The sequence below is a fragment of the Hibiscus syriacus genome, unplaced genomic scaffold, assembly GCF_006381635.1.
Source record: "Hibiscus syriacus cultivar Baekdansim isolate YM2019G1 unplaced genomic scaffold, ASM638163v2 tig00110893_pilon, whole genome shotgun sequence".
NCBI lineage: Eukaryota > Viridiplantae > Streptophyta > Magnoliopsida > Malvales > Malvaceae > Hibiscus > Hibiscus syriacus.
This window is the reverse complement of record NW_024062901.1, coordinates 751,476-823,564: the sequence shown is the minus strand read 5'-3', so window position 1 is coordinate 823,564 and position 72,089 is coordinate 751,476. Positions and strand designations below refer to the sequence as shown.

At 34.7% G+C, this 72,089-nt stretch overlaps 1 protein-coding gene and 1 pseudogene across 1 annotated transcript; both read left to right on the top strand.

Moving 5' to 3' along the window:
* The first annotated feature begins 16,852 nt into the window (after positions 1-16,852).
* Positions 16,853-18,373, top strand: LOC120145213 (NADPH:quinone oxidoreductase-like). The gene is made up of 3 exons (XM_039159106.1): positions 16,853-17,090; positions 17,193-17,384; positions 17,938-18,373. The coding sequence occupies exons 1-3, from the start codon at positions 16,994-16,996 to the stop codon at positions 18,240-18,242; spliced, it is 594 nt and encodes a 197-aa protein (XP_039015037.1). The 5' UTR covers positions 16,853-16,993; the 3' UTR covers positions 18,243-18,373.
* Positions 18,374-31,006: 12,633 nt separating this feature from the next.
* On the top strand, positions 31,007-36,627 carry LOC120145568 (annotated as a pseudogene).
* The last annotated feature ends 35,462 nt before the right edge of the window (positions 36,628-72,089 follow it).

The following is a 72,089-nucleotide window of genomic DNA, read 5'->3' as shown; positions in this document are numbered from 1 at the left end:
GATAAGCACACACAATGCTATCATATCGGAAATAACAATATGCACACAAAGTGCATTCAGATAAGAATATATATATACTAGTGTACACTCCGGTACACCACAATATATCAGAACAGATAATCAGACCACCTCATGGCATGTCAATTGTACCTTTGACTCTCCATATAACATACAGTGGACTTTTTAGTTCATTTCGTAATCATTTGATAAAAATCATATCAGAACCAAAATATATTCAATTCACATTCGTAAAATGTGACACGGGCAGTTCATACCCAAAATCAATCCTTAAACTTATTAAAAATATTATGGATATAATTCCATAATAAAAATATAATTCATATCTTTAAAATAAACAAGGTGAGGTTGACTTATCACAAGTCGTCCTCAATCATAATAATTAAATAAATAAACTGCACTCACCTTTGCCTCACTACAGAACTTCTATATAATAATCCTAGTCACGAGTTTTGTTTTTTCCTTTCAAATCGTTCGGATTGCTAGATTTAACGTAGTCTGACAATACCAAATTATAACACAAAAATTGTTCGAACTTCATATTAGTATCGTACCAATATAAACTCATTTTAATATTTGAAAATATATAAAATAAAATCGATAACTAAATCGATATCAACCAAACTCATAACTCCATTATAACTTCAAACTTATCGAAACACTTATTTAATTCCATAAATAATTATTCCCAATATGATTCTTCAACTTTTACCAATTATAAAATCAAACCACATATTTTAAATTCTTTCTAGAATTCAACTCAACTTTTCCTTTAATTCATAATGGTTCTTAACCATTATGTTAATTGTACATTAATTACTAAAATTCCAGCACTTGAATAAAATACCCAAATCAATTCTTCAATATTCAAAACATTATAAATTTCAACCCAAACTTTCCTAAACTTTTGATTTTCAACACTTAACTTTATAAATTTGTAATTCAACCTCAACTCAATATTTAATTCAAAATTCAGCATAATAATAAATTTTCCAACATTCAGTAATTTACTCAAATAATACTTCTTCATTTAAGAACTTGCAAACAAGTCCCCAAAGTTTTGGAACCTTTCGAATTCCACCATCTAACCATTAAAATGAATTCTTTTAGAATTCTTCTCAACATTTCCAATTTAATCAAAATGGTCTCTTTTCATTTAACTTCAATTCCAAGCATCCAAAAATATACTCAACATTTAAACATTACTCTTCATCTTCTAATCCATTTCAACTTAAATTCTAAAATTTCCATATTCAAACAACTTGCACTACCTTTAAAGAATCAATATTCTGTGTTGATATACACACTGGAATTTAATTCCATTTCTTTCATTGAAAACTAGACTCGAATATGAATCTATCCATATAAATAACTCCTTCTAATTCATTTTGTAAAATTTATGGTGAACTTTCAAAGTTGACCAACATAATCTGTTTTGTACAGAATCTGCTGCCCGTTTTTCTGACCTTTCCTCGGTTAAAAATTCATATCTTTTTGTATACACCTTGAAATTGATTCAGGTTTGTTTTAAACAAAACTAGATTGATATAAGAATACAATATATAAAAATAACCTCCAAATTTTTTATAGAATTTCTGGTAAATTTTCAAACTCACTGCCAGATTCAAAAATCTAAACTGTCTTCATTAATTTGCATCCTTAGGTCCTTCATCAATTCTTACAACACTTCTAATATCAAGAATTGATCTTTAATCATAAAAATTACACTTCCCCTTCATCAATATCTTACCAATTTGAGCATGAAACATGAAGATTTTTATGCCAAATGAAAGAGAATTTCATGTAGGTTATTTTTCCTTAATAACCTAACTTAAAATTCTAGTAAAAATGGACCAAAAATCAAAACAAAAATTCTCACCTTTTAAAACTTCAACTTTCTTTCCTGGAGAAGAAGAAGCTGAAAATGCCCCCTTTCTTGATTATTCTCATGAGAATATCTCTTAACACATGTCATTATCTAATATAAATAAATTTTAAATTCATTTAATCTACTTTACCATATTGCCCTTAATAAAAATTAATATTTTCATCCATGCCACTCCATGACATCATCCCTTACCTCATTATATTCATAAAAATATCTTAATTCGGATTTTATACTTTTATCCTTGAAATTTTTGAAAGTTGCAATTTAATCACTTAATTCCAAAATTTTGGCTTAACATGGAAAATCGACCTTAATTCTATTGATCCATGTCAAATTTCACTTTTCTAAAATATAAAAATAATATTTCCAACCTTTATCTAGCATCCATCACAATTTCATGAAATTCTGATTCGATCCGATTATCCGATTTCAATATCGAATTTTACCTCTTTATAGCTTTTAACACAAATCTCGTACCGAAAATCTGATTCTCACTAAAATATTTTTTTAATTCAAACTATTCATTTACAGGCTAAAATATATAACTTTTAAAAATTACAAATTTAGGGTCCTAAACTTTTCAAAGTTTACACTTTAGCCACTAAACTTTCAAAACTTATATTTTAGTCACTGATTAAAATTTGGGGTATTACAATTCCTCCCCCTTAAAGAAAATTCGTACTCGAATTTTCTCTACGTATCTACATACCTGAATTAAATAGATGAGGAAACATTTTCTTCATGTCTTCTTCTCGTTCCCAAGTTGTTTCCTCAACTTCATGGTTCCGCCATAGAACTTTTACCAGTGACATCATCTTATTTCTTATTTCTTTGACTCCATGTGCTAGAATCATTACTGACTCCTCTTCGTATGATAAGTTCGTTGAATCTCAATTTCCCTTTTTTCTAAATCTTAGATTTTTTTTCCAAAGTGACATTTTAAGAAATACTTTATCACCTTCTTGATATGCAATCTCATTTCTCTTTAAACCAGCATAAGATTTCTGTATATATTAGCAACTATCTTGAGATGATCTTGGATTACCTTCACTTTGTCTTTCACCTCCTAAATCACATTTGGATCAATTATATCTCGATCTTTTAGTTCATACCAATTCAGTGGCGTTCGACATTTTCTTCCATACAATGCTTCAAAATGAGCCATTTTAATACTTGATTGATAGTTGTTGTTATAATCAGACTCTGATAAATGCAAATACTTTTCCCATGATCCTTTTGAAATCAATAATACATGCCTTTAGCATGTTTTCAAGTATCTGAATAGTTCGCTCAGATTCACCATCTGTCTGAGGATGATAAGCCGTGCTGAAATTTAGTCTTGTTCTCAATGCTTTATGCAAAGACTTCCAAATACTCGAAGTAAATATCAGGTCTTTATCTGAAACTATCGAAATGGGTACTCCATGAAGTCGTACAATTTCTCTGATATATAATTCAACATATTTGTTCATAGAATAATCTTCTCGAATGAGAATAAGTGTTGTCTTCATTAATCTATCTACGATCATCCAAATCGAATCTTTCTAACTGAGTGTCAGAGGTAAACCTGTCACGAAATCCATGATAACTCGTTCTCATTTTTACTGAGGAATGGAGATAGGTTGTAATAACCCCGAAGACACTTGGTGTTCTACTTTTACTTGTTGATAGGTTAGACATTTAGAAACAAACTCAGTGATAGCTCTTTTCATATCTACCCACCAACATCGACTCTTCAAATCTTGATACATTTTATTCCTCCTAGATACATAGTCAAAAAGACTATAATGAGCTTCAGAAAGAAGATATTTCTTTAGTTCTTCGTCATCTGGTATACAATTCTGATTCCGATAATACAAACATCCATTAGACTTAATTTTAAATCTTTAATTTCTTTTTTTTTCTTGTTTCATTTTATCTAAACACTTTTTATCATTATTTTGTAGATCCTTATTTCGATTCAATAGGGCAGGTCTCACTCTCAATTCTGCAATTACCGCACCATTTTTTTATTGATAGTTATGCATCTAACGCTCTCATAGTAGCAAAGTTTTTTTTCGGCTAAGTGCGTCAGCTACCACATTAGCCTTCCCTGAATGATAATCAATAATCACATCATAATCTTTGAGAAACTCAATCCATCTTCTTTGCCTTAGATTTAATTTTTTATGAGTGAGCAAATATTTTAATCTCTTATGATCTATATAAATATAGCCTCGCTCACCATATAAATAGTGACGAATATCTTCAGAGAAAACACTACAGACGCTAGCTCCAAATCACGTGTCAAAAAAATTCTGTTTTTGTTCCTTTAACTGCCTTGAAGCACAGGCTACCACTTTACCTTCTTGCATTAGAACACATCCTAAACCATTATGGGACGTATCACTGTAGATCACATAATCATTTCCTGACTCTGGCTGCACTAATATTGGGGCCTTTGTCAGAATCTTTTTAAGCATATCAAAGTTTTCTTGATACTTTTCGGTCCAGACAAATGGTACATCCTTTTAGATTAACTTAGTAAGTGGAGATGCAATTATTAAAAAATTCTTCATAAATCTCCAATAATATCCAGCTAACCCCAAGAAACTTTGGACTTCCAAAACATTTTGCAGAGGTTTCCACTCCACTATCGCTTGCACTTTTTTAGGATATATTCTAATTCCTTTTGTTGAAATCACGTGGCTAAAAAAATCAACCTCTGACAATCAAAATTCACATTTTGATAATTTAAATATAACTTTTTATTTCGTAATGTCTGAAGTATGATACAAAGATGTGTGGCGTGCTCTTCCTTAGAGTACACCAAAATATCATCAATGAATACGATAACAATTTGATCCAAATACGACTGAAACACCCGATTCATTAATTCCATAAATGCTACTGGAGCATTGATCAGTCCAAATAGCATCAAAACAAAATTATAATGACCATATCGGGTTCTGAAAGCCGTCTTTGGAAAATCTTCCTATTTTATCTTTAGCTAGTGATACCCTAATTGAAGATTGATCTTAAAAGATACTTAAGCACCCTTAAGCTGATCAAACAGATCATCGATCCTCAGAAGAGGGTATTTATTATTCGTCGTCACTTTATTCAGTTTACGATAATCAATACATAATCTCATTGATCCATCTTTCTTTTTAACAAAAAGTACAGGTACACCCCACGGAGATACACTTGGTCTAATAAAACCTCGATCAAGTAGCTCTTGTATTTACGCCTTTAATTCTCTGAGTTCTATTGGAGCCATCCTGTATGGAGCCATTGAAATAGGTGCAATACCTGGGAAAATATCAATTTTAAACTCCACTTCTCGATCAGGAGGTAATCCAGGTAATTTATCAGGAAATACATCTAGAAATTCTCGAACCGTACGAATATCCTCCAATCGAATTTCAGATGTCCGGGTGTCAATTACATTTTCTAAGAAAGCCGTACAACCTTTTTCCATCATTTTCATTGCTGTCATTGTGGATATCACATTGAGCAGAAATTTCACTTTTTCTCCAATTACTATTATCTTTGCACCCTCTACATCCTTTATAATTAGTTGCTTCATGCAACAATCAATCCCAACCATAATGTCGAGATGACTAATTAATGCTTAATATAATCTCAAACTCGTCAAACTGTAACTCCAAAAGATTCATCGGGAATACAACCCCTTGAATCTTTATCAAACAATTTCTACTAATCCGTGTAACTTTAGCACTATGACCCAATTGATTTATAGATATTATATCACTATTGATGGGTTATAATGGAATATTCTTATTTTTTGCTAATTCCGAGCTAACATAGGAACGCGTAGAACCCAGATCCATCAAAAACAAATATAGGCTCATCATAAAGATAGAAAATACCACTTCCATATTTATTTTGGTACCGATAACCGAAACCTCGACCTCTTTTAGACTAAATTAAGGATGACGCTCCTGACATTTTAGTTGGTCATCTCCGTTCTATAATATAACTCTCATTTTGCGCCATTTTTAAATCTTTTGCTTTATTCACCACTCCCTGAAAAATGGTCAAGTTCGCAGCTAACAGAAGTTCCCAGAGTCTGGACGTAGACCTCGAATAAATTTCTGACATATGTCTCTTTCAGTGGGAACCATCTGTAAGGCATATCGAGCAAGTTTATTAAACTCACATTTATACTCGTATACCGATTTACCACCCTGAATCAAATTAAAGAAATCATGTTTCATCTAGGTAATAAACAACTCACTGATATATTTCTTCTAAAATACTTCTAGGAAAAACCACTAAGTTATCTGATATGGAGGAACACGTGTTGTCACGTTCATCCACCATATATGAACTTGTCCTCGTAACAGTGAAATTATTCCATTCAATCTTTCACCATCAGAACAGTGAAGACTATCCAACATTATTTTTCACATAATTTAACCACATATCTGCCACTAATGGGCCTTAGTTTGCTTCACCTTTAAATTCTGCAGCAACTAAACTTTTTGATTCTTTCGGAATCGATATTCTCATAATTGGAGGAGGAAGTGGAGGCGTAGGAATGAGAGGTGTTGCAACTAGCTGATATCGAGCCATGACAGCCCCTAGAGCTTGTAAAACGTTTTCAAATCTAGAGCCAACACTCCCTAATGTGTTTGTGTTCCCTATTGTTGAGGTACCTACTCTACCTCGTTACTATTCCTTCTTATTCGGTGGATTGTCTTATGCCTTCCGAACCGACATATAAATACAATCACAAATTTACGTTAGTAAGGAGCATCATCATAAATAAAATCATCATACTATACCAGATCAGTAATTTTGACATCCTAGTGGCATGTACATATTTCTGACATAACATAGGCTCGATTTAGGCAGCGAATCGACTAAACCTATAACTCTGATACCGATAAATGTAACACCCTTAACCCGTATATGTCTCGATATACCTGTCAAAGGTATCACATCAACTTAAAAACATTTACTGAACTTAAATTTGCCTAAAATTTTGTTACATTTGAAAACACTCATATTCTAACTTTAAAAATCTATTTTAAAGTATATCTTAATCTATAATATAATTCTTTATCACAGGAAAATAAATTCATTTGTTAATTAGTAATTTTACTAAACCATTTCTTTTCGTAAAATCTTCTAAAAACATAATAACATAATATATTCTTTTCATGCATAAATACTGATAAAACTAATCTAAGTAAAATAAACTAAAATGGTTCTAGTTTACTATTACAAATTATTTAAAATAAATATGATAAATAGAAACTACAGACATAATTATACATACCACTACTAGTCAAAAGAAAATTCAATGATGTCTTACTGATTACTGGTATTATAGATGATTTGCACATGATGCTTGGAAAGCTCCTCATAAATCGTGTGTATCTCAATCAGACACTACACATGAAAATCATCACGTGCTAAGTATAACTTAGTGAGGCAATAATACTAAAGGTGAGAATAAATAAATAAAATATCGATATATATATATATATAATCATTAAAAATAAAGCAGACTAAATTTTCTGAATGTTCAAAACGAATATCTCATGCTGAACTTTATCAGAAACCTGAAAAGAATCATCTGATGATTTTCACAAAATCATAATAAATCAGATCAGACAGAATAATCAGTTCATATTCTTTTGTAATCGGACACTTTTCAGAACAATTTTGTATTTCATTTTTATAGCCCAAAGTATATTTTAAGAGAATATAAGGTATGTGAGTCAGATGAGTGTGCACAATACATATCTCATATCATCAGAGTCGGAACATATAAGCACACACAATGCTATCATATCGGAAATAAAAATATGCACACAAAGTGCATTCAGATAAGAATATATATATACTAGTGTACACTCCGGTACACCACATTATATCAGAATCAGAACAGATAATCACTCCACCTCTTGGCATGCCAATTGTACCTTTGACTCTCCATATAACATACATTGGGCTTTTTAGTTCATTTCGTAATTATTTGATAAAAATCATATCAGAACCAAAATATATTTAATTCACATTCGTAAAATGTGACATGGGCAGTTCATACCCAAAATCAATCATAAAACTTATTAAAAATATTATGGATATGATTCCATAATCAAAACATAATTCATATCTTTGAAATAAACAAGGCGAGGTTGACTTATCGCAAGTCTTCCTCAATCATAATAATTAAATAAATAAACTGCACTCATCTTTGCCTCACTACAGAACTTCTATATAATAATCCTAGTCACGATCTTTGTCATTTCCTTTCGAATCGTTCGGATTGATAGATTTAACGTAGTCTGACAATACCAAATTATAAAACAAAAATTGTTCCAACTACATATTAGTATCGTACCAATATAAACTCATTTTAATATTTGAAAATCTATAAAATAAAATCGATAACTAAATCGATATCAACCAAACTCATAACTCCATTATAACTTCAAACTTATCGAAACACTTATTTAATTCCATAAATAATTATTTCCAATATGATTCTTCAACTTTTACCAATTATAAAATCAAACCACATATTTTAAATTCTTTCTAGAATTCAACTCAACTTTTCCTTTAATTCATAATGGCCCTTCACCATTATGTTAATTGTACATTAATTACTAAAATTCCAGCACTTGAATAAAATACCCAAATCAATTCTTCAATATTCAAACATTATAAATTTCAACCCAAACTTTCCTAAACTTTTTATTTTCAACACTTAACTTTATAAATTTGTAATTCAACCTCAACTCAATATTTAATTCAAAATTAAGCATACTAATAAATTTTCCAACATTCAATAATTTACTCAAATAATACTTCTTCATTTAAGAACTTGCAAACAAGTCTCCAAAGTTTTGGAACCTTTCGAATTCCACCCACCATCTAACCATTAAAATGAATTCTTTTATAATTCTTCTCAACATTTCCAATTTAATCAAAATGGTCTCTTTTCATTTAACTTCAATTCCAAGCATCCAAAAACATACTCAACATTTAAACATTACTCTTCATATTCTAATCCATTTCAACTTAAATTCTAAAATTTACATATTCAAACAACATGCACTACCTTTAAAGAATCAGTATTCTGTGTTGATATACACACTGGAATTTAATTCCGTTTCTTTAATTGAAAACTAAACTTGAATATAAATCTATCCATATAAAGAACTCCTTCTAATTCATTTTTTTACAATTTATGGTGAATTTTCAAAGTTGACCAATATAATCTGTTTTGTGCAGAATCTGCTGCCCGTTTTTCTGACCTTTCCTTGGTTAAAAATTTATATCTTTTTGTATACTCCTTGAAATTGATCCCCGTTTGTTTTAAACAAAACTAGATTGATATAAGAATACAATATATAAAAATCACCTCCAAAAAATTTATAGAATTTCTGGTAAATTTTCAAACTCAATGCCAGATTCAAAAATCTAAAATGTCTTCATTAATTTGCATCCTTATGTCCTTCATCAATTCTTACAACACTTCTAACATCAAGAATTGATCTTTAATCATGAAAATTACACTTCCCCTTCATCAATATCTTACCAATTTGAGCATGAAACATGATGATTTTTATGCCAAATGAAAGAGAATTTCATGTAGGTTATTTCTCCTTAATAACCTAACTTAAAATTATAGTAAAAATGGACCAAAAATCAAAATAAAAATTCTCACCTTTTAAAACTTCAACTTTCGTTCCTGGAGAAGAAGAAGCTGAAAATGTCCCCTTTCTTGATTATTCTCATGATAATATCTCATAACACATGGCATTATCTAATATAAATAAATTTTAAATTCATTTAATCTACTTTACCATATTGCCCTTAATAAAACTTAATAATTTCATCCATGCCACTCCATGACATCATCCCTTACCTCATTATATCCAGAAAAATATCTTAATTCTGATTTTATATTTCTATCCTTGAAATTTTTGAAAGTTGCAATTTAGTCACCTAATTCCAAAATTTTGGCTTAACATGGAAAATCGACCTTAATTCCATTGATCCATGTCAAATTTCACTTTTCTAAAATATAGAAATAATATTTACAACCTTTATCTAGCATCCCTCACAATTTCGTGAAATTCTGATTCGATCCGATTATCCGATTTCAATACCGAACTTTACCTCTTTATAACTTTTAACACAAATATCGTACCGAAAATCTGATTCTCACTAAAATATTTATTTTTAATTAAATCTATTTATTTACAGGCTAAAATATATAACTTTTAAAAATTACAAATTTAGGGTCCTAAACTTTTCAAAGTTTACACTTTAGTCACTAAACTTTCAAAACTTACATTTTAGTCACTGGTCAAAATTTGGGGTATTACATCTTTCTACAGCTGACTATCAAGGTTACACATTTCTAAATTCCCTATACCATTTATGGGTAGTTTAGTGCCATTTCTTAGTTTGCATTAGATATGAAGCATGTGAGCATGTTTATGGTAAATCCTAGTTTATGGTGTTTATAAGCTTGAAAAATGACTTTATGACCCATATTAACTTGCATAAGATTTAAACACTAATTGATGGCCTTAAGAGGGAAAATGGGTAGGATTAGGTTGCATCTTAGTGCCCAAAACAAGACATTTCTGGGTGATGGTATCGATACTACATGAATAATACCAATATTATTCTTTAAGTGGTAAAAACAATGAAGTGGTCTAGCTGCGATCATCGATACTCATTATAAGAGTATCAATATTATCTTTAGGGTACCGATACTCAAGGGGTAGTATCGATACCAATTTAGGATTCTAGTACCCTATTTTGGTACTGATACTTTAGGGAGTATTGATGCTATGGTAAGGGTATCAATACCTTAAATAAGAGTATCAATACTCAACTAATTTGTCAAACATCGAAGCTATTTCGATATCGATACCTAGAAAGCAATATCGATATCCAAGAGACCAGTATCGATACTATCCAGTATCGACATATTCATCCTATTTTGGGTAAGAAACCTATTATGTCTCAAGTAAGTTGGGTTAGGAGATCAAAGGCCATCTAAAATTAATAAATAAGATTCCAAGTGAGAACAACACTAATTGTTATAATTACATTTAGAAACAATATAATTTAGGGAATCCTAAAACTAGCCTTGTATAGTGCTTGAGAAATGATTAGGACACCCGAGCTACTCTAATAGCTAGGTAAACTCTTGCATAGTAGAATGTCCGGACAAGTTTTAATTAGTGCACAAGGCACTTCCTTATCGACCAGGCATAGATGCCCCAAGTACTCGTATGGAGTAGGTTGATTAGGTGAACTTTTTGATGTAAAAATTCTGAATTTCGCCCTAGGTAGGTTAGAAGGGGTGTATGTGTCTCTGAAATGTAAGAAAACCCTCTGACCACACCATAATGCCTACCTTTGTATATATGTTCAGATTTGCATTTCCGTATGCAAGTATTTATGTTAGCAAACATGATAATATAATGGATGCATATAGTATAGTTTGGTTATTAGTGTGACACTGAGATTGTAAGCTCAACGTTCAAAATTTGTTTTTGTGCGCAAGTTTTTAGGAGGAGCGTTTTGTGGAGCTTATCGTACAGTTTGTATTCCAAACCGACACCCGTTTTTAGTATGTCTTGAATATTTGTCTAGAGGGTATGTACTGTATGTAGACCCTTTGGTATTCGAGTCGTAATTGTATTTTGAAATAATCATTAAATCAATTTAGATGTATTTTGGGGCTCCCGATTTGTAACTTAAATAATATTATTTTGGGTTTATTGATTATGATGAATGTTTTTAAATTGGTCTTAATAGTTGTTTTGAAAAGAAAAATTTTAGGTTAACCACTTTAGTGTTCCCGTACAGCGTACTAATCCTTCAATCTTTGGGTCGTAGTGGATTAGGACGTTACATTAACAATCATTAACGTCCATAATAGAGTGCCATGCTGAAAAGCCGATGAAGTCATTATTTACTGTCTTTTTCTCTCTCTGTGTGTGAAGCCTTAAAGCTTCGAGCAAGCAGACATTCTTTGAACTCAAAATACTTAACAATGGAGGATTCCTCAGCCCTATTGTTAAAGAAAGAGTTGATTTGATGGTTTCATGAGATAATAAGAGCCATAAATTAAGAATAACCCATTTCATCACACCTTCTATACAAGACTCAAGCTCCATTAATGGAACAATAATTCATAACCTTTCAATGCCTTTCTTTTCTTATTTGCTAACCACTTTTAATCCCAAAACATAGCCCATTGAAGCAAGTTTCTATGGTTGAAAATACTCACAAAAGGAATGGAAAATGTGGGTCGTTAAAATGGTTACACATTGGTTACAAGGGGTTCACTCATTTCTAAAAGTTCATTTGAAAGCCCTATGAAGACGATGAAATCAATTTCAATAGGCTTAAACTTGATAAGTTATGAAGGGACCAAACCCTCGTCGTCTAATGTTCATGGTTTCTGTCCGACTATAAGGAACAAATGATCACTCATCCTTTGAACAGAACTGTATCTAATAGATCAAACTCTAAGGCTGATTCTTTCAGTGATGATGTGACAAACTAGAGATCATGAAGAACATAATCACTTAACATAATGTAAGAAGATAAATAAACTAAGCATGCAGACTTCCAAATCATACTGAAAACAAAAGTTGCACAAATAAAAGTAGTGAAACCTGGAAATTTCTTAAAAATACTAATTGTGATGAAAGGTTAAACAATTTTAGCTTGATGCAAACTGAACAAATAAATGAAATACAAGACATAAATGAAATCGTCACTATTAATATACAGAAAAAATTAACTAATTTAATGTTTTAAGATGGTTTCAACTTTTATTTTTGATAACTCAAATGTTGTAATACACAAACAATTAGAAAATATTACTAAATTTCTTTGAGTTAGTACTAGCTATATAATAATAAAAGATCATGCTTGCACATATGTCAGCAAACTAAAGTTTCAGGTTCTGACATATAAGAGAAGAGAGTGGTTTACTTTTAATACTTGTGGGGGATCTAGAGACTCTCCAAGATAGTGGAGAATACGAACATCCACAACCTCATATCTTTATCATATGTCAAGTGATGGGTTAATTGGTTTTAATGCCATTTTGACAATCCACGTTTTCCATTTCTTTTTGTGGGTATACTTATCCATAGAAATTTGTTTCGATGTACTAAGTTTTGAAATTAAAAGTGGTTGGCAAAGAGGAAAGAGAAGACATTGGAAGGTTAGGGATTGATGCTCTAACGAAGCTTGAGTCTTGTATTGAAGGTATGATGAAATGGGTTGTTTTTAATTTGTGACTTTTATTATCTCATGAAACCACTAACTCTACTTTTTTCAGCAATGGGGTTTGAGGAATCCTATGTTATTAACTACTTTTGGTTCAAATAATGTCTTTTTGCTCGAAGTTTGAGGGCTTCACACACACAGAGAAACGACCAATAAGGAATTCATCGGTTTTCTAGTATGACACAATATTATCTAGATAAGATTTTAACGATCCAACTCAATTTTTTTTAACAAATGTTAACTACTGTTAACGTTGATTGACCTTTTTTTACAAGTTGATAATATTAGTGATCAATTTGTAAGTTTTCAAAGTTAAATGAGAATGTTAAAAATCAAACTCAACGTCGACAAAGTTGGAGAATGGGAAACAACAAACTAATTGAGGAGACAACAATTACAAACATGTGGTAAATTGAAAAACAAATGATACACAACACTTGGCAACATATGGGTGGAAATAAAGTGACAAATTTTACACCATAAACAGGGAAAATTAACAGCAAACTTCCTTAATGTTTTTGGCTTATACATTCTTAACAATTAAGCTTGAAAACATGGCAGCAAAAAGAAATTAAGGTGGCATCTAGAGTCTTTAATTAGTCGATTCATTATCCTTATATATGTGTGAATTATGTAGTTAGTTTATACATGAAAAAATATGTATGAGTTAGTAAAGAAGAAAATCGAGAGATTGTGTGAGAAGTTTAACAAAGTTTTGTTTGTGGTATTTGTAAAAACTAACAGCAGCCAGTGTCATGTTCGTATTGTTGTATTGTATTTTAGTTCGTAATCAATAATATTACGTGTTTATCGAGTGTTCACCAAACCTTTCAACAAGTGGTATCAGAGTTTTATTCGAGTTTGGTTCAATCATACACAACATTAAAAATTGCTAATTTGATTCAATTACAAATCCCGAGGTTAACAAAGTTAAATTATGAAAACTAAAGAATTCAAATAAATGTGTTATTTGGTTCCCAAGATTATTGTAATATTGTCGAAGAAGGTTACGCCAAGACCGAGTATGTGGTCATAGCAATCGATGAATTGAAAGATTTGTCACATATATCAATTGATGCACTTGTGGGTTCACTCCAAGCCTACAAGCAGAAGACAAAGCAAAATGAAGACTGAAAATTTATAGCAAGCTTTGCAAAGCAACATGAATGTCAATAAAGGATAAGCTAGCAACAACTACACATAAGGTAGATGAAATCATGGTAATTATCGTGGAACATTTAGAGGTGGACGTGGTGGTCAGCCATATGATAACACTTAAACAAATAAAAATTACCAAAAATCAAGTCGTGGAAGATGATTCAGAGGTCGAAGCAGAAATAAATCTCAGGTACAATGTTATAATTGTAACAAGTATTGTCATTTTGATTACGAGTGTACATCAACTCCCATACAAGAAGAACGAAATCATGTAGCAACAACTAAAGAAGAAAATGTTGAAAAATCTCACGTTTTCCAGACTCATAAAGAAAATGAAGAATTTAAGAAAATATTTGGTATCTCGATAATTGTGCCAGCAATCACATGTTTGGTCGAAAGGAGCTATTTATGAAGTTAGATGAAATTGTCCATGGTCGAGTAACGTTTGGTGACGACTTGCATGTAGAAGTCAAAGGCAAAGGTGAAGTTATGGTTACTCAAAAGAACAATGAAAAGAAATACATCTCATATGTATATTATGTACCAACTTTGAAAAGCAAAATCATCAGCCTTGGTCAGCTTATGAAAAAAAGATATAAAATAGAGATGAAAAATCGCTCCCTCGTCATAAAAATAAAGAAGGAGAATTAATTGCCAAAGTTGATATGACTCAGGATTGTGTATTTACCATCAACATCGAGTCAGAAGAAGTCAAGTGTATGAAGACGACAAATAAAGATGATTTATGGTTATTGCATTTGAGATATGAACATCTTGGATTCTCGAGATTGAAGTTATTATCGAAGGCAAATATGGTGAAAGGACTACTAGAAATCAACCTTCCAAATCAACTATGTGAGGCTTGCATTAAAGGAAAATAACATAAAGCTTCGAAGTTGGTAGATACTGGCGAGCCCGAAGACTGTTGGAGATTGTGCACACATACATATATGATCCTTATAACATCCTATCACTTAGAGGTAACATGTACTACCTAACCTTTATTGATGATTTTAGTTGAAAAAGTTGGATATATATATTAAAAGAAAAATCAGAAGCATTAGAGAAATTAAAAGAATTTATAGCAATGATAGAAAAAGAAAGTGGCCAATATTTAAAGATACCCAGATCTAATAGAGGAGGCGAGTATACATCAGATTTATTTGAAGAATTCTACAAGGAGCATAGAATCATCCATAACCTGACTATTAGATACACGCCTCAACAAAATAGAGTTACTGAAAGGAAAAACTATACAATCCTTGACATGGCGAGGAGCATGATAAAAGGTAAGCACTTACCTAGAAATTTCTGGACTGAAGCAGTTCGATGTGCAGTTTACCTGTTGAATCGATGTCCAACAAAAAGTGTTAAGTACATGCCTTCAAAGAAGCAACAAATGGTGTCTCTTTCAACATGTGAAGCAGAATATATAGTCATTGTAGCATGCACTTGTCAAGCATTATGGTTAAAGAATATTTTGAACGAGCTAAACTTAGCATAAGAAGAACCAACTACAATTTATATCGACAACAAGTCCATAATTTCTCTTGCCAATAATCATGTCTCCCATAGTCGAAGTAAGCATATTGATACAAAATATCATTTTATTCGAGAGCAAGTGAAAAATAAAAATATGTAATTAATCTACTGCAGAACTGAAGATCAACTTGCATATATTTTTATAAAGCCATTGAAACCAGATGAATTCAATCGACTAAAAGAAAAGCTTGGAATGAAAATTCGAGTTTGAGGGGGAGTGTTAAAAATCAAACTCAACGTCAGTAAAGTTGGAGAATTGAAAACAACAAACTAATTTAGGTGACAACAATTACAAACATGTGGTAAATTGAAAAACAAATGATAAAAAACACTTGGCAACATATGGGTCCTTAAAGATTAAAGAAATAAGGTGGCAAATTATACACCCTAAACGTGGAAAATTAGCAATAAACTTCCTTAATGTTTTTGACTTATACATACTTAACAATTAAGCATGAAAACGTGGCAGCAAAAAGAAATTAAGGTGGCATCTAGAGTCTTTAATTAGTCGGTTTATTATCCCTTATATATGTGTGAATTATGTAGTTAGTTTGTACATGAAAAAATATGCATGAGTGAGTAAAGAAGAAAACCGAGAGATTGGGTGAGAAGCTTATCATAACTTTGTTTATGGTATTTGTAAAAACTAGCAACAACTAGTGTCGTGTTCATGTTGTTGTATCGTATTTTAGTTCTTAATTAATAAAATTACGTGTTTATCGAGTACCCACCAACATTTCCAACATAGGAAAAGTAAAACTTACTAAAAATTTAGCGACCACTTGGCTAGTTTACCCCCATTATTTATTTAAGTGTTAATTTCCTAATTTAATTTGAAAAGTATATAAATTTGTCCAAAGAAATGTCTTCCCTCGGAGACCATAAAAAATCTTTTTTGATTATTCAATTCCTGTCGTCCAAATCTGACCACTGATCTCCAGTTATTCTAATCACACGGTCCCACCAACCCAAACCTCATCGACGACGCATGCCAACCCCTGTCATCGTCCCTCTTTCAAACCCTACCTTTCACCCTTTTATATAACGACACCAGCACGTTATCCAATGGAAACGAGAGATTCAAGAGATTAGAGTGCTATGGAAGCTGTTGTAGCCGCAAAACCAGTGATCAATGTGGCTGCCCTATGTGGGTCTTTAAGGAAAGGCTCTTATAACAGAGGATTAATTCGAACAGGTAAATGTCTTCGATCAATTTTAAATTGTTCTTTTTGTAGCTTGGGCTTTTGATTTGGTTTTCTGGGAATGTTGATTTGTTTATGTTTTTTTTTTGTTTCAGCTACTGAGATTAGTAAGGAGTCCATTAATGGGATTCAGATGGAATACATAGACATTTCACCACTTCCAATGCTCGACACGGATCTGGAAGTTGATGGGAAGTATCCCCCTGCTGTCGAGGCTTTCAGGCAGAAGATTTTGGAGTCCGATAGCATTCTTTTCGCCTCCCCCGAATACAACTATTCAGTTACCGGTAATTTTGCTATATTTCTATGGTACAGTGTTTTTTTATGATCATTTCATTAAGAATTTATGTGTTGATGGTTTGGAAATCATTTGATGGATCAAATGAGTTCCTGTTACTCCTAGCGATCCATTCTTTTTGACTTGAACGAAGAGTTGTTGGTTGATATTAAAGAGTTTTATATCTTTAAGGATGTAGAACAGAAGAAAATAAAGATATTAGGTCGCATCCGATATCTCTCGATCGCACTTAATAAGTTTTATAATGATTAATATTGCCTATATTAGCTATAGGGTCATAATATAATAGATTTAATTATGATAGATTAATGGGCAAATTAAAATATTTTGAGAGATATTTAAGGTTCTTTTTCCATATGCAGAAATACTTTTTGAGTCCTTCGGAGGTAATTAGACACGAGAGATCAGCGGACCTTTAGCGAAATATACCGAAATCTATAAATTCTCAACAAATCAGATGACCAACTATTTGTATTTATCAATTAATCACAGTCTATCAAAGAAACCCATTTCACATTATATAATTACATGCTCCATTGTAGCACCTCTGAAGAATGCAATTGACTGGGGTTCAAGATCACCAAATGTATGGGGAGATAAAGCGGCCGCTATCATAAGCGCTGGCGGAGGCTTTGGCGGTGCTCGGTCACATTATCATCTTCGCCAAATTGGGATTTATATTGACCTTCATTTCATCAATAAACCCGAGTTTCACTTGAATGTGTTTCAGCCTCCGGCGAAGTTTGATAGCGATGGCAACCTTGTGGATCCGACGTCTAAGGAGAGAATAAAGGAAGTTCTTGTAGCCTTGCAAGCATTTACCCTCCGACTCCAAGGTAAAAACTAAGTAAACAAGTTACACGTTCGTTGCAGTGTTACTTTGATAGATTGGAATTTGATGTAATTTTAGATTTCATTTTGTAATGGGATTAATTAGTTCAAAGATGTTGTCTCCATAAACTTGAAACTGCGAGCAAGTGTGAGAAAACCTTATTTAATTTAGTTTGTTTGCGAAACGTCTCTGTCATCGTCATCTGCAACCATCTCATTGTCAACCTCAAAAGCAATCCCCTGCGAAAATACTTACCTATATATAAAAGAATAGTGAAGAAGATGAATTGCACGTAAAACACATGCAAATTCCACACTCATGCATACATATACAAACTAACAAATCTAGAGATATTTAAAGCCATCAACACTGAATTTCGGGCCATGAGAAAAATGGGAAAACTTAATTATTCATAATTACAAAAACCAAGCCAAATCTAATACCCACATGTTGGACAAGAACGTAGCAAAATTGATGCTCACATCCTGCAACATCACTACAAGATGTAAACACTTGTGTAGCATGCTACAAGAAGTTAAGATTGAAAGGTATTTGTGGTGGCCTTAACTGAAGATGTCAGACATAATATAATTATGGTTACTCGTAAGTTAGCAAATTAAATAGATTTGGTGATTAAATTCTTGAATTTTGTTTGGATAAATCATGTTGGTTTGACAGAGGTATTATCCAAATACTATAACTAACTCAAAAAATATAAGTTTCTTGAAGGAATAAATGAATATAAAAAAAATGTTTAACTAACCAAAAGTTGGTAGTTTAGGAGGTTATCTTAAGGAAAAGTCCAATCTGAAGTGCATTTGCAAATTGCTTCAAACTTAAGGTATATTGTGTACACAATATCCAAAAACTAACGGGAAGTTCTACTGTGTGACAACCTTAATATACAGTTAAGGAAAGATGTTACCGGTTTAGTTATTATTTTTTTAATAAAACTGATAAAAAAAATTAACTAAAACATTATTATTTCTACCTAAAACATTAATGTTTTTTAACATTTCCGGTAAAGTGCCCAATAATAACAAAATCGGTAGAAAAAATAACAAAACCGGTAGCGCTTTATCGGATATGTTAACAAAACCGGTAAAGCTCCCAATAATAATAAAACCGGTAGAAATAATAATGTTTCCGGTAATTTTTTACCGGTTTTGTTAAAAAAAACAAAAAAAAAAACGGTAGAGTCTTTCTTTAGCCGTATATTAAGGTTGCTGCACGTGAGACTTTCCAAAAACTAACAAGTCATCCGTTCCAGGAAGGTATCTGTAAAATATTGCAGTATAGATATAAGGGTAAGTTACATCATTACTCATTGAACTTTATTATCTCTCCTATTTTCCTGACCCAACTTTCAATTTGATAACTTCTGGAATGTTATCTGATGCATTTTGTTCACTATGATAGAATAATGACTTGGGTGAATACCGTGCTAGTTTGTGCTAGTTTGAAACATATTTGGCTTTATTTTCACTGTTTAATATCATGTTTGTTTATAGTGTATAATTTGTAGTTTTTGGTATATCTAACTTGGTATGTTTATTGTTTTTGTTAGAAATTTTTTCGGCTTCATTGACTCTAAGGAATAAATTAAGCCTAGCCACTACAATTGCGTCGACACTTACACCTGTACAAAGAAAATTGTTTGAGGATACTTGCTTCGGGTCATGGCTGAAAGTACAACATCCAGGTGGAGATGCTATGTTGACCCATTTGTTTCTTCAGACCATGACTAACGATCTACCCGAGAGGATACAACGTGGTAATGAAGAGATATGATTTCATTTTCCACCGGCGTATACTTGTTTTGGGCGGGAGGAGTTTTGCTTAATCACTGGTCTACGCTTCGGACACGATGAAGTAGGTCGGTACACTAGTCATATCGCCCGCCCATCATGGTTATCTCGGGTTTTTCCTGAGCTGGCAAAGGCGAAGCCCAGTTTACACGTCAATGACTTGAAAAGATTACTTATTAAAGATGATTTTACTCGGATGGATGACCTTGATGCTGTCCGAATATGCCTTTTATTACTTTTGCATGCCGGCTTTGTAGGCAAAAAGGTCAGACAACCTATTTCTGAGGACCTAATATTATTGGTAGAGGACCTAAATGCATGGAACGTGTTTCCGTGGGGTTCATATCTATGGAAAGTTACCTGGAAAAAGTTGTCGTCTGCCTTTGAGGACCGAAAAAGTTTGCGTGGCCATGGTTCCAAATACACTTTGGCAGGCTTTATTTGGGCCTTTAAGGTAAGAATTTCTATATAATGTTTCCAAAATTATAATTAATATTTAACAATTATTAATGTTTGTGTATTATATTGTTTGTAGATTTGGATATTTGAGGCTTTTCCCAGCATGCAGACATATGTAATCAAAAATTCAAATGATATTCCTAGGGCTATTTTCTGGATGAGGATCTGGATGTTGGATTGGGAAGAGTTACTACCATATACGACGATGAATGATGTAAGTTAACACAGATACTACCATATATAAACAACTTATTACTAGTAGACGTTTAACTTTGTTTGAGCTTTTATATTGTTAGGAGGCCAACTATCAATTGCAGAGGTTGACACCCACAGAGGCTGAGATTGCCACTGATTGATGGCAAACTAGTAAGCATTTTTTTGATGGCATGGATGATGAGCACCCCCACTTCGAGAGCCATCACTTGATCGAGCCGATTCTACAGCTTGACACCAGAGCCATCACCTCCACAACGAGAGCCATCACCTATTCCATCACATCATCGAGCCTCTTCTTCACCATCACCTCATGATAGACGATCGAAAAAAATGCCACGACATTGATCTCCATGTTCTCCACCTCCACGGGATGAGTTAGGGGAGTTACATGATGAGGTCAATGCTTTGCGTGAGGAGGTAGGTATTTTACGTGACGAAAATGGTGCATGGTATGATGAGGTACGGTCTTTACGTGGTAAGGTAGAGGTTTTACGCGATGACAATGGTGCTTTACGTGGTGAGGTATCTACTTTACGTGATAAGGTAACCGCTCTACGTGAGATTGTTGCATCGTTGTAGAATGAGGTTCATACTCTACGCAATGAGGTAAGTTTGTTTAATATTATACTAAAAATGTAAATAACCCTTTTTCGGCATTATTTATTTGTTTATTTACTGATTTATGTATTAATTTATTTTTAGCGACCCGATAAGGTAGATGCTTTATGTCGGGTTTTTCTTGCACGACGGGGTTCATGCATCAGACGTCGTGCACGTGCCATTATGTCTCCGTTCACCCCAATAATGCCAAGACTTCATAAGAAGAAGCCCGATTTACCTGTCATCATTCAAGAGGCCTCTTCTATCGTTCAAGAGGCCACTATCATCCTTCAAGAGGCCCCTCCCACCATTCAAGATCCCGATTCACATGGCATAATATGTCGACATATTGATAAACCCCCTCACGTGCCCGACGTGATGGATGAGAGTTGGCTTTCGTATGAGTTACCGGTCAGTACCATTCTGGTATCTGAAGTGGAGAGGAGAACACTACCGAACACAATTCTGGATAATACCCTTTGGGCTAAGACCGCAATTGATTTTTATCTACATGAGCGAAGCCAGGGGTGTTACGCTGACATATGCAAACTCGACGATGATATGCATTTGTTTCTTGATCGGTCTTGGTGGGGTGTGTTATTAGGGGTTGAATACAATGGCTATTTAGAATGGGGGTAAGTCTTATATTCTTCTTATATTCCATTTTGATTAATTTTTAAAAAAAAATTATTTATTAAATTCACTAAGGGTAATGGAAAAGCTAAACTTTATCCTGCGTGATAGGAGGTCGATAAGGTTAAATTTATTTTTGAATATTTTAAAGGTGTTCATAAATTTTATTTGATGTGCACAATTGAATTATTATTTATGATTGCAGTTGTTTATCCCTATTATAGAACGTCGTCATTGGCTTCTTGTTGAGCTTCAGCTCCCATCCCTGAAGACGATTGTATATGACAGCATGTTGAATTACATACCATTGTCTGATTTGAGAGATATTATTTGTAAGGGATGGAGCGCTCATTTGGCTAAATACTTGGATGCGATTGATTATTGGACTAAATCTGGAAACAAGAAGCCAAAAAAGTTCAAAGTTACAATGATCAGAGACGAGACAGCGCCAAAACAAACGGAGGGAGCCAGAGGGGATTGTGGTCCTCTTATATGCATGTGCTTGGAACGTTTGACGACATGAAGTAAATAGTTTCTACCTCCCACAGATAGAGATAGAGGTGCAGTAGGGTTGTGGTTTTGGCATTTTATGGCTAGAGTGATATATGCGAGACGTTGCCTACCTGCATCCGCCTACTGAAAGTGTGCATAAACAATGGTAAGTTTGAGCAAGCGTTGTTAACATATATACTCTTTGTTGGTTTGAAAATGTTTGGTTAAGTACCTAGAATTCAATAATTTGATGTTTGTTGGTTTTAGATGTGTAGAAAGTGTTGTTTGAGCAAATGTTTGGTTTCTGCAGGTTAATCCTGATCCTGAAGTGAGCTGCGTGAAATTGATGTATTTGTGCATAAACAACCAGTTGTATGGGGTTAAATGTGCTGTTGATTTTTTTAGATGTGTAAATAAGAATTGTTTTTTGCTTGTTTAATTAATTGATTTGTAAAAGTTGATTTGTTGTTTAAGAAAATTTCAATCTGCATTATGTTGAAAGCAAAAAGGACCTGTTGAAGGTACACTTTCGCAACAATCGCAACACGAATTCAAGGAAAGCACCTTCAAAAAGATAACAGACAACAATCTGATAAGTGTAAATAAGAATTATTTTTTTGTTTAATTGATTTGTTGTTTAATTTCACTCTGCATTATGTTGAAGGCAAAAAAGACCAGAAGGTACACTTTTGCAACGTGAAAGTCAAAATCGCAACGCGAAAGTGTACCTTCTGGTCTTTTTTGCCTTCAACATAATACAGAGTGAAATTAAACAACAAATCAATTAAACACATTCGCGAATTTGACTTTCGCGTTGCGAATTCAAGGAAAACACCTTCAAAAAGATAACAGACAATAATCTGATAAGTGATAACAACTGAACAGATCATAACAATGTTCAAAGTCAAGTTACTAATGCATGTCTAACTGAAAATGTATACATTCACACATAAAATACACATAATACAACGTTTGCATTTAAAAATCACCTAAGTTAATAAGTCTCAAAAGGTGAAGTCGGTTGTGATTGAGATTTTGATTTTGATTACGATTTTGATTTCCTTTTGCTTGGCACCTTATGAGCTTTGGATTTTGATGAGGATCCATATTTTGCCAGAGGAAAAGATGATTGTGATGGCACTAGTGATCCACAGGTCAACCTTGTATGACCACTTTCCTTGCACCGACTACATGTTGATATCCTCTTCTCTTCACCCTTAGACGGTATACGATCGTGATTTTTTGGTCGGCCAGGTAGCCTGTTGTCCATGACTGGTGGCAAAACTGTTTGTAAGTCATCTGGTATGTCCCACTCAGAAGGATGTGGAATAGGGTAGACAATCTCGGCATAAGTCTGTCGATATACTTCTGTAGTGTAGCAATCCATAGCGTATGCGCTTGAATCATCTTGGTTTAGATGAAGAGCAACTTTTATAACATGGCCACACGGATAACCAAATGTTTTCCATTTCATACAACTACACGTCTTTGCATTTAAATCGATAAGCCCATTTAAGTTATTATCCAATACTTCAAACAAAGTGTTTGAACATGGTTTAACTCTCCATGACGTTGACTTCACAACACATTTTGTTATCTTTTTTTCAGTCCATGGTGTAACACGACGTTCCAATGTTCCTGTAAATTTAAATAAATAATACTTAGTAAAATATTTAAATTAAATATGATAAGTTACGAATTTAAAGAAATAATACATGTATGATTTCTTTTCTTGTAGTACCACTGTTGAATAAAGGCTCGAAAAAACTCCATTAACATAGTAATGGGTAATTTTCGGGAATGACGACTTAGAGCGTTGATTGATTCTGCACTATTAGACATCATGAAACCATACCTTGCTCCAAGTTGATGTACTCTTGACCATCTTTCAAACCCGACATCTTCTAGTGTTTGAGCACATTGAGGCAAAACACATCTTAAACAATTTATATGCTTATTAAAATCCACTTCCCGATAAGCTTTTACAGCCTTCCAGTATGCCCATTTGTGATTTTTATACCAGCAAACCTTGATTTTAGATTTCTATACAAATGAACACCACAAAGTCCATGAAAAGCATCTGGGAAACACCTTCTAACAGCGTTGTCAATTGAGTTTGCCCTATCGGATATGATTTTCAGATTACTAATAGAACCTATGCAATCTCTAAGATGCCCCATAAACCATGTCCATGAATCAGAGGTTTCAGATTTGCCAACCCCGTAAGCTATTGGCAGTATCCCATTGCTAGCATCCATGGCTACAGCTAATAAGTTTACTCTAAGGTATCGACCTTTCAAATGTGCTCTGTTAACTATAATAACTGGGCGCATGCAAGTAATAAACGAACGAATCTACAAAATAATATACACAAGAAATATAATCATTTAAATGTGAAATGCATGTAACTAACAAAAATGAGTCAACAAAATTATATTGATTTACTAACCGCAGCACCAATGGCAATAAACAACAACTCAAAGAGTCCATCTCTATCTGTTTTGATATGAGTTACCGACCCAGGATTTTTCAGCTTTAAATTGTGACAATAAGCAGGCAGTTGGGCAAACGATGCTTCTGGCGACCCCTTCAACAATTCCAAGGCATAAAATTTGGCTTTCCAAGTTTGAGAATATGAGATACTAATCTTGAACCGAGCATTCATGTCAGTCATAATTTCATGTCCCCGATATACCATGCCATTCAAAAATATTAACTCAGCCAGAAAACCACCCAACACCTTTTTGTTTGCCTGTCTATGGTGAGGAAAAACTTGGGTTCTTGAACATGTATGTTTATCAATAAAAGTCCTAACTTGAAACATTTCACAATCTTTTATCCTCTTTACAATCATACGCACGTACAGTTTTTGTTAATCATACACTTTGTTTCGAAACGATCTTTGCTTGATTTGTTAACTTTTAGTTGATAGCCATCTTCCACACATTTCGTATACAAAGCTATCTTCAAGTCTTTCTTTGTATCAAAACAATCATCTTTCTTTATACGAATAACTTTTGTGTAACAATCAACTGCTATCTTTACCAACTCTTCTTTCGGTATCTGAAGTAATTCTGGCATATTCCAGTTATACTCTCGTGATATTTTCTTCTTTTTCTTTTCTCCGGGGACTTCTTCTTCTTCTTCTTCTTCTTCAGGGTTATATGAATTACATAATGGATGTTCAACACATTCATTCACAGTTGTAACTTCCTCGTCATTATCATCAACAACATCTTCGGAGGTAGCGACTGTTTCATCATCAAAATTCGAGTATTGACCAATATCAAAATCATTACACGCAGGGTTTGTTTCTTCTTCTGAAACATCATCAAAATCCGAGTATTGACTAAGATCAAAGTCCGGGTATTGACCAAGATCAAATTTCGAATACTGACTAGTACTCACAATTTTTTATGTTGGCTCATCATCGTCTAACTGGTCAATACGAAAACCGAAATTTGGTGCTGAAAGTTGATTGGGATTTGGATTAGGGAAATGTTGTGGGTTTTGAGATTGTTTTTGAGATTGTGTTTGGTATTGGAAATATGGTGAAACAAAATTTTCTTGGTGATGAAATTGTGGTGGAACCATTAAATTTTGAGGTTGATAACATTGTACATTGTGAGCACCATAAACTGGGGTTGAAACACTTAGTTGATTACTACCCGCTAGTGACCCAACTTCACTACTTCTAGGTTCAACAACATACAATGTAACATCATCTTGCGAAACACTAATGTAAGCAATGAATCGTTCAACATCTTCATTGTCGGTTAACAAATAAACTTTACCTTTTCTCTGATAAGATAGCCTAAATCCACTTAGAGGCTCTAAATTCAATTTCTTTGCAACACTTAACATAAGAGTTTCATAAGTTAAATTTTTTAATGATAATTTTAGTTGAAGATTCATGGGTAAATGCATATATTGTAAAACACCATGAACATTCTCCCATGACCCTCTAAAACACAAATCTATCCAAACATAATTAACATTAGGTGATTTCATTCTACAAATTGTAAATTAATTTACTAAACAAAAGAGCTATAAACTAGATATCATCACTAACTTCGAGAAAAACATACCTTTATTAAGTTGATAGTTGATAATTTGGGAGATAAATCATTGAAAAATTATATAGAAATAAAATTATGTAAAAAAATAGAGAAAGAATATCGTTGGATATTGGAACGGATGTCGCCAAAGAGAGTGATAGATGGAGATGGAATGAGTTGCGATTTAGGTTATGAGTTGCTGTTGTTGCGTAGTTTATATACCCAAAACATTTGTGTTGCAAAAATAAAAGCTGTTGCAAAATTAAAATTCGTGTTGCGAATTCGAAAATCGAGTTGGGAAATCAAAATTCGTGTTGCGATTTAGAAAATCTTGTTGCGAAAAGGAAACTTGTGTTATAAAAAATAAATTCGCGTTGCGAATTTGAAATTCCGTGTTGCGAATTTGACTTATGTGTTGCGATTTACAAATTCGCGTTGCGATTTACCTATTTGCGTTGCGAATTTGGAAAATTGCGTTGCGATTTTGGAACCTGTGTTGCGAAATAGGAGTTCGCGTTGCGAATTTGTTGGTCATTTTCGCAAATGCAAAAAAAGTTGGTTAAAATCGTATATTATAATACATTTTCGGTCACTGAAGTTATTTTATCTAAATATAATATGGAGTTAACGAGTATTTTTAATATTATACAATCAAAAGTATAAAAAATTATTAAACATTTATTTTTAATAAAAAATAAAAAATAAATTTTAAATAACCTAAGGTGACGTTTGGTTTGCTGGAATGTTTATGAGGGAATTGAAATCTGTGAAGGAATTGGAATCTGTAGGAATTGGAATCCAATTCCATATTCTGTTTGGTTGGCAGAAAATGGAATTGGAATTCAATTCCATATTCTGTTTGGTTCGCAGACATGTCAGATGAATTTGATTTCAGTAATGTAAAATGATAGAATTGTCCTTCTTGTTTTTTTGTTTTATTTTAGTTTATTTTACAACTTACATGTAGTAATATATTATAAAAAATTAAAAAAATATTAAAATTTCATTTTATTGATTGATTATTCATTTCAATAAATTATAAAAATCATGCTAATAAACATTATAAGTTAAAATCATCGCAATCAAAATATGTTAATAAGTTACCAAAAGATATAACAATATTTCGATACATTCCAATCGGAGTATGTTAATTAGTTACAAAAAAATATACCAAAAACTATTTTTATTCAATATATGAATTAGAAACTCGACCCGACACAACTTAAAATAATAAAAAAAATATTTTTATTCAATAAAAACATTGACTTAATTGAAAAAAATTATATATAAAATTATATATAGAGGGATATTATTATAACTATTTCTAAATATATAAGGTAAAATTATATATTTTTTTCGGGTCAAACCGGGTTTTTTAACCCTAAACCCAAACCCGCTCCGACTCGAATATCACACTTAAAAAAATCCGACCCAGCTCGACCCGAATATTACACTTAAAAAACCCGACCCGACCCGAACAAAATAAAGTTTCATCTGACCCGACCCGACCCAAAATAATAAAAAAATATTTTTATTTAATAAAACCAGTGACTTAATCCGACCCGACCCGAATTATATATATTTTCGGGTCGGTCCGATTTTTTCCACCTTAAACCCAAACCCGATCCGACCCGAATATCACACTTAAAAAAACCCGACCCGACTCAACCCGAATATCACAGTTAAAAAACCCGACCCGAACAAAATAAAGTTTCATCTGATCCGACCCGAATATATGAATTAGAAATCCGACCCGACCCGAAATAATAAAAAATTATTTTTATTTAATAAAAACAGTGACTTAATCCGACCTGACCCGAATTATATATATTTTCGGTTCGGTCCAGTTTTTTTCCCCTAAACCTGAACCCGACCCGACCCAAATATCACACTTAAAAACACCCGACCCGACCCGAACAAAATAAAGTTTCATCCGACCCGACCCGAATATATGAATTAGAAATCCAACCCGACCCGACCCAAAATAATAAAAAATTATTTTTATTTAATAAAAACAATGACTTAATCTGACCCGACCTGAATTATATATATTTTCAGGTCGGTCCGATTTTTTTCACCCTAAACCCGACCCGAATATCACACTTAAAAAAACCGATCCGACCCGACCAAAATAAAGTTTCACCCGACCCGACCCGAATATATGAATTAGAAACCCGACCCAACCCGAAATAATAAAAAAATATTTTTATTCAATATATGAATAAGTTACCAAAGGATTGATGAGGGTAGTATGGTCAAATTTCAATTCTCTCCAACAAGGAAATTGAATTCCATCCATTTTTGGATGGAATTCACTTTACCTCATTTGATAGAATTGAATTCCATCAAAGATTCTAATTCCCTTGAAAAACTTGAACCAAACATGAGAAAGTGGTGGAATTAGATTCCAATTCCCACCAATTCCAAAGATTCCATCCAACCAAATGCCATCTAAACATTTAGCTTTTTTTTTTAGAAACGACCCTCAAAGTACAACGAAATCAAAAAAGCAAAAAACAATCATCAGAGAAGATCGCGTTACCCGAAGGTCCCCGATCTTAGTAAGAAGAAGAGAACTCAGCTGACTTATGTAAAAATAAGGGTGAAGTATAGTAATGGTCACTGAACATTTTTGAAGCTTGCATTTAGGTCCCCCAACTTTTAAAACTTACAATACAGTCCCCCAACATTTATTCCGTTTGCAATATGGTCCCCCAACTTAAACCACCGTTAGAAATTAGGGTAAATTATATAAAAGGTTATTGAACTTTTCAGACACTTGAATTTAGGTCTCCCAACTTTTAAAACTTGCAAAACAGTCCTCAATTTCATTCTAAACCCCAATTTCTAAAGTAATTCAATTTTATTCTAAACCCTAAATTCCAAAATAATTCAATTAAATTCAATTATGTCAGATTTATTATTATTTAATTTCATCTTATTTCATGTGATACGTATTTTTTATATAAATATAATAGTATAATTCTTATATGTTGAAGAAATTTTTTAATTAAAAAAAGTAGTTAGGATATAGAAGAGGTTGAAAATAATTCGAATTTTAAATTTATAAAATGTTATTTGACGTATAAATAAAAGTGTAAACTACTAGGTTGACAACTTAACTATCTAGCCCTTTTTACTTTTGTCATCGATCTTTTAAATTTATCAATCATACAACATAATTATTTAACTGTTTCAACTAAGTCACTAGTCGTTACCAATTGATACAAATGATGAAGTGGTAGTTAAAAGGAATTGACATTATTATAGATTCAGTCTTTATTATTTATATAATCAATTTGGTCATAAATTAAATAGAATTTAATAAATTAATCATTTAATTAGGATCTGACATGTGTTAGCACATGATCATGACACGTCATTGGTGACACATGTCACCACCTAATTATTTATATATGCTATCAATTTGGTCCTAAATTAAATAAAATTTAATAAATTAATCATTTAACCAGGATCTGACATGTGTTAACACATTATCATGATATATGTTATTGGTGACACATGTCACCACCTAATTAGAAGAAAATTAAGTTACAAAGAAGTTAAATTTGGGTCTTGGGCAAACTCAAACCTGAGTCACGCAAATGAAAGATACAGGGTGGAGCCACTAAGCTAACACCATCGTTTGTGTTAAGAGATATACAATAATACATATAATAGTATGACCAATGCTGAAAAAAAAAAGAATATAATGGAAAATGGAAATAATGAGATTTGAACTTCGACAAAAAATTTGAAAGCAATAAATGATGGGAAAATATTATATTTTTTACAATAAAAATATTATATTTGATAAATGTTTGATAGATTTAATATATTTTTTAAATATTAGTTGATACAATAATTTAAAAGAATAAATTTAAGATTTATATATTTTTAAACTAAATTTAATAATTATTTTTCATATTTATAATTCATGATTATATATAATCTTAAGTTGAGTATTTCTAATATAATTAATAATTTTAATTTCTTATTAAAATAAAATATTCAAAAAATATAAATGATTCATACATTAATATATGAATATATTTTTTATTATACATCTAAATATAAATATACATTTATATAAATATATTTTTATTCGTATATTGAAATATTTTGATTAAAATATAAACATATTTTAAATACTAGTTTATACAAGAAAAATAAAATATATCAAAAATATAAATGATTCATACATTTAAATATAAATTGAATTATTTATATTTTATATACATCTATATTTAATAAGAAAATAAAATTATTGGGGGACTGTTTTACAAGTTTTAAAAGTTGGGGACTTAAATTCAAGTGGCTGAAAAGTTTAATGACCGTTTATATAATTTACCCTAATTTTCTAACAGTAATTTAAGTTGGGGACCATATTGCAAACAGAATAAATATTAGGGGACTGTATTACAAGTTTTAAAAGTTTGGGGACCTAAATGCAAGCTTCAGAAATATTCAGTGACCATTACTATACTTTACCCTAAAAATAATATAGTAATCAATAATAATTTCTCTCAATTCGTTAGAAAGATAATACTTATAACTAAGCAGCATAGTGCTTTCGAATCGGCGGTCGGTTTAGCTTCAGATCCTAGCATCGTCGGGCGATCGTCATGTCATCATCTTCCGCATTTTCCACCGTCCGGTCATCATTCTCTCTTTTCGCCTTCGTTTTTCTATTCCTTTCTCCGGTTTTCGCTTCTGAGTCAGATCATAAGGTAATCTCTCTTGTTATCTTCTTACCTCTAATTTTAACCCTAACAGTGGTATTTTAGATATTTTAGTTATTGAAATTCTCTTCGTCTATTTTAATTCAGATCTGCTCGCATTTTTGTTGTTATATTTAAGTATTGCCATTGATTTGAACAAATTCGTTATTTACATGCTCTTTGGGGAATTTGTTATGCAAAAAAATTGTTACTACGCTGCCATTATCAGGTGTAAAATGTGGATCTATGATGTATGGTTTCTCAATTTAAGTTATTTAAAAAAAAATTGTTACTACGCTGCCATTATCAGGTGTAAAATGTGGATCTATGATGTATGGTTTCTCAATTTAAGTTATTTATAAACGTTCATAACATATCTTTTATTCTGCATGATTAATTCCCTGCCTTGTTAAGCTTTCTTAGTCACCTTCACAGCTGGTGAAATGTCTCTCCTTGAATAGTGAGAGAATATTTATCAATATTTGCAGCCTTCTGTCTTTTATTAGGATTAAGGTCGTTCTTTTCTTGAATACTCTGGGTGAGTAGATTGGAAATGTGTTTATACAATTTCGATCATTGATATTGAGTCCATAAATACTCTGGAACTTGACCAAGGAATTTGATTTGCAGCCTTGTTTTGACTCATCAATCTAAGCATTTTGGCTTGTTCAGATACATTTTGCTATTGAATTGAACTATCAAAAGATATTCTATCCCATGTTGAATTGATTATCAGCTAGAGATAAGTTAGGAAGCAAATAATCGCCCTGCCTCATCTTCGTTCATATATTTTGCTATTGGTGACTGGTTGCCTGAGTATTTATTTTTGATTTGAGTTGTTTGTGGGGTATATGCTTCACGGAGTCTCTTAAAGTATCATTCTAAATAACCATTCCGTCTCGAGATCAATGTTCCATCATCATGTCCCGTGTATATCCTTGTATTAAAAATGAAATCACTTTTTTCTCAGTTAGAACTTAAGATTATACTTAAACCCCAAGTGTGTTCACTATTTAGATTTTTTTCGTTGTACAAGTTGTTAGATTCTGTAATGATTTTGTGTTGTGTTTTTCTATGGGTAAATTTTATCAACTCTTCTTTTTGTTGCTCCTTGCAGTATCAACCTGATGATGCAGTTACTCTATGGGTAAACAAAGTTGGCCCGTATAACAATCCACAAGAAACATATAACTATTACAGCCTTCCCTTTTGTCAACCGGGGCACCAATCCAGCTCACAAATGGGGTGGTCTTGGTGAGGTCCTCGGTGGAAATGAACTGATTGATGGCCAAATTGATATAAAGTTCCAAAGTACGTACCTTTTTCAATTTTAGACTCTAGAGTTTGATTACTGTAATTTCTTTAGTAACTTGTTTCCATGTCTTTGAGTTTTACATTTTCTTCTGCTCCTCCTGTTCTGTTCTTCAATAGAGAATGTGGACAAAGGTACCATTTGCCAACTGGAACTTGATGAAGCAAAGGTCAAAGAGTTCAAGGATGCAATTGAGAACAGTTATTGGTTTGAATTCTTCATGGGTATGTTTAGCTTTTAATTGTTTTAGATAAAGCTGGTAACAGTACACAAAAAGAGCTAGAAAGATATTGATACTTGGCAGTTCAGATCAGTACTGAAAATCACAGGATTAGAAAGCTTCGGGAGGCTTTTGTACTGTTTGTGTGGTGGAGTTGTGGTGGGCAGTGAAAGATCTGATGCCATGCATACCTTTGCCAGAACATGCTCTAAAATGTTGTATGCATATCGAGGATTACAAGTAAATTTATAGAGATATAGATAGATGCTGGATGTGGAGAAGTTGCTGTCACATTCCATGCATTGACTCCAGTAATAGATGAAATTGATTTCTATGCACACTTGTGTTTAGTAAATTTGTCTACAAGGTCTCTCCTCCCTCTGATCCATTTTTTTAAAAAAAAGTTTCTTTCACAGTGTCAGCAAACTCTTATGCCTCTCACTTAATCATGTAGGCTTTCTTTTTTTCTCATAATGCAAGTAATGGATATGGATTGTTGCATAATGCAAGCTAGAAATACACTTGAAATCATGTAATTAGATCTTAAAAGCAAAGACCATTGGTTTTTTCCCTCTCTTGGAATGACATGTCTGATTGCAGAGTTTTAGGGATAGTTTTTGTCGAGATGGTTTGTTTTGTCTGTGCGCTTACTCTATCTTCCTTGCCTTTTTGTTGATGCCATGTTTCTGCTCCACCACAACGTTGAAAGTTCAGATGACCTGCCTTTATGGGGTAAGCATTGTCCACTTTTTGTTCCTTTTCTTCAGTTTCCTAATCCTTATATAACTTGATACTGAAGATTTTATCTTAAACTTTTTAGGCTTTGTTGGCGAGCTGCATCCTGATAAGAACAGTGATAATGGCAAGCATGTTCTCTACCTACACACATAAGAATATTGTTATTAAATACAATAAGGATCAGGTTTGTGTATATGTATGATTCCCCTTCCGTATTTTTGGATCTGCTGTTGTTATTGACCACAATTCATTCTTGCAGATTATCCATGTCAATCTCACTCTGGAGAGTCCAAAACCACTGGCAGCAGGGAAAATATTAGACTTGACATATTCTATCAAATGGATTCCAACTAATATCACTTTTGCTCGTCGCTTTGATGTCTATTTAGACTATCCTTTTTTTGAGCATCAAGTAAGGACTGTTATTGGTGATTGCTTTCTTCTTCATTTGACCCCTTTTTTCTCTCTCTGCATCAAAATTTTCATGTATCTTCAGAAGTCTTGCATTGGGTTATTCCTGTAATTTCCTGATAGGTCTAAACACATGTTGCAATATGCAGATCCACTGGTTCTCTGTTTTCAATTCTTTCATGATGGTTATCTTCCTCACGGGTTTGGTGTCAATGATCTTGATGCGAACTCTGAGAAATGACTATGCTAAGTATGCACGGGAAGATGATGATTTGGAAACTTTGGTGATAATACCTGGGCCCTTCCTTTTTCCTTTTCTATAATAAAGAAAGTCCTATGATCCGAACATTCATGTTTACTTTCTATATCACCTATGTTCTCAGGAAAGGGATGTGAGTGAAGAGTCTGGTTGGAAACTTGTTCATGGTGGTGATGTTTTCCGGCCTCCTTATAGTTTGGCCCTTCTTTCTGCTGTTGTTGGCACGGGAGCCCAACTAGCATTGCTTGTTCTTCTTGTCATCTTATTGGCAATTGTGGGAACGCTGTATGTCGGGTATGTTGAGAAGCTAGTATGAACTCAAAATTTGTAAGAGTTGTAAACAATTCAACATATACATATTTGTTCCTCTTGGACATCACTTTATGCATATAAGTCGAGCATGAATGCATGGAGTTCTTCATGGGATACTCTGTACTTATGAGCCTTTCTTTTCTATAGCATAGTTAAAATATATCATAGTGTTTTTCAATTCATACTATGAGTCAATGAATCACATCGCAATATGGTTTTCATCTTTCATCTTTTTGACTATTAATAATCTTATATACTGATTATTTTGTTCAGGAGAGGAGCAATTGTCACTACTTTTATACTTTGTTATGCTTTTACATCATTCATTTCTGGTTATGTGAGTGGTGGGATGTACTCGTGCAATGGTGGTATGTGCTTTATCCCTTGGCAATTCTCATGTGCATATGTTCTCTGTACTTATGGATCATTCATTCTAAAGGTTTGGGTTCATTTGTTTCAGGTAAAAGTTGGATAAAGTCAATGATACTTACAGCGTGTCTGTTCCCATTTATGTGCTTTGGAATTGGTTTCATCTTGAACACAATCGCCATCTTTTATGGATCTCTAGCAGCTATTCCTTTTGGTACAATGGTGGTTGTCTTCGTAATTTGGGCTTTCATTTCATTCCCCCTGGCCCTTCTCGGTACAGTTGTTGGAAGAAACTGGAGTGGTGCTCCAAATAATCCATGTCGTGTGAAGACCATTCCTCGCCCAATTCCAAAGAAGAAATGGTACCTGACCCCCTCAGTGGTGTCTTTGATGGGAGGACTTCTGCCCTTTGGCAGCATATTTATTGAAATGTATTTTATCTTCACATCCTTCTGGAATTACAAGGTGAACTTCTTTCTCCTAGGTTTTAATGTTTATGATGCACTAAAATCACATTTTCTGTTCTTTGTACCAATTATTCTCGGTTGATTATTTGCTTATTTTTGTGAGTCATGATTGATTTAGATATTTATGTGGTCTGCAGGTGTATTATGTGTATGGTTTTATGCTGCTGGTCTTCCTGATTCTAATCATTGTAACAGTTTGTGTGACAATTGTGGGAACATATTTCTTGCTAAATGCTGAGAATTATCACTGGCAGTGGACATCATTCTTCTCTGCTGCCTCAACTGCAGTCTATGTGTATTTGTACTCCATATACTATTATCATGTGAAAACCAAGATGTCCGGCTTCTTTCAAACCAGCTTCTACTTTGGATACACTTTGATGTTTTCTCTTGGTTTGGGAATTCTCTGCGGTGAGTTTTGATATAATACAAAAATAATCCATATTTATAGATAAGGTTATCCCCCTTTTGTCATATGAGCACTCCAAATAACTGTTTTCTCACATGACATATTCAGTGGAGACGAATATATATCCTTAATCTTCTAATGCCCGTCTACTTGAAATTTTGCCCAAATGTTTCTGGATTGTTTTCCTTGGTTGAAATTTTTTAACTATTTTCTTGGATGCATTAAAATGTTTGTATACCATACAGAATTTTGCTGCTTATTGCCTTTTTCTCTTTTCTTATTGAAGGAGTTTGAGTGGCTGGTTTCGTTATAACTTCTAGAGAATGCATGTTTGCTTGTTATTGTCTTTGTTGCTGTTTAGCATAGCACTTTTGTATTGTTGTGCCAGATAGCAGTGGAGTCTATGACATCTTCTGATACTCCGTTTGGATTTTCTAATTATTTCCATTCCTTTGTTCAGGGGCCGTAGGCTATCTTGGTTCCAATTTGTTCATACGGAGGATCTATAGAAACATCAAGTGTGACTAGAACTTTGCACTTGGGAAGTTGGACCATCAGCACTTTATAGTTGTCGAGGCAGTAAGCGCCGATAGGAAAGCTTCTGATCAGGTAGGTATGGGCAAGGCAGGAGTCCTATAGATGAAATCAGTGTTTCAGGGTAAGCATGTTTTCTTGGTATTGTGGAACAGGGAAAACCCTGAGATTTTGGTACCGCTTCTTTTATTATTATTTTTAATTCCTCTGGCTGTAACCTGAATCCCTGGTTTAGATTTCAGATATTGTTTTATAATTCAGAAGCTAGCTAATGTATTAGTTTCCTTTTTTACTTATAGATTCGTCCACTCATATAGATGTCGTCTTGTCCTTTGTAAGAACTGATGCTTAAATTCCTTTTGTAATTGTTAGCCTATTTGCATTATTTTTCTTTTTAGCCGGGGATAAAGGAATTCAGTAAGTGGGTGTTCGTTCATTTTGTTTTTGATTTTTTTCCTTTTTTAATTATGCATATTGCAAAAATATTTTCATATTTTCCAGGTTTAATAACACATGTATAAATTGAATGAAAGCTTTCATATAAAAAGCTGTGGCGGGCATAGCTCAACTTTTTTTCTTTTTACAATTCTGAGAACATTTTGCACAATTAATCTAAAGAGAATTCTTAAAAGCTAAAACCTCAAGAGACTGATTGGAGATGGTTTGTTCTCTGTTTTTGTGGTGCATTTCCTTTACTAAATTGTGGTTAGAGATGAACATTTGTCGGATTTCAATCCGATCCGGATCGGTTTTTATTTGATCCGGTTTTTTCTCATAGAAAAAAAATCGGTTTATAAAATAACCGGTTCGGTTTTTAACCGGTTTGGAGGGCCGGATATCCTAACCGGTGTAACCGGTTTCGGTTTTAAAAAAACCGGTTTTTTTAAAAAACCGGTTATAAAAAAACCGATTTTAATATTCCAGATTGCTCATAGGGAATCGATTCACCCCCAAGGGGTACCGATTCCTCACTGAATGGTTTGGCTCCGAGATTTCCAGAATACTCGGAGGGAACCGATTCCCCCATAGGGGGTACCGATTCCCCCTATTCAACGGTCGAAATATTTGAATTTTACACTTAGGGAACCGATTCCCTATGAGAGGAAATCGATTCCCTATGAGAGGGTACCGATTCCCCCACGCTCCAAGCATTTTTATTAAATGTTTTCACACTTAAACGGCTATATTATCTTCATTAATTATCACAAACGTTCAGAAGTGATTCAAGGTGTATTTAAGCAAGCTTAGAAGCCATTGATCAAAGACAAGAAACATCAAGCAACTAGAATCAAGAGAGAATCAAGAGAAACATCAAACCTCAAGTTCGATAATTCAAATACTTAATTAACTCAACATAATTGAAATACTTAAATACTTCCAAGTTTGATAAATTCAAATACTTAAAAACTTTCAAGTTCGATAAATTCAAATACTTAAAAACTTCAAGTTCGATAATTGAAACAAAGTTTACGATAATTGAAATAAAGTTATAAAATAAACTACATTGCCATCTCTTCTTGCGATATAACCCTGCCACTAACAGAAAAAGCGATTCCGAAGCTACCGTAGAAGCTTGGACGGTTAGTAATCACGGGCCATGGCGGCTAGAATCGGAAATTGTGCTTCCTTTTCTTTCCACCAAGCCAAAATCCAAACTTTCAAACTCTTCAAATGTCATTTTTGATAAAAACGCATGACAGTAATTTCCCAACTCGCTACTTGGGGTGGTAGTATGTGATCGTTTGGATTGGGAATTTACAAGAGTGTTAAAAAGATTCAATTTATGTTACTTGGACGTCTACTAGATGATTCCGCATTCATTCTCATTTGATCGGTATTACACTACTTGATCCGTATTTTAGTTAAATAATTGCAAACATGTCTCGAAACATTTGTTAAATAATTTATTTGGTTTTGGACAAAGTTGGGTTCATCATCGGTTAGATTAAAAGCAAACGCAATTTGTTCAATTAGTGTTTCAACCCCACCACATTTAACGTTGGGTCTAAAGCGGCGGCACAAGTAAAAATGGGGGGAATCTCCTTAAAATATTTTAAAAGTTTTCCTTCATTGCAAGCCAATTTCTTGAAAACTTCGTTTCAAATTCAAAGTCATTTAGTCGGGTAGCCAACAAAAATATTTGATTAAGAACCAACGGGCTAGGGTAAAACACCGGATAAAAAAGTTGTTGCATTTTTAAAAACCTCAAGCAAATCGGTTATTTTGGCTATAGTTTCCCAACTCGAATCCGGATAAATGTTTGGGACATGACCCCTCTCGAAAAGCCGATCGTGAAATGTTTGCAATGTTTCCCTTTGCCTTAAGGCAGTATGCATCATCCAAGTTGAGTTCCAACGAGTTGGACAATCCAAATTAGGACCCAAAGCTTTTTTATTAACGACTTACAAAATCGTTTTAATCATTTAGTCTTTGTTGTTGTTACAAAGAACCGATTTTATCATTGTTTTAAATTCTAATCTAATCGCTCATAACCTCCAAACCGGCTTGCACGATAAATTAATTATGTGTGCAACGCAACGGTATGAAAAAACGCACCGTCTAAAATCGGTGAAAGTATATTTTCAATCTTGGAACCGCGTTTGTATTATTCGATGCATTATCAAAGGATATAGAAAACTTTATTTCTAATTTATAAAGACAAATTACCCTTTTTAAAAGTGTAAATAATTAGCACCGGTATGCGGCTCACCGATAATTCAAACGCGATTGTTCTTTTCATCATTTGCCAATTATCTTGATCTAACCAATGTGACGTAACGGCTAAAAAAGAATTTCCGGTATTATGGGAACTCCAAACGTCACATGTAAGCGACACACCATAACGGTGTTCTTGGAATCCTAAAATCATTTTTTCCCTCGCCGTACGTCACTTTTTATATCTCTTCTAAGGGTAGTACGACTTACTTGAGTATAACGTGGTTGCATTAGTTGTTGAATTGTTATCGTGAAATCTTCATCATCAAAGTGGTCGAACGTCAATGCTTTTGTAATCACGAACTTTGTAAACACTTCTCGTAATTTTTCGTTGTCGTAAACAAAAACACCACCTTGCGGTGTAAGATTCGATTGACTAGGATCTGATCTTGAGTGAAGTGCCTTGCATGATTTGTCAAATGGTTCTTCAACGTTGTGTTTCCTCCGATGCAGAAACTTTAGACAAGTTTACAACGCGCCCTCCTCGAGCCATTTGACATCTCACATAAATCGTAGTGATCCCAAATGTCTTTGTTTCGAGTGTGTTCGATCACTCTCACGACTTCAAGGTTTCCCCCGACGGAAGATTCAGCCGTGTTACTCATGATGAACAAAAAATTACAAAAGTAAGATTTGAGAGATGTTTAAGTGTTGTGTAATAAGATTTGAGAAATTTGTAATCAACCAATACATCCCCAACCTATTTATACATGTTTAGGGTGGTAAATGGTAATTTTTTAAAGTCAAAACGGTCACAAAACCCTCCCACGGCTATATTACGGCTAGTTTTTTAAACCCAGACCGGTTTTTTTTCCGGATAAAAACCGGTTTTTAACCGGTTTTTTCAAACCGGTTTTTTATCCGTAAAAAACCGGTCTAGGTTTTTTTCTCCAAACCGGTTAAAATAACCGGTTTAAAAAAAATCCGATCCGGTTAAAAAAAACCGGTTTTTCCCAAATTCGGTTTCGGATATTTTTTTCGTAAAATCGGATATTCGTATTTTTTGTGCACCCCTAATTGTGGTCCAGTCTTCGATATAAGCTTGTAAAATCAGATTATAGTTTTAGTCCGTCAGTTGGTCAAATGTGAGATTTAGTTATATAGAATGACTCGTTAGTTCTAATTGTTAATGTTATATATGTTAGAATTGGATTTTTGTCTTCCAACACAGAAAAATCTATGATGAGTTCTGAGTACATTTTGAAAAACTTAAATGATTTTGATATAATATAATTTATATTATTAATTTTTGTAAAATTAATTTTAAGTCTTTAAAATTTGTTGAATCTTTAAAATGAATATTTTAAGTTCAAATTATGTTAAAAATATCATGCAAATACTAAAATAATTTTCAAGGTTATATCTTTCTCAAAATGTCAAAATTCATCTTGTCAAGTAAGTTGTAACATCCTTAATACCGGGTTTGACTAAATTGTAAAGTCTCAGAATTTGGTGGTTAGAATAAAATGAATGAATAGTATAAAGATTTACATGTAAATTATTGAGGGATGGAATTGAAAGGAAAGGATGGAAGGACAAGTAATTGTAAGGAAAATAATTAAAGAAAAGATAATTATGTATATATAAAGATACACGTGGGTGGAAGGGGAGAAAACCCCAAGACTTCCAGTTCTTCTTCTTCTTTCTTCCTTGTGCGTGTGAACCAAAGCAAAGGTAAGATTTCTGATTATTGAATTTATTGTTAAAATTAATATTGGGTTTTGATTATTAGATGATAACTAAGCTTAAGGAAAGCTTAAGTTATCTTAACATCAAAGGATGATGGAGTTAGGAGAGATTTAAGATTTGAAGTTCTTAAATGAAATCTTGGAATAGAGTTCATAACTAGAATTGAAAGTTAAATTTGACTTGTCATCAATCTAGTTAAGATATACGAAGTGTTAAAAGTGGAATTCAAACATGTTGAATTATGGATGAATTCTTAAATTACATATGAAAGATAGAATTTGGAGGTTTAAGATGAAATAATGATATAATTGGTTTAAGGATGTGTACTATAGTTATGAATGAAAAGAGGATTAAACATAAGGATTTAATCCAAAATGAATTTTTCGGGTTCAAAAAGAGGATTCTGGGCAGAGTGCATCGATGCATATCATAGTGCATCGCTGCATCAAGGTTAAACCCAGAAATTGTTTGAAGGTGTATCGATGCACAGGTAGTGCATCGATGCACTCTTTTAAAATAAAAAGATCGAATGCAATTAGTGCATCGATGCATAAGGAATGCATCGATGCATCCCATTAATAATAAAACATCGAATGCATTTTATGCACCGATGCACAAGTAATGCATCGATGCATACCTTCATTAAAAGAGGAAATTGACATTTATCTTAATCTAAATATGAACCATTAGAGTATATTAGCTATATACTGATATAGATCCATGTGTGATTATGTAGATACTAAATGTAAGCTTATTCCGGAACGATCAAAGGATTAATCGAATCAAACAAAGATAGGTGAGTGCATACTATGTATATAATAGAATAAGACTTGTGATAAGTCTAATTCCTATATTGATTTTCATAGTACAATAGTTGTGAACATGCATATATGATAATTATTGTAATACATGCATAAGGCATATATATGTTCATGTGATTGGATAAATGATGTATATATATGAATAGATTCAAATACACATGTGATATGATATGTGATATGAGAACATGACATGAGCTACATGATCACAAGAGAAATGACATGAGCTACATGATCACAAGAAATGACATGAACTATATGATCACAAGAATGACATGAGTACATGAACATAAATATAAGAATAATGCCCATATACGATATGAGAGCTATAGGTGTAATTGGCATGCCAAGAGTCGAGGGTATAATAGTCCTTCGGGACGTAGTCCTTCGGGATGTATGGTCCTACGGACTATATGACAGTCCTTCGGGACGAATACTGAACTAAGGTTCGGTGCCCCATGAGGGAATTGATACGAGTTGTGGTGACAACATTAGTGCACAACTTCAATGCACTCACATACCTCTATTCTCAATAATATACATGGGCAATTGAAATACAAAGTAAAGTGAAAGTGGTACAAGAAGGTAAGTTTTGTACATGCATGATATGATTATATATGTTATTGTGTAATAGATACATGCATATTGAAATGTCATGAAGGAAATGGTAAGAATGCATATTCATGAAGATATTGTTGCATATTCATTTATTGCCTCACTAAGTCTATGACTTAGCGTGTAAGTGATTTACACGTAGGTACCAAGAAAATAAGAAGATTCAGAATAGCAGTGGCACGGACAGCAACATTACTAAGAAATCATATCAGAAGTAATTGACAAAGTAGTTATTTTGTTGTGTATAAAGTGTTGGTATGTAATAATTGGTTAATTACGAATGCTCTGATCGATTTTGTATTAAGTGGTCTCTTTTATGTAAATTAAAGTATTTTGTTTTAATGAAAGTTTTAAATTCTCAGGATTTTTCTTTAAGAATCAAAGTTTGAAAAGTCAATGTGACATATCGGACTTGATTTCGGGTCGAATATGAGTTAGGGGTGTTACATTTAATGGTATCAGAGCTATGGTTTAGTCAATTCTCGGCATAAACCGGAGTCTAGAGTGTTTGATAATGTATACATACCAACAAAATAGTGGAAACTTCTGATATGATAGAATAGTAAGTATGCTATTTTGCTAATAGAACTATATGGTTGTATTTTTATAAATGTCCGGACGAGGTAGTTCTAGGAATGAAGATGGAGATGATAGACCCGCTGAAAGTAGTAATTCACCTGCCCTGGCCAGGAAGAGTGAAGAACAAACATCCTCTGGAATGCCTGTAAGTGATCAAGATGTATTCTTTAGAACGTTAGACGCGGTATTGACGCGTTTCCAACCTCCTGTTACTTCAACTCCAAAAATGAATGTTGCAAAAGAGTTGAAGGGATTAGGAGCTCCAGAGTTTAGAGGGGAAGCCGATGAAGGTCCTATTACTGCGGACCTTTGGCTTAATGACGTGAAGGTCATGCTTACGGGATTTCATTGTTCCGATGCTGAGAAGCTGGATGGAGTAATTTCCTTATTGAGAGGACAAGCAAGGATCTGGTGGACCAATGTTATTATATTGAGGATGTCTAACGCCCAAGTAACTTGGTCATTATTTTTAGAAGAATTCAAGCATAAGTACATCGGAGATCAATTTGTTCGTCAAATGAAGCAAAAGTTCATGAATTTGAAGCAATGAAATCACACTGTATATGAGTACGAGTGTGAATTCAATAAGTTGAGCCGCTTTGCTGCCGAACTAGTTTCTACGGAGAAGGATACTTGTGAGTGGTTTGTAGAGGGGTTACGTCCTCGGTTGAAGGAAATGTTAATTATCTTGAATTTATCCTCGTTTCAAGAGGTAGTCAACCGTGCCAAGGCTCTGGAAAGAGCTCAGAATGAGAGATTTGAAAATTCGAGAGCTCAGACAGTCAAAAGAAAGGGTGCTTCTTCGAGTTCTGCACCATAAAAAAGGGACAGAGATGCTGGTTTTCGACCCCAAGTTAGATCAGAGTCAGTGGCATCCTCCGCAAGAGGATCAAATCAGATGAGAGGTAGACAAACTCAGTCAATGGGATCTGGAGCTGGGAGATCTAATCAGAGTCAAGCCAGACAATGCTCACATTGTGGAAAGAATCATTCAGGGATATACCAGATGATTTCTGGAGTCTGCTTTAGATATGGGGACGTTGGGCATTTTGTTCGGGATTGTCCAATGTTAACCAGTAAATCTACACAGCCAGAGAGATCTATTTCTGCAGGCCAGAGAGGAAGAGGTAGAGGCAGAGGAAGAAGCCAATCGGAATCCTCTGCTCAACAGGAGATACACTCCACTGCTCGAGTGTACAACCTCAAGACCAATGAGGATTGTGATGACCCAGATATTATAATAGGTATCTTTCTATTGTTTGATAAAGGTGTAATAGTATTGATTGATACGGGGTCTACATATTCATACATTACTAGTAAGTTAGTGAAAGAATTGAACATTCCATTAGAAACTACTAGCAATGAGGTGATAGTGACGAACCCATTAGGGCACAATGCCCGGATAAATTTGGTGAGCCGAGGGTGTCCCATACAAATTCAGAGAATTGAATTTCATGCTAATCTAATGAAATTACCTTTCGACGAATTTGAAGTGATACTGGGAATGGATTGGTTATATCGTTATTACGCTAATGTCGATTGTAGATTGAAAAGAGTAACGCTGAGAAGTCCAGAAGGGGTAGACGTGGTGGTATTTAGTGAAGGATGGAATCCATTAGCAAATGTAATTTCAGTAATGTCGACGAAGAAGTTATATCTACAAGGATGTCAAGGGTTCATTGCTAATGTGCTGGATGTTAGAACCAAGGAGAAAGGGATTGAAGGAATTCCTATAGTCAGAGAATTTCCCGATGTATTTCCTACAGAGTTGCCAGGTTTACCTCCGGACAGAGAGGTAGAATTCCAGATTGAGATAATACCGGGAACAGCGCCAATTGCAATGACACCATACAGGATGGCTCCAAAAGAGTTGCAAGAATTAAAAGATTCAATTACAGAAGTTACTAGACAAAGGGTTTATTAGACCAAGTGTATCACCTTGGGGAGCTCCTATTCTATTTGTTAAAAAGAAAGATGGATCAATGCGTCTTTGTATCGACTATAGACAGCTCAATAAAGTGACTATAAAGAATAAGTATCCACTTCCCCGAATTGATGATTTATTTGATCAATTAAAGGAAGCTTCAGTGTTCTCAAAAGTTGATCTACGTTCGGGTTATCATCAATTAAAGATTCAAGAGAAAGACATTTCAAAAAATGGCGTTTAGAACAAGATATGGTCATTACGAGTTTATCGTGATGTTGTTTGGAGTTACGAATGCACCAGCTGCTTTTATGGATCTAATGAATAGGATATTCCAACCTTATTTGGATCAGTTTGCTGTGGTGTTTATTGATGATATTTTAATATATTTAAAGTCAAAAGAAGAGCATAGTTCACACTTACAGATTGTTTTACAGATTTTACGAGACAAGAAGCTTTATGCTAAATTTTCTAAGTGTGAATTTTGGTTGAATGAAGTGACATTCCTTGGACATGTAATTTCTGCAGAAGGAGTTCGAGTGGATCCCCAAAAGATTAAAGCTATTCTAGAGTGGGAAGTTCCAAAGAATGTATCAGAAGTTAGAAGTTTTCTGGGGTTAGCTGGTTATTATCGAAGGTTCGTTAAAAACTTTTCGATCATAGCATTACCCCTAACTAAACTATTGAAAAAGGAAGTAAAATTTGTTTAGACTCAAGAATGTCAAGAGAGTTTTGAAAAGTTAAAGAAGATTCTTACAGAAGCTCCAGTGTTAGTTCAACTTGAGTCTGGTAAGAACTTTATAGTGTATAGTGATGCGTCTCATAGTGGTTTGGGATGCGTATTAATGTAAGAAGGCAAGGTGGTGGCCTATGCTTCGAGACAACTAAAATCGAACGAGAAGAATTAGCCAACACACGACCTAGAGATAGCGGCAGTAGTGTTTGCTTTAAAGATCTGGCGTCACTACTTGTTTGGTGAAAAGTGCTACTTGTATACGGATCGCAAGAGCTTAAAATACTTGATGACTCAGAAAGAGTTAAATTTAAGACAAAGAAGATGGGTGGAATTTCTCAAGGATTATGATGTTGTGATTGATTTCCATCCCGGAAAGGCAAATGTGGTAGCTGATGCCTTGAGTAGAAAGACGTTTGCAGCTTTGAAAACTCTTGATGCTAGATTATCGTTAAGAGAAGATGGTGCAATTTGTGCAGAATTTACTGTCAAGCCAGCATGGCTAGATCGAATTAAAGAATTGCAAGCTAAAGATGGAAAGTGTTTAAAGAAGATACAACAGATAAGAAATGGAGAGGGTACATATTATGAGATTAAGTCTGATGAGAATTTGTATTATCGAGAAAGATTGGTAATTCTAGATGATGATGAATTAAAGAATGATTTGTTAACGGAAGCTCATTGTAGTCCATTGACAATGCATCCGGGAGGGAACAAAATGTATATGGATCTCAAGAGTCGATATTGGTGGCCGGGAATGAAGAAAGACATTACGAAATTTGTATCAAAGTGTTTGACTTTTCAACAAGTCAAAGCTGAGCATCAGGTTCCGTCAGGATTTTTACAATCAATTTCAATTCCTCAATGGAAATGGGAAAACATAACGATGGATTTTGTGACGGGGTTACCTTTAACTCTGAACAAAAAGGATTCAATCTGGGTGATCGTAGATAGATTGACTAAGTCAGCCCATTTTATTCCGGTACGAACTGATTTCTCCATAGATAAGTATGCGGAACTGTATATTAGAGAGATTATACGTTTGCATGGTGTACCTATTTCCATAGTTTCTGATCGAGATCCTAGATTCACATCACGGTTTTGGAAGTCATTACATGGAGCACTGGGAACTCGGTTGAACTTCATTACAGCGTTTCATCCTCAAACCGATGGTCAATTCGAGTGAACTATTCAAATTCTGGAGGATATGCTAAGAGCTTGTGTTATTGAAATCAAAGAATCGTGGGAAAGGTATTTACCACTTTTTGAATTTGCGTACAACAATAGTTATCAGTCAAGCATCAAAATGGCTCCCTATGAAGCTCTATACGGAAGAAGATGTTGTACGCCCTTGAACTGGTATGAACTTAAGGATCGAGAAGTTATTGGTCCTGAGTTGATTCAAAATATGGAAGAAAAAGTTCAAGTAATTCAGAATAATCTGAAAGTCGCAGCTAATAGACAGAAATCGTATGCTGATTTATAAAGGAAAGAGATTGAATTTCAAGTCGGAGATAAAGTGTTCTTGAAAGTGTCTCCGTGAAAGAAAGTATTGAGGTTTGGACATAAAGGAAAGTTGAGTCCTCGATTCATTGGACCTTACGAGATTACTAAGAGAATAAGACCAGTAGCATATCAGCTAATTTTGCCACCTGAAATGGAAAAGATACACAATGTCTTTCATGTCTCAATGCTTAGGAAATATCGATCTGATCCATTCCACATTGTGACTTCTGAAGAAATTGAAGTTCGACCAGATTTAACTTATGAGGAAGAACCTGTTCCAAATATAGCTCACGAAGCCAAGCAACTAAAGAACAAGACTATTCCATTGGTTAAAGTCTTGTGGAAGAATCACAAAATAGAGGAAGCAACATGGGAACGTGAAGAGGACATGAGGATTAAGAACCCCTACCTCTTTGCATAATAAAAATTCAAGGATGAATTTTCTTAAGGGGGGAGAGTTGTAACATCCTCAATACCGGGTTAGTGACTAAATTGTAAAGTCTCAGAATTTGGTGGTTAGAATAAAATAAATGAAAAGTATAAAGATTTACATGTAAATTATTATGTAGGATGGAATTGAAAGGAAGAAGGAATGAAAGGATAATAGAGTAATTCCAAGGAAAAATAATTAAAGAAAGGATAATTATGTATATATAAGGATACACGTGGGTGGAAGGGGAGAAACACCCAAGACTTCCATAGTTCTCTTCTTCTTCTTTCTTCCTTGTGCGTGTGAACCAAAGCAAAGGTAAGATTTCTGATTATTGAATTTATTGTTAAATTTAATATTGGGTTTTGATTATTAGATGATAACTAAGCTTAAAGAAAGCTTAAGTTATCTTAACATCAAAGGATGATGGAGTTAGGAGAGATTTAAGATTTGAAGTTCTTAAATGAAATCTTGGAATAGAGTTCATAACTAAAATTGAAAGTTAAATTTAACTTGTCATCAATCTAGTTAAGATATACGAAGTGTTAAAAGTGGAATTCAAACATGTTGAATTATGGATGTAATTATTAAATTACATATGAATGATATAATTTGGAGGTTTAAGATGAAATAAATGAGTATAAATTGGTTCAAGGATGTGTACTATAGTTAAGAATGAAAAAGAGGATTAAACATGAAGGATTTAATCCAAAATGAATGAATTTTTGGGTTCAAAAAGAGGATTCTGGGCAGAGTGCATCGATGCATATTCATAGTGCATCGATGCATCAAGGTTAAAACCCAGAAATTGTTTGAAGGTGTATCGATGCACAGGTAGTGCATCGATGCACTCTTTTAAAATAAAAAGATCGAATGCAATTAGTGCATCGATGCATCCTATTAATAATAAAACATCGAATGCATTTTATGCACCGATGCACAAGTAGTGCATCGATGCATACCTTCATTAAAAGAGGAAATTGGCATTTATCTTAATCTAAAGAGTGAACCATTAGAGTATATTAGCTATAATACTGATATAGATCCATGTGTGATTATGTAGATACTAAAAGTAAGCTTATTCCGGAACGATCAAAGGATTAGAATCGAATCAAAGCAAAGCTAAGGTGAGTGCATACTATATGTATAGTATAATGGAATAAGACTTGTGATAAGTCTAATTCCTATATTGATTTTCAAAGTACAATAATTGTGAACATGCATATATGATAATTATTGTAATACATGCATAAGGCATATATATGTTCACGTGATTGGATAAATGATGTATATATATGAATAGATTCAAATACACATGTGATATGAGAACATGACATGAGCTACATGATCACAAGAGAAATGACATGAGCTACATGATCACAAGAGAAATGACATGAACTACATGATCACAAGAGAAATGACATGAGTACATGAACATATAAAATATAAGAATAATGCCCATAATATACGATATGAGAGCTATAGGTGTAATTGACAAGCCAAGAGTCGAGGGTATAATAGTCCTTCGGGATGTAGTGGTCCTACAGGACATATATGACAGTCCTTTGGGACGAATACTGAACTAAGGTTCGGTGCCCCATGAGGGAATTGATACGAGCTGTGGTGATAGCATTAGTGCACAACCTCAATGCACTCACATACCTCTATTCTCAATAATATACATGGGCAATTGAAATACAAAGTAAAGTGAAAGTGGTACAAGAAGGTAAGTTTTGTACATGCATGATATGATTATATATGTTTTTGTGTAATAGATACATGCATATTAAAATGTCATGAAGGAAATGGTAAGAATGCATATTCATGAATATATTGTTGCATATTCATTTATTGCCTCACTAAGTCTATGACTTAGCGTGTAAGTGATTTACACGTAGGTACCAAGAAATAAGAAGATTCAGAATAGCAGTGGCACAGACAACAGCATTACTAAGAAATCAGATCAGAAGTAATTGACAAAGTAGGTATTTTGTTGTGTATAAAGTGTTGGTATGTAATAATTGGTTAATTACAAATGCTCTGATCGATTTTGTATTAAGTGGTCTCTTTTATGTAAATTAAAGTATTTTGTTTTAATGAAAGTTTTAAATTCCCGGGATTTTTCTTTAAGAATCAAAGTTTGAAAAGTCAATGTGACATATCGGACTTGTATTCGGGTCGAATATGAGTTAGGGGTGTTACACAAGCTTTGACCAGAAGTTTCGAACCTTCCAAAAAAAGTTTTGAAACTTTCCAAAATAGAAGCCTTTAGAGTTTCGAAACTTTCATAAAAGTTTTGAAACTCTCCTTGAAGTTTCGATTCTTTGGTTTCAACGGTCATATTTTTTAATCCTTTCGAAGAGTTTCAAAACTTATTCATAGTTTTAAAACTTCTCGTGCAGGTAGCATTTAATGCGCGAATTTAATGCTTCAAACGGCTCTAAACTCCCTCCAACCACCTCAAAAGGCTAGAAATCAATGAGAGCACATAAAAGAGGTCTTCAAACAGTTAAGAAGAGATAAGAAAGTTATTCCAACAATCAAAGAGCAAATAGAGCCAAATTTGTATTCATTTTGTGTCTTCTTTTCATTGAACATTATTCTATTCATTGTAATTTTATTATAATGTTCTTAGGTGTGTGTTGGAGCTTCATTGTGAAAACATTCTATCTTTGTGAGAATATTCAAAGTTAATTTCTTCTTAGGAAGGGTTGAACATTTAAAACTTTGGGGGTATAAGTCTTAGTGTTGTGTAAGGTTACACATTGTCATAAAAGGTTAGAACAAATTAGTGAATTTGTTGAATCTTTAGTTAGGAAGCTAAGGTAGTGGATATAGACTTCATTAAGGAAGTTGAACCACTCTAAAATTCTTGTGTCATTTTTCTCATTTCTTGCTAAAGCTTCCGACAATTTTTTTTATTGCTAATTCACCCCTTTGGCCATTTTCCTTGATCAATTGATTCAACAATTGATATCAGAGCTAAACTCATTGGAAGGTTTTACCACCTCTTGATAAGATCTTAGAAGAGTCAAGTCATCAATCTAGTCATCCATGGCCTCTACACCAAGTTTCGATGTTGTCAATGATTTCTAACCTATCAACAAGCTCCCTTACGTTAATGGAGTGAACTATGCTTATTGGAAGAATTGTATGACACTTTTCATCCAAGCAAATGATTTGGGAGCTTGTATCATCATGTTGAGAGGACATTCTACTCTAACTAGAGAAATGGAGGAGTGGAGTGAAGAAGAAAAGAAATTGTTCCAGATCAATGCAAAGGCAACGCACATTCTATTTTGTGCACTTGGCCCCGACGAATATGGAAGGGTTTCATCTTGTTCCAATGCCAATGAAATTTAGGATAAACTTGAAGTTACTCATGAAAGAAGTAATAGGATAAGAGAAACTAATATTAGTCTTTTCAATCATAAATATGAAAACTTCAAGATGATACCGGATGAGGATATTAAAAGCACGACCAGTCGGTTTTCAGTTATTCTCAATGGTCTCTAAGGCTTTGGAGTCATCATTCATAATGACAAGCTTGTTAGGAAGATGATTTATATTATTTCCTAGTCATGGCAATCCAAAAAGATCGCCATTATTGAAGCGAAGATTCTAAAGACTCTCATTCTAGATGAGCTCATTATGTCTTTGCTTACTCATTAGATGATGGTAAATGAATAATAAAAATAAGAGAAGAAAAATGAGAAAAATAATTGGTGTTGATCTTAACTCTACAAAAGAAGTGATTGACTCAAATGAAGATGAACAAATGAAAATGTTTGCCAAAAGATTCAAGATATTCATTAGGTCTAACAAAGGAAGGAGATTCCAAAGAAAGGAGGGCTTCAAAAATGAATCCTAAGAGAAGGATCCTATTATTTTCTATGAGTGCAAAAAGCCTGTACATTTCAAGTTTAAATGGCCACAATTGAAGAAGAAGTGATTCTCCAAGAAGAAACACAAGGCATATGTAGCTACATGGGGTGATGATGAGTCCTCAAATGAAGAAGAGAAAGAAGTATCCAACTTCTGTCTCATGGCCATAGAGGATGGTTCAAAGGTAACATCTAATTCATCTATTTCAAATGAGTATTCTTCTGATGAGTTGTAAGAGGCTCATGATGAATCAACCTTAGAATTTAAGATCATGATTTATAATAATAAGAAAAATATTTCCAAATTGAAAAATGAGAATGATCTCCTTTATAAGAGTAATCTTGAGCTAGAAAGTCAAGCCAAAGCTATGCAAGTCAAACTTGAAGAGTTTGAAAAGAAAAATCAAGATTTTCATACTTGTTTTCAAAGGATCATGATGATCACCAAAAGAAACTTGATGATCTTAAAGCTTCTTTTAACCATGTTGGGACAAAAAGATTTGAAAAAGGTGAACATTCAAAACCCGACTATGTTAAAAATAACTTTAATTATTATAAATATAGAGGTCCCCAAAGAACCTCATAGGACTCTTTGCTATTAATTATAAGGATATCCTTAAAAAATGGATACCTAAGGGGACAGGATTATTGGGAACTAATGCTAATGAACTCAAAAGAATTTGGGTACCAAAAATCAAATTTAATTTATGTTTGTAGGTGGAGCATTGCTACAAGGCACAAAGTAAAAGTTCAGACTCTAGGTACTGATAACTCCATAAAAAGACTCTATTTCTAGTCTTTTTACTTAAGTTATTGCTCGTCTAAACAAAGTTTTCATAGCATATTAGTCGCATTTAGTTATATATAGGCTATAATTTCATGTGGTGGATAAGTTTTGCTTAGGCGAGATTTATTTGGTTTGACTGATGCTACTGAGGAGAAAGAGCTTGTTTGGATTGTGTATGTGCAGGAAATTAACTAAGGTGGAACATTACAGTCGTGGCAATGTATTTCCCAAGGGGCTAGTGGAACATAGAAGATAAAGACAGTGACGAGCAGATTTATCTAGCCAAGGCAAGGTTTATCTTGCAAGTCTGAAGCGGATCTGACGAATTGCTTATGTCACATGCTAGCTGTATGACTACCCTTACGCGCAATCAAGCCCTGAAGATTCTGACAACAACCAATCGCCTTTCCTTTTTTAGCCTGGACAAGAAAACAACGAGTATATAGGGAATCTTTACTTTTACGAAATCCTAGAAGATTTCCCTCTATAAATACCCAATCACAGCTGCTAAAAAGGAGGTAAGGAAGCAAGAAGAGCTTTAACTGAAGCGTGGAGTGAGCAACTGTAGTGTTTTCCCACCGTTTTCTAACCCGATTATCCTTGAGTCCTCTATAGCCAGACTATAGTAGAGCGGGTGGTCAGGCCTCGAGAGAGGCTGGCCGCCAGGGTAGGCATGGTACTGATAAGAGATGTTGCGATAGAGCCCCCAGTTTTGGGAGTTGTTCTTCCTTTGTTTTTAATTTCTTTACTTCGCTTGGGGTTGTATTAAAACGATGATACTTTGGTTGACTTTTTGACAACATCATGAACTGTTTTACCGGTGTTAGTCTTTGTTTTGCTGAGACAATTATTTTATGTTTTATGAATGACACATTATGATTTTGCTCATGTCTGTTTTGTTCATTGTTTAAATATTTTGCCTTGACACTGTAAGAGCTTCTAGAGATTGCCTGGGGTCTAGGTGAAACACGTCTTGACATTGTAAGAGCTTCGAGAGATTGCCGTGTGTCTAGACATTGATTCTTAGATTCGAGAGAATTAAGATAGATCTACGTGAAAAATGGAATAGATCCAGGATGATGATGTTCTAACCTACCTACCTTAGAGATAAGGGGAGGGCTTCAATCGATTAAAAGGGATAGATGCTGGAGTAGGATAGACGACGATTATAGTTCATGCTAAGAGGTATTGCTACAACAACAATCTGACAAACCAAGGGTTGTAGTTAACGCTGAGTAGTATTGCCATAACAACCGTCTAAGAATACTCAGTAATCCTGTCGGGCAACTTAAGTATATCATAACAAATCATTCTAGACTTAGAATAATTACTTATCATAACAAAATATTAGCATGAATGCTCTATGAAAAGTCTGAATATGTGAGGTTGTTTTGAATATATTTGAATCAACGTTTGTCTTTGCCTTGTTTATTTTAATTCGATAGTTTTGCATATTTATTTTGCCTCGACCAAACTATTCTACAACCATACTTTATAATATTTTATTGCTTTATTTTGTTTAATTTATTACTAATAGTTTGCTAGCTTGACAAGACTTTAGGAACTAGCTCGTGACAACTAGTTCTAGTTGTGGTGAAACTTAAAAAGGCCTACCAATACCTGAGGAGACGATAACTCACTTACCCTTTGTTACTTGATTCGACTGTGTATACTTGCACAAATTTGCTTGCCATAGCATATACATTTCCAAGCGATCAAGTTTTTGACGCCGTTGCTGGGGATTGGCAACTGACGGAATTTTTTATTTTTCGCCATAAAAAAATTTTATTGTCACCTTTTACTTACTTAGTTTAACTCGTTTAATTCTTATTTTATTTTATAGGTTTTTATCATTGCATGGCCCTGAGATCTGCTGGTAATCCATTAGAGCCATTCGACCCTGAAATTGAACATTCATTCAGACAAATGCGACATAACCAACGAGCCAGAGAGTATATGAACCAACTACAATTTCAAGGCAACAACAATATGGGAGACCAGGCAGATCCTGATGTAGCATCAAATAATTTAATAGAGAAGTTGCAAGACCACGAGTAATACGAGATCACTTGATCCTAATTCTTGATGATCTAAATCCAGGCATCGTGGCACCTGAAATATAAGCAACCCATTTTGAGCTTAAACCGGTGATGTTTAACATGCTAAACTCTATCGGTCAATTTGGTGGCTCGCCTAATGAGGATGCTAGACATCATACCCGTGTCTTTCTCGAAGTGTACGATTCATTCCGGCAACAAAGAGTTCATGAAGATGTGCTAAAGCTTAAACTTTTACCTTATTCCTTACACGATAGAGCAAGAGCTTGGCTCAGTGAGTTCCTTCGGGCTAAATGGAATCTTGGGTGAATTTATGTAAAAGCTTTTTATTTCGATACAATCCACCCAATATGAATACACAGCTACATAATGACATTGCAAGTTTTCGCCAAGGCGATGATGAATCATGTACAAGTGTTGGGATAGATATAAAAGTCTACTTCGCAAGTGTGTAAACAACAGATTTCATGACTGGACTCAGTCGTGATGTTTTACAATGAAGTTAATGCACCTACTCGAATGATGTTGGATTCCTCAGCAAATGGTACTTTGCTTGATAAATCACCCGAGGAAGCCTTCGATATCCTCGACAGGATATCAAATAATGACTATCAATTCCCAAATACAAGGCTGGGAACCGGTAGAAAAATGTCTGGATAATATGAAATTGAGGGTAAAGATTCAATAGCATCTAAACTTTATGCCATAATTAATATGTTGAAGAATTTGTAGCTTCCTAATGAGGTGAGAGAAGTCAAACCAACCAGTAATGCATGCATTTTCTGTCACGACAACCATCATGAGAGGGAATGTCCAGAAAACCACGAGTCCATTACTTTTGTGGGAAACTACAACTGAAGAAATAATAACCCCTACTCGAATACATACAATCCAGGATGGCGACAATATCCGAATTTTTCATGGGGTAATCAAGGGACCAACAACAACAATCAAGCAGGAAATTATAATAGGCCACAATAGAGTAATTTGGAACATCAAAATTTCAGAATCAGCATAAGATGCCCGGGCAACGCACCAAAGATATAACTTCTTCCTCTAATACAAACTCTAATTCTAACTCATTGTAAGCTTCACTGCAGTAATTTATGGCCTCGACAAAAGATTTTATGGCTTTAACAAAGACTTTGATGCACGAGTACTCATCAACAATAAAAAACCAAATTAATTTGTTGTAAAGCCAAGCTGCTCTTTTGCAAAGCCATAGTTCATCCGTGAGAGCATTGGAAAACCAAGTGGGGTCAAATCACCATGACATTACATTCTCGCCCACAAGGAAATCTCCCTAGTGATACTGAAGTTATTAAAAAGCATGGAAAGGAATAGTGCAGTGTACTTACACTGAGGAGTTATACACAAATTAACTAGAATGACAAGTTTGGGGGGAAAACAGCTCGAAGATTCTAGCCAAGGCATTATACAACCTGAGGATTGAGCTAAAATTGTGGAACATGAAAAATTGTTCGAAGAGAAGGAAAATTATGAAAGTACATAAACTTGTTAAACAGATAATGGGAAACTTAGAGCGAAGTCCATAGTTTCCTCATCACCTACAGCAGATGACGTGAGACCTCCACCACCATTTCCTCAAAGATTGAAGAAACACAATGACGACATCCAGTTCAAGAAATTTGTTGATGTTTTGGATCAGTTGTATATCAATGTACCTTTACTTGAAGCCATCGAGCAGATGCCCTCCTATGCTAAGTTTCTAAAAGACATTGTCACAAAAAGAGGAATATAGAAAATGTTACCGATGCGAAAGAAAGCTGCTCTGCAGTAAGCAAACTCTAACCAAAGTAAAAAGATCCTGGCAGTTTTGTGATATCATGTTCAATAGGTGACAACTTTGTAGGACAAGTCTTTGTTGACTTAGGGTTAATCGTAAATTTGATGCCAAAGTCCATATTTTTAAAACTAGAAATGTGTAATGCTTGCCCAACCACATTTATCTTACAATTAGCTGACCGGTCTTATGTTCGTCCTGAGGACAGAATAGAAGATGTCATTGTAAAGGTGGACAAGTTTGTATTTCCAGTTGATTTCCTAATATTTGACTGTGAAGCCGATGAAAATACACCCATCATCCTTGGATGACCCTTTTTGGCCACTGGACGAATCTTAATAGATTGCGAGAAGGGAGAGTTCACGATGTGGGTAGGAGAGCAAAGCGTCACAATCAATGTCTTCAACTCTATGAGATTTATGGACGATTCAGAAGAATGCCAATGCATTAGAGACATGGAATCAATGGAGGAAGAGGATACATCAAATCTTAACCAAGACGAATTTTTACAAAGTAATGAATACAACACTTTGGGCCATGACTTGATGTCTATGACGAATGAACATGAAAATAATGGCTCAGGAGAAAAATTGTCAGAAGAATATTTTGATAAATATTACCTTAGCAACAGTTGTGCGAATAAAGAAATTAACGGATTCCCTGCCAATGACACCGAAGCAGAATATGAGGGTAAATCAGAGGAACATTCTAGTTTCCTTCATGCTAGACCAGGTATGAAATTCAATCCCTTAGATTTCAATGAAGTTAGTCCCCCAAAATCATCATTACAATATGAACCCACACTTGAACTTAAAACTTTGCCATCACATTTGAAATACGCCTAATTATGTTGTAATGAGACTACAAGTAATAATTTCTTCCAGTCTAACCTCCGAACATGAGAACAGTTTGTTAAATGGTTTATAGCAGCACAAAAGAGCTCTATGATGGACCATGACAGAGTTGAAGGAAATCATCCCTACCATATGCATGCACAAGATCAACTTAGAAGACAATCATACCAATTCAGTGGAACCATAAAGAAGACTCAACCCGATCATGAAGAAAGTGGTCATGAAGGAAATCATAAAATGGCTGGATGTTAGAGTAATTTATCCAATATCCGATAGCTTATGGGTCAGTCTGGTGCAGTGCGTGCCAAAAAAAGGTGGTGTAACCGTGGTCAAAAATGAAAATGATGAGCTTTTAACTACTAGAACAATCATGGGTTTGCGAATATGTATGGACTATAGGAAGCTCAATAAAGCCATAAAGAAAGACCACTTTCCTCTTCCTTTTATTGACTAAATGCTTGATAGACTAGCAGGAAAAGCATTTTACTGATTCCTTGATGGATATTCGGGATACAATCAGATAGCCATAGCACCGGAGAATCAAAAGAAGACTACTTTCACATGTCCATATGGTACCTATGCGTTTAGACGAATGTCGTTTAGGCTATGTAACGCTTCAACAACCTTTCAGAGATGTATGATGACAATTTTTTTAGATATGGTGGAAGATTGCCTGGAAATATTTATGGATGACTTCTCCATCTTAGGCGACGATTTCAATCGATGCCTCGACAACTTATCTAATGTGCTGAAGCGATGTGAAGAAGCCAACCTAGTACTGAATTGGGAGAAATGCCATTTTATGGTAACCGAGGGAATAATGTTGGGACACAAAATTTTCTTGTCAAGGTATTGAAGTCAATAGAGTCAAGGTGGAAGTAATTGAAAATATACCTCCACTCACCAATGTGAAAGACATACGTAGTTTTCTAGGACATGCATGCTTTTATAGGCGGTTCATAAAAGATTTTTCTCAAATCTCAAAACCTTTGTTTCTTTTGCTTCAACAAAATCAACCATTTGTATTTAATGATAACTGTTTAAATGCTTTTACAGATTTGAAGAAACAACTGTCATCAGCACCAATCGTTGTTCCACCAGACTGGAATGCACCTTTCGAGCTCATGTGCGATACTAGTGACTATGCAGTTGGGGCAGTGTTAGGACAACGAAAAAGTAAACTCTTTCATGTTATCTACTATGCTAGTCGTACTCTTAATGATGTACAAATACACTATACCACAACTGAAAAAAGAACTTCTTGCAGTATTATTTGCATTCGATAAGTTTAGGCCATATCTCATAGGAACTAAAGTGATTGTGCATACGGATCACTATGCAATTAAATATTTAATCAATAAGAAATATACAAAGCCTAGGCTCATCATATGGATATTATTACTACAAGAGTTTGATTTAGAGCTAAATGATAGATAGGGTATTGAAAACCAAGTAGCAGATCACTTGTTTAGACTAGAAAACAAAGTTAGTTGTCATGACATGAAAGACATCTAGTAGGATTTCCCTAATGAGAAAATTTTATTTGTCACGGCTGAGCCATGTTATGCTGACATAGTCAACTTTATTGTTAGTGGCATTATACCTCTAGATTTATCTAGCCAAGGCCGAAAAAAGTTCAGACATTATGTGCGACACTATTATTGGGATGAACCGTTCCTATTCAAGTAATATGGCGACCAAATAATCAGAAGATGTGTCCCAGAAGAAGAACACAAGGAAATTCTACTTCATTTCCACTCATCACCGTATGAAGGACATTTCGATGGAATGAGGACAACGACGAAGGTTCTTCAATCCGGTTTCTATTGGCCCATCTTTTTCAAAGATGCACACGAATTCTACAAATCGTGTGATAGATGCCAGTGAACAGGGAACATATCAAAGAGACATGAGATGCCGTGGCAAAATATTCTGGAGGTTGAATTTTTCGGCGTATGGGGGATAGATTTTATGAGACCCTTCCCCACATCTTTCGGTGACATATAAATTCTTATGGCAGTGAACTACGTGTCCTAATGGGTAGAAGTCATCTCAACACCTAAGAATGATTCCAAGACCGTACTGAAATTCTTGCACAAAAACATATTCACGCATTTTGGAACACCGCGAGCTATTATCAGTGATGAAGTCACACACTTTGACAACAAATTAATTGCCAAGGCACTGAAAAGATATAAAGTGCGACATCGAATAGCCATGGCATATCACCCCCAGACCAATGGGCATGCCTAAGTCTCTAACCAGGAAATCAAATAGATCCTTGAGAAAGTGGTCAACCCAAACTGAAAAGACTGATCGCCAAAGCTAGATGAAGCACTATGTGCCTATCACACAACATTTAAGACACTGCTAAGAATGTCCCCATTCTAACTAGTCTATGGTAAAAAGTGTCATCTGGATGTAGAACTTGAACATAAAGCATATTGGGCCATCAAGAAATTAAACTTGGATGTTGAGCTTGCTGGAGAAAGAAGACTCTTGGAACTGAATGAAATGGATGAATTCATAGCTCACGCTTACGAAAATGCCCGCTTATACAAAGAAAAAAAAACGATGGCATGACAGAAAAATTTTGCTATGTCAATTTTATTCTGGACAACAAGTGTTGCTCTATAATTCACGACTCAAATTGTTTTCATGCAAGCTAAATTCCAGATGATCGGGACCGTTTATCGTACACCAAGTTCATAATAACGGAGCAATATAAATAAAAAATCGAGATGATGGATCCACATTCAAGGTGAATGGTCAGAGACTAAAGGAATAAAAGGAGCACCAGTCATGCGCGATAAACTGACATAAACAACAAGCGATGCCCAAGAGTTTGCTTTACATACCTGAACAATATTCGTTGCCTAGGCAACAAAAATCTGAATTATGTACATAAATAAATTAAGTTGTTTTATGCACTAGTTATTTGTTTTATTTTATTTCTGTTTTTGTTTTTGGTATGCAAGGTACTCGTGGGAGTATGGGGTGAGAACTCACGCATGGGAGGAAGATAAACCCTAAGATAAAAGGTTTTGGCAGTAATTATGAAAAGGGAAAGTAATCTTTCCCCACTTTATGTTAAATCGAATATTGTGTCATTAATGCCATATCTTTTTTCCCTCATGTTTTGACCAATTTGCCCCGAATAAACCACCCATTATCTTTTTCCCTCATGTTTTGACTAATTTTCCCCTTCAATATTTCCTCCTTATCACCGCCGCTAAACACCCTGTACCATCAAGTATCATGGCCATATCAAAGAAAAATCCAGCCCCAACATCAGGATTTGAGCGTTTTCAGACCGCTGAAGCTGAAGCACGGTTCAAAAACCTCCAAAAACGGCAAATATATTTGGTGGATGGTTTTGTTTTTCCAATAGAAAATGATGAGCCATTCGGACCAAAAGTAATGGACGTGGTTAGAAAGAATAAATGGGAGAAATTTATTCGGCATCCTCATGCTGTGGCGTCGGTGATGGTTCATGAATTTTATGCCTATCTTGAAGACACGTCTAAACATACTGTCTATGTGAGAGGGAAGCTCATATTATTTTCCTTATCAACACTCAACCTATATTTCAATTTGGGAAAGGTGAAAGACCAACACAAGAAGTTCGTGGCTGAGGCAGACCAAGAAACCTATAGTAGAGTCTTTAAAGACCTCTGCTTCGGATTGGCCAAATTTGAAGGTAACGCGATAACACGTAAGTGGGTCGATCGTTGAGCCCTTAAACCGATGGTGAAGTTATGGAATTACTTCCTAAAGGGAAATCTAATGCCAACCTCCCACTAGTAAACTGGTTGATACTGCTGCATTCGATTATTTATAGGCGAGCGATCAATGTGGGAGAAATCATCTTTTATCAAATCCATGACTACACAAAGAGAAACCGAGGTAATATTCTTTTTCCTAACCTGATAACTGCTTTGTGCAGGAATAAAAAAGTCCCCGAGGAACCATTCGAGGACTTTATCAAGTCAAAGGAAGGAATAACTAAGAAGAAAGTGCCAGAACTCATGAGCTTCGACGATAATGCCCAGAGAGGAGCCAAATCTATTGTCACGGCTAGAATGGCAGGCGTGGTTACATATACGTGAGAGACCTGCGAGAGGATCGAGCGCCTGGAAAATCACATGAAGATTTTCTTTGGGTATGTTAAGGTAAGGGATGCACAACTCAATGCCTTTTTCAAGGAGATGCTCCCAATCACCAATGAAGACTTACTGCCCTTCCCTGATGTTATTCTGAAACACAGTGCAGGCAGCAGTACATTCAATGCCTCGGTACAAACTGCTCCTCTGGAGTTTTCTGCAAACGTTCCTCTACTTGCCACTCATGTCTCACCTGTACCTGAAGAAAGCCATGGCGAAACAGATGAATATCTAAGCTCCTCATTCTCTTCCTCTGAAAGCACTCAGGAAATTCCACCCGACTTTTTTGTCGATGATGATTTCATTCCAGTCCATGATCAACCTGTAACCGAGCAAGTACCTGAAAATTCCCCTGTTCGTCACATAATGCTAGTTCCTGAGCCAGATCAAAGTCAGACTCCAGAAACTCTTGCGCAAACCACCCACGCTAAAGAACAACAAACACCAGCATGCGTCCCAAGCACTAAGTGACACATTAAGCGAATGGCAAGTCGTGTCCTTTAGCCCTCTGCCTCGCAGATTACATCAGAAGATACGGGATCCGAGAGTCCCCCTCCTCCAAAAAGACGTAGAACACACGCGTCCAGTCAAGCTGCCCCACCACAGTAAGTTAACATTTTATTTTTATTTTTTTTCTCTACATTTGCATTTGCAATTAGTTACATGTATTTCATTTTTCATGCATTGAGGACAATGCATCCCTCAAGTTTGGGGGAGGTATTACGTCTCACATTTTGTTAAGAGCAATTGATGATAATTGGTTACAAATTTTGGTTGTCATTATATAAGTAGGTTAAGTTTATTTTTTGGAATAAATTGAGGATGCCTGATGATAAAAGCATAATATAATTGCCTAGGCCAGAATTATTTTTCAGACTGTCGAAAGGAGAGAACCGACCTTAGTCTTGATTCTTTGAAAAATTATAAACACGATTGTAGGTTGTCTCTGCTTAAGGTGATTAGTAAATTTTTAGGAAAAGAACTCTCTGCTTGCAGAGAAATCAAAGAATTGCAAGGCTAAAGTTAAACTCCTTAGTGTGTAAACTTTGTAGAATAAAAGGGAAACTCATATATGTAATGGCATAACCAGAAAACTCCATATAAATTACGGGTTGCCTAGGCATATGAGTGAATGAAAGTAGTCACAGGATGACTCTACCCGACTAGTTTGGGGGTGGAAGGTATGCTCCCTTTCACCTAGAGTGTGGAAGAATAGGTGTGATGAGCTGACTCCCAAAAAAATATGATGAATAAATAGGAGTGGAAACTGTGCATGACAAATAATTTGACGCATTGACAAAACAGAAGTTTTCTAATTACATTAGGGCATAGACTAATTAAAATCACGCACACATGCTAGCAAGGAATCTTGACTCAGGAAGGTACTTGAATGATATGACAGTTAAGCATGTTGAGGCCAAACTTTTGCTGAGGGCTAAAATTTTAAAACCATATGATTTTCTTAATACTACTCTGCCATGACAATTTTAATTTGTTCCCTAACTATTGACCATTGCTTGAGGATAAGCAATAACTTAAGTTTGGGGGTTTGATAACTCCATAAAAGACTCTATTTCTAGTCTTTTTACTTAAGTTATTTCTCGTCTAAACAAAGTATTCATAGCATATTAGTAGAATTTAGTTGCATATAGGTTATAACTGTATGTGGTGGATAAGTTTTGCTTAGGCGAGATTTATTTGGTTTAACTGATGCTTCCAAGGAGAAAGGGCTTGTGTGGATTGTGTATGTGTAGGAAATTAACTAAGGAGGAACATTTCAGTCGTGACAATGTATTTCGCAAGGGGCCAATAGAACATAGAAGATAAAGATAGTGAGGAGCAGATTTATCTCGCCAAGGCAAGGTTTATCTTGCAAGTCTGAAGCGGATCTGATGAATTGATTATGTCACATGCCAACTGTATGACTACCCTCACGTGCAATCAAACCCTCAAGATTCTGACAACACCAAACCGCATTTCCTTTTTAGCCCGGAAAAGAAAACAAAGAGTATTTAGGGAATCTTTACTTTTGTGAAACCCTAGAATATTTCCCTCTATAAATACCCAGTCACAGTCGCCAAAAATGAGGCAAGGAAGCAAGAAGAGCTTTAACTGAAGCATGGAGTGAGCAACTGTAGTGCTTTCCCACCGTTTTCCAACCCGACTGTCCTTGGTTTCCTCGATAGCCAGACTATAGCAGAGTAGCGGTCAGGCCTCGAGATAGGCTGGCCGCCAAGGTAGGCGTGGTGCTGATCAGAGATATCACGACAGAGCCCCCTGTTTTGGGAGTCGTTCTTCCTTTGTTCTTAATTTCTTTACTTCACTTGGGGTTGTATTAAAATGATGATACTTTGGTTGACTTTTTGACAACACCATGAGCCTTCTAGAATCAGGAAGTGAAACGAGGGTGTCTATCTAAAATGATCAATGTCGGTACCCCATGCAACTTCATAATCTCACGGACGTACAACTGTGTCAATCTCTCTAAGGTGTAATCCATCCGAACCAATAGAAAGAAGCAGTCTTGGTTAAATAATCAACTATAACCCACATTGCATCGTGCCTCTGCCTAGTCATAGGTAACCCTATCGTAAAGTCCATAGTCACTTTGCCCCACTTTCACTATGGTATCTGAATTTGTTATAGTAACCCCAAAAGAACCTAGTGTTCCGCCTTGACCTGTTGACATACCAAGAACTTCTCAATGAACTCAAACACCTCTTTCTTCATGCTCAACCACCAATACAAGGGTCAGAGCTCTTGGTACATCTTATTACTACTCGGATGAACCAATAGTGGGTTACAATGTGCCTTATAGAGGATTTTACTACGCAACTGCTCGACTGAAGGAATACACAAACAACCTCTGAAGAAAAGTACATCTTCATCGTGCAACTAAAAATCCGTAGCTTTATCTTGGTGGACTTGCTCCACGTGAGCTCTCAGGCTGCTATAGAAACTATGTAGCACTTTTACCTCGCTCACTAACTTGGGCTTTACTCTCAACTCTAATAATAGCCCACTATCGTCTCATAAAATCAAATGAGCAAACAATGCCCTCAACTCTGACATTGACTTTCTGCTCAAAGCATCAACTACAACGTTTTTGTTTCTTGGGTGATAGTCGATCGAACAGTTGTAGTCCTTCAACAGCTCAATCCACCTATGTTATCTCAAGTTTAGTTTCTTTTTTGTGAGTATATACTTGAGGCTTTTATGGTCGGTGAAGATGTAACACTTACTGCCAAACAGGTAGTTTCTCCAAATCTTGAGCGTGAAGACTATTGCTGCAAGCTTTAAATCATGGGTATAAGTAATTTCTCTCATGAGGATTGAGTTAACGGGATGCATAAGCTACCACTTTCTCTTCTTGAATCAAAACTTAACCAAGTCTATTTAGTGTGGCATTACTGAACACTCTGAAGTCTTTTCCCAACTCAGGTTGGGTCAAACTAAGAGCTTGAGTTAAGATGGTCTTCAACTGTTCATAACTTTGTTGTATTTTATCGTCTCACACAAATGACACTCCCTTGTAAATTAGTTTAGTCATCAGAGAAACTATTATTGAGAAACCCTGTACAAACCGATGATAGTAATAAACAAGGCATAGAAAGACCTCAGTAACGTTCTTCTGTGGTTCTCACTCTAACATTACCTGGAGTTTTTGTGGATCAACCCAAATATCATCTGCCACCATGAAATATCCTAAAAATAAGGTATAATGAACATGTCACATATGGCTCATCCAACATAGTTTTTACCGATGGAATAAGGTATAACAATGTTTTCAGGATCTTTTTGCTTTAGCGAAAGTTTACTCAGTGCAGAACAATATTATTTCATCGTGGTAACATTTTCCAATCTTTCCGCCTCTCTTTTTTGTGACTATTTCTTTCAGAAATTTGGCATATGTAGGCATCTAATTAATGGCCTCGAGTAGCGGGACGTTGATATACAACTTATCATGGTCATCAATAAACTTTTTTGAATTGCATCTCATCATTGTATATTTTCAATTGTTGAGGGAAAGGTGGTAGGGGTCTGACTTTAGCTGCTACATGTGAAGGTGAAACTTTTTTTCATGACACTAAGTTTTCCTCCATCAGTAGTATGACTGGTTGAACCCTCATCCTTGTCATTCTCCATAGTCAATTCTTCTTGTTCAGCAAGTTCAGTTTGACCTTCAGATTCTTCTAGTATAATGTTGGGGTGAGAAATTTATTGTTTGTTCCCCTAAACTTGTCTTCTTGATTAATCTGGGTACCACTCCTCAATGTAAGCACATTGCATTGCTCCTTTCCGTGAGGCTTAGTGACCTCAGTATCACTAGGGAGACTTCCTTGTGGGCGAGCATGTAATGCTGTGGCAATTTGACCCACTTGGTTCTCCAGTGCTCTTAAAGATGAGCTATGACTTTGCAATTAGATTGTTTGACTTTTCAAAAGTGTGCCTTGATTTTTAATTATTGATGATTGTTCATGCATCAAGGCCTTTGTTGAAGCTATGAAATCCTTTGTCGTAGCCATAAATTCTTTCAGAGAATCTTCAAGGAAGTTGGCATTTGAGGAAAATACTGGACCTTTATTAATATTTTGCCACGACATCTGTTGATGCTGAAAATTTTAAGGTTTAGAAATATTTTACTGTGACATATTTAAGTTACCAGCATGGTTGTTGTGAGTCGCTTGATTTCCCCAAGAAAAGTTAGGATGTTGACGCCATCTAAAATTGTAGGTGTTAGAATAGGGGTTATTGTTGCTTTTATTGAAATTGCCCACAAAATTGATATACTCCTGATTTTCTGGGCATTCACTCTCATGGTGGTTGTTGTGGCAAAAAATACACGCCGAGCTTGTTGCTTTAACTTCCTTTACCTCATTGGAATATTGGAGATTTTTCAATATATTTGTTATAGCAGAAAGTTGGGCAAACACATAATTCTTGGAGTCAAGTTCAAATGCCTCAGAAACCTTCCTTCCAGTTCCAAGCCTTATAGACGGGAATTGATAATTGTTGTTGGCTATCCTATCAAGGATATTAAAAGCTTCCTCGGGTGACTTATCAAACAAAATACCATTTTTTGAGGCGTCCAACATTATGCGAGTGGCTGCATTGACTCCATTGTAGAACATCATGACATGAGTCCAGTCGTGAAATCCGTGGTTGGTGCATTTACGAAGAAAACTTTTATATCAATCCCAACAATCATACATAGATTCTTCATCGCCCTGGCGAAAACTTGCGATGTCATTGCGAAGTTGCGTGCGTATGTTAGGTGGACTATACCTTAGTAATTTTTTTTTGCACAAGTCAACCCATGACTCCATTGAGATGAATGGAACTCTACTAAGCCAAGCTCTTGCTCGATCACACAAATAGTAGGGGAATAATTGTAGCTTCAACACATCTTCATGCACTCCTTGTTTCCTAAACGAATCGCACACTTCATGGAAAGCACGAGCATGTTGCCTAGCATCTTCATTAGGCGAGCCACCAAATTAACCGATGGAATTTAACATGTTGAACATCACCAATTTAAGCTCAAAATGGGCTTCTTGAATTTCTGATGCCACAGTTCCAGGATTGAGATCATCAAGGATAGGGGTTAAGTGATATTGTATAGCTCGTGGTCTTGCAACATTTCTGGGAAGATTATTTGCTGTGGCATTTGGATATGCCTGGTTATCCACTAGGTCACCATCCTGATCTGTTAATCGATACATATTTCACTGAGCACATTACATTTGTCTGAAAAATTGCTCGATTTTATGTTCAATGGGTAACAGTGGTTCTTCTAGTCACGCAACGACAAAAACCTACAAACGAAAAAAAAAACTAAATGAGAAACTAACAAGAAAAACTTGTTATGGCAAAACTTTAAAATTTCATGCAGTTTCCAATCCCTGAAAATGGCACCAAAAACTTGATAGCATGTAAATGTGTGTGTTGTGGCACATAAGTCTATGCAAGTATACACAATCGATGCAAGTAATACAGTAGTGAGTGAATATCGTCTCCATAGGGATTGTAGGAATTCTTTAAAGATTGCTATGGCTAGGAATATGTGTCACTAACTAATCCTAAACGCCTAAATCTAATGATATAAACAAATGAAGAAAGAACTATGGTAGATGGTATGAACAAATGGAAAAGTTTGCTGAGGCAAGAATTGTGTAAAGTGAAGTAAACATATAATTTTTTTCATGGCCAGAAAAATATGCAATAGTAAACAAATAAAAATTGCTAAGGCAAAAATTAATTGCAAGAGTGAATAAATAAAAGTTGCTAAGGCAAAAAATGTTCGAGTTCTGAATATAGACTAACAACCTCACACAAGCAGACTTCTGACGGAGCACTTGGGTTAGATTTGCTATGGCGAGAAATTATTATATGTCTATGATGAATTAAGTATGTTATGCCTATGTTTCTCGACAGGATTTACTAAAGTGTTCATAAGTTATCTTTAGTGAGGAACCTAATACAAATATTTCCATGACAATACCTTTCAGCGTAAACAATGATCCAAGCTTATCGATTGATTACTATCCCTTTTAGTCACTTGAAACCCTCTCCTTATCTCTAAGGTGAATTAGAACCTCACAATCTCGGGTTAGTTCCCTTGTTCACATAGATCTAACCTAACTCTCTCGATATTAGGTATCAACTCCTAGAAAAACGACTATCTCTCAACATTTCTTACATATATTAGGAATATTATGCCAAGGCACTAGGAAATCTCTCGAAAGATCTTACAGTGCTAAGGCATAAGATTAAAATAGTGGACAAAACAATAATAAACATAAATATACTTAATCATCCATTAAACATAAAATAGTGTATCATCCAAACATCTCCAACACCAAATAAAATAGTTTATGGTGTGGCTAAAATCATCCCAAAATATTCATTAAGTACAAGCCCTTAAAAGATAAGAAATGAATAACAAGGAGAAGAAAACTCCCAAAAAACAGAGTTGTTACCGTGACATCATACCATCACCATGATTGGTCTATTGCGCTAGCCTCTCTTAAGGGCCTAGCCGCTACTTCGATGAAGCTGACTATGAAGGACACCAAGAAAGAGGAGAGGAGAATAATGGAGAAGTTACTACAACTGTCTTTTCCAAAGCTTTTACGGTAGGTGAGAATGGGATCCCCTAAAATGGTAGGTATAATGTGATATTTATAGAGGGGAATTTCTAGGGTTTAGTTCCCTTGAAATTTCCCCAACTACCCTTGAATTCATGGCCATTTCGTGAATAATATAGCAGCTAGCAATGGTCCCAAATCCTTGGCAGGGGCAGAGGTTCACGTGAGGTGCATTAGACAGCTGGTCACACTATGTCAAAATTTTTATCTCGTATTACGTCATACTTTCAAGCTAAAACTTTTCGTGGCAAAAAATTGCTCATGGTTATCGTCTTTAGTTCCTTTGACCCTCTCACAAAATTTGTCTCGACAAATATTTTTCTTCTCGGTCATTTCCTATCACTTGTATCATCACAACTAGCGCACAACCCTGTTCATCAGTAGTATTAGTTTTTTTTAAAAAGAAACTAGCTGAGGAAAAACTTATCCACCATATGCATGAAATGTCCTAGATGAAAAAAACCTAAAATATAGTCTTTTTACGGAGTAATCACTAATGCCCTACTGCTTTTATGTATATGATGAATCATGTGTTCAAATCGTATTAGATCAGTTTGTCATTATCTTTATCGATGATATCTTGGTTTATTCAAAGTTTGAGGCTGAGTATGATGAGCATTTGAAGGTTGTTTTATAGACCCTGAAGAAAAAAACTCTATGCAAACTTATTTTCGAAGGTTTGTAGACATGTTTTCTTTGATTATAGCTCCTTCGACAAAAATTCTGAGGAAGAATGTGCCTTTTGTCTAGGGTAATGCTCAGTAGTCAGGTTCTGAGTACTTGAAATTAGTTTTAATTCAAGTATTAGTTTTGATCCAACCCGATTCCGGGAAGTATAATGCAATTTACAGTGATGCTTCACACATTGGTTTGGGTTCTATTCTGATGCAGGGTGGTAGGGTTGTAGCTTATGCGTATCGTCAGTTGAAGGTTAATAAATGTAACTATTTTACTCATGATCTTGAGTTGGCTATAGTAGTTTTTGTTCTAAAAAAACGGAGGTTCTATCTTTACAAGGAGAAATGTCATATCTTTGCTGATTATAAAAGTCTGAAATATTTGTTGACTAAGAATGATATGAATTTGAGACAATGTTGATGGTTGGAGTTTCTAAAGAGTACTGATTTGAGGGTTATGTTTGCTAGTATGAGCTTGTATGATAATGGTACTTTTTTAGTTGAAATTCGGGTTAAGCCTACCATGGCGTTTGAGATTAAGTCGAAGCAATCCCTCGATGCATCCTTACACTCGTTTACAAAATGACCCGAGTAGGGTTCTGATTATGAGTATACCTTCAATGAGGATGATGTATTATATTTCTTGGGACATTACTATGTTTTGAATGATCTTGAGTTACAGACTGCTATTTTGTAGGAGGCCCACAATGGTCCTTATTTGATGCATCTTTGTGGTGTTAAGATGTATCGGAATATCAGAGAAAGGTATTATTGGTATGTTTTGAAAAGAGATGCCACTGAGTATGTGGCTAAGCGTTTGACTTGTCAGCAGGTAAAGACTAAGCATCAGTTTCCGTCTAGTTTACTCCAACTCATTCGGATCCCCTGGTAGAAGTGGGAACGAGTAAGCATGAATTTTTTAGTGGATTGCCGTTAACACAGTCCAAGAAGGATTTAATATGGGTTATCGTTGATCGTCTCATCAAATCTGCTCATTTTATTCCAGTTTAGACTAACTATACTATAGAAAGATTGGTTCAATTGTATATTTTTGAGATTGTTCGTCTTTATGGGGTTCCCTTATCTATTATTTCTGACCGAGATCTGAGGTTTATGTTATGATTCTAGAAGGATCTTCATGAGGGTTTGGGTACCTGTTTGAACTTTAGTATGACATATCACCTGCAGTGTGATGGTCAGTCTGAGCGGGTTATTCAAATTCTAGAGGATATATTGAGAGCGTACATTATTGATTTTTGGGGCAGTTGGAAGGACCACTTGTCTTTGGTTGAGTTTGCCTACAACAACAATTATTAGACCAATATTCAGATGGAACTGTATGAGGCTCTGTATGGCTGTAGGTTTCGTACTCAGTTATGTTGGACTGAGTTATCTGAGAGGAGAGTTGTGGGACTCGATCTTATTCAGGAGACTCAGAGTATAATTAGATTGATTCGAGATAGGCTTAAGATTTCTTTTGTTAGGAAAAAGTCTTATGTCGATTTGAAGATACAAGAAATTGAGTTCAGTGTAGGTGACCGAGTCTTTTGAAAAGTATCTCCGTTAAAGAAGGTTCTCAAGTTTGGCCGTAAATGTAAGTTGAGTCTGAGGTTTATTGGACCCTAATAGGTTCAACATTGAGTTGGTTATTCTGCTTACCAACTTGAGTTACCGCTTGAGCTTGACTGCATTCATGATGTCGTTCATGTCTCTATGTTGGGGTAATACCATTCTAATTCGTCTCATATTATCTATCTTAAGGGTATTTAACTGAGACTTGATTTGAGCTACGAGGAAGAGTCTATTTAGATCCTTGTATTTGAGGATCGTTTATGAGAGGCCATCGTATACCAACAGTTAAGGTTTTGTGGAGTAATTGTAGTCTTTCAGAGGCAACCTGAAAGACTAGAGAATCTATAGAAGAGCAATTTTCTCATATTTTTCCGTCAACTAAAATATTGAGTCCGAAATTTTCTTATGGGGAGAAAATTGTTACATCTTAAATTCTAGGAACTCTAAAAAATTAAAGGGTTTGAGGGGTAGTTTACCCAAAAATTAGGTTAATAATAAAACCTCACTTTTTTTTTCTCATTTTCCCTCTCCAACCGTATAAACTTCCCCTAATTTTTCCTCTCTTTCTTTTTATTTTTCTCCTAACTATTATTGTGCCTTTTCTTCAATTGATCTCTGTTTCGGTCATTGTTACTCTCACTTCCGGTGTTATCATGCCACTCTCTTCATCGTCGTTCGTTCGATGGTATCGATATGTCCATCGACACTGACATTAACATTATTAGAGGATATGAAGTTTTGGGTTTTTAAGAAAACCCAATTTTGCCGTGCACCACCATAAACCAACCTCAATAAGTGAATCTCTTGGCTTTAAAATAATTTTATGGAAAATTTGGTTGAAACCCTACAACCATATAATTCTTCATGCGTCGTTGTATGCATGTGAGACTGTATAAGATAATTTTAAATTCAAAACTGACTGAACTTATTTGACTCTAGACCGAACCAACTGAATTAGTAGACCCGTTGACCCGACCCGACTAGTTGATCTTTAACCGTTGGCATTAATTGTTCATCGTTGACTTTGTTTGTTAATTTTTTTTTGAAAACCCTTACCTTTGTGTTTTTTTACGTCACGAGTTTGTTTTCGCAGGCTGTTTCACCAAATTCTGACCTCAAAAGCCCTGTTTTATGTCATTTACTACTTAAAGTCATAATTATGCTAAATAAAATGTGAGATTTTAGACTCACTCTATGATGTTATTTTATGGAGGTGATCACGGTTCTCTGTATTATTCTCCGATATATCTTGGTCGTTCTCACTTAGCTCAATTCGATTCCACTTACTCATCTCGAGATACGCGTAAGTATTTTTTAGTGACTTTATAGTTTATTTCTGTTTAGGATTATGGTTTCCAAACTCATAGAGTGGTATTATTTTTAACTCCCCACTCCGCAGGACTTAGTACAACCGATCGTGGAAAGTGTAAGGTTTAATCAATGTTATTTAATACTATAGTTATGTCTTCCTTATTTATTTGATTATTTGATATATTATGATATAATATTTAATATTACCGCCTAATACATGTTCGTAAGTTAATTATAATTACCTATGACATCCATGATTGTGAACAATGTTGCATCATTCATTACTTGCATATTGATACATTCATGTTTTTGTATGGGATTTATTCTCCAATCTGTTCTGTATGGGATTTATTCCCAGATCTGTTTTGTATGAGATTTCTTCCCTGATATATTCTATACAAGATTTATTCCCTGATGTATTTTGTATGAGAGTTATTCCACGCCCTGATTTCTATTTATGATTGGGATCCTCTTCGGAAGGAACATCCCCATTCTTGTATCCGCGGTGGAAGGTAAAGTTGTGTAATATTTATGTTACATTTTGAAGATTAAATTCTGATTTACTGTTACAATTTATT

What these genes read in the sequence shown, in the direction of transcription:
- LOC120145213 (XM_039159106.1), top strand. Translation starts at nt 16,994, where the DNA reads ATGGAAGCTGTTGTAGCCGCAAAACCAGTGATCAATGTGGCTGCCCTA. An exon ending in CAGAGGATTAATTCGAACAG is followed by an intron (nt 17,091 to 17,192) that starts GTAAATGTCTTC and finishes TTTTTGTTTCAG; the next exon opens with CTACTGAGATTAGTAAGGAG. An exon ending in ATACAACTATTCAGTTACCG is followed by an intron (nt 17,385 to 17,937) that starts GTAATTTTGCTA and finishes GCTCCATTGTAG; the next exon opens with CACCTCTGAAGAATGCAATT.